Source organism: Helicoverpa zea, chromosome 22 (assembly GCF_022581195.2).
Source record: "Helicoverpa zea isolate HzStark_Cry1AcR chromosome 22, ilHelZeax1.1, whole genome shotgun sequence".
NCBI classification, from domain to species: Eukaryota; Metazoa; Arthropoda; class Insecta; order Lepidoptera; family Noctuidae; genus Helicoverpa; species Helicoverpa zea.
Genome location: NC_061473.1, coordinates 2,481,927 through 2,554,015, shown reverse-complemented (window position 1 = coordinate 2,554,015; position 72,089 = coordinate 2,481,927). Strand labels below are relative to the sequence as shown.

The 72,089-nt window shown below is 35.6% G+C and overlaps 6 protein-coding genes across 7 annotated transcripts; 4 read left to right on the top strand and 2 right to left on the bottom strand.

Annotated features, from left to right (window-relative positions):
* The first annotated feature begins 254 nt into the window (after positions 1–254).
* On the top strand, positions 255–3,973 carry LOC124641572. The gene is made up of 2 exons (XM_047179709.1): positions 255–851; positions 1,301–3,973. Exon 2 carries the CDS (start codon positions 1,310–1,312, stop codon positions 3,620–3,622), a length of 2,313 nt encoding a protein of 770 aa, XP_047035665.1. The 5' UTR covers positions 255–851; positions 1,301–1,309; the 3' UTR covers positions 3,623–3,973.
* Positions 3,974–29,965: 25,992 nt separating this feature from the next.
* On the top strand, positions 29,966–44,493 carry LOC124641421 (uncharacterized peptidase C1-like protein F26E4.3). Its single transcript, XM_047179491.1, has 7 exons — positions 29,966–29,979; positions 30,362–30,534; positions 32,258–32,438; positions 33,767–33,901; positions 34,304–34,500; positions 42,977–43,116; positions 43,625–44,493. The coding sequence occupies exons 1-7, from the start codon at positions 29,966–29,968 to the stop codon at positions 43,760–43,762; spliced, it is 978 nt and encodes a 325-aa protein (XP_047035447.1). The 3' UTR covers positions 43,763–44,493.
* On the bottom strand, positions 44,483–49,057 carry LOC124641590. The gene is made up of 5 exons (XM_047179731.1): positions 48,919–49,057; positions 48,716–48,820; positions 48,017–48,104; positions 47,487–47,573; positions 44,483–46,274 (listed from the first exon to the last, which is right to left on the bottom strand). Exons 1-5 carry the CDS (start codon positions 48,924–48,926, stop codon positions 46,203–46,205), a joined length of 360 nt encoding a protein of 119 aa, XP_047035687.1. The 5' UTR covers positions 48,927–49,057; the 3' UTR covers positions 44,483–46,202.
* A 446-nt stretch (positions 49,058–49,503) lies between these two features.
* Positions 49,504–71,771, top strand: LOC124641573 (protein CASC3-like). Of its 2 annotated transcripts, none has more exons than XM_047179711.1 (18): positions 49,504–49,784; positions 50,035–50,112; positions 58,604–58,704; positions 60,308–60,452; positions 60,913–61,007; positions 62,464–62,598; positions 63,125–63,343; positions 64,158–64,251; positions 64,750–64,858; positions 65,180–65,371; positions 65,801–65,865; positions 66,237–66,434; positions 67,015–67,099; positions 67,424–67,485; positions 68,545–68,712; positions 69,308–69,438; positions 69,886–69,974; positions 71,378–71,771. In XM_047179711.1, the coding sequence occupies exons 1-18, from the start codon at positions 49,695–49,697 to the stop codon at positions 71,590–71,592; spliced, it is 2,271 nt and encodes a 756-aa protein (XP_047035667.1). In that variant the 5' UTR covers positions 49,504–49,694; the 3' UTR covers positions 71,593–71,771. The 2 variants fall into 2 exon arrangements, with proteins under 2 accessions (XP_047035667.1, XP_047035666.1); XM_047179710.1 differs by having other exon boundaries at positions 64,747–64,858.
* Positions 52,534–54,935, top strand: LOC124641582. The gene is made up of 3 exons (XM_047179720.1): positions 52,534–52,971; positions 53,103–53,259; positions 54,228–54,935. Exons 1-3 carry the CDS (start codon positions 52,775–52,777, stop codon positions 54,849–54,851), a joined length of 978 nt encoding a protein of 325 aa, XP_047035676.1. The 5' UTR covers positions 52,534–52,774; the 3' UTR covers positions 54,852–54,935.
* Positions 52,973–55,546, bottom strand: LOC124641580 (putative nuclease HARBI1). The gene is made up of 2 exons (XM_047179718.1): positions 54,960–55,546; positions 52,973–54,104 (listed from the first exon to the last, which is right to left on the bottom strand). Exons 1-2 carry the CDS (start codon positions 55,413–55,415, stop codon positions 53,328–53,330), a joined length of 1,233 nt encoding a protein of 410 aa, XP_047035674.1. The 5' UTR covers positions 55,416–55,546; the 3' UTR covers positions 52,973–53,327.
* Positions 71,772–72,089: the final 318 nt, after the last annotated feature.

The following is a 72,089-nucleotide window of genomic DNA, read 5'->3' as shown; positions in this document are numbered from 1 at the left end:
GGTGTGACGAACACAGTAAATGTTGTATAGGCAAGCAATTAATAAGTAGGTAGGTATTTGATTATTTAAATATTCCAAGAATAAGAGGATAACTGAATACCTATGCGGAAAATAGTCATATTGGTGGGAAGTTATTCTAATATGTAAACCTATTTGTAAAGTACGGGAAAATATCTGAAGATAATTCCTCTATGTCGATTATGTAAAATGAGATGTAGAATTTTATTCATGGGGGAACGTGTTTATGGGTCATAAACAGAACATTAAAATTATGTGTGCGTTGACTCAAACTTAACTAAAACAATGTAAATCAACCATATTTATACTTACAGTTATTTAATATGAGTGTACACCATTAATTTACCAGGTAATTTTTACATTTTAATTATTAGTTTTAAAAATATTAAAATATAAACATCCTTTTTGTACCCCTCCGTGGACCGTTTCCAAACGCGGTTTCAAACTTCATGATCAAAATTAAAATGTAATAATTTACAAATACTAATACATCACCTCTTTTAACCGTTATTAATATAATCAAAATCCATTTTTCCACTGTTATACAATATTTAAATAAAATTTCTTCAAATTATGATACATGAACAATTTGTTATTAGGTCCGCGACTCTTTCCGTGGTCATAATATATACAATGTTTGAATTCTCAATATTTGGAACGCAGCCTAAATTGTTTATTTGAACTGGTAACATTTCAATCGCTGTCAGTTTAAGATACCTTGGTTTCGGTCTGCATGCGCTCCGTCAATTAAAAAACAAAAATTGCTTAAATCAAAGATTATTTCAGTATAATATAAAAGATCATTGCGACTTTTCTGTGACTTCGATACCACGGTAAGTGTTTTATCAAATATTATGGAAATCTATTAACATCAATTGTTATGGGACGCCATTTTTACAAGCATTGCTTTTTAAATTCTAACCTAAAATTTTGACGTGTTTTTACGCTTGATTTGATTGATTTTCTCATCCGTGGACAAACTTTTCCGTAGACAGTCACTTCTGTGGACGTAGACTTTTCTGTGGACATTGACACGGAAAAGACTGTGTCCACAGAAGTGACATCTATTAAGACTAAAACTTGCTTTTTGCAAACAAATTATGTGTTGAACAGCTAGAGCATTTGTTTTTGTTACTTTGCATAGGATATTATGCCATGTATAATATATTTATTGTCATGTTTATTATGGGACTTTTTTACCAATATTGTGTTGCATTTACGTGTTATGTCTTTTTTAATGCTTGGCTTGGTGTGGGTACATGGTTCATTGTCATTGTTTCAGTAAATTAAAATGCCTAGAAAAAATACACTAAAGAATCTTACTGATGAAGAAAAAAAGATGAGACGGCGTGAACAAAAAAAATTAAGTATGCGTCGAGCTCGGGCTAAGTTAACTGAAGCTGCTGTTGAAGAGATACGCAAACAAGATAGAGAAAGATACCATAAGAAAAAGGATAGAGGAGATATTAAAACAATTGATCAGTTTACACCGAGGCAACAGCGGCAAATAAGAAAAATGTGGCGCGAAAAATCGAAGAAACGGCGACAATTATTAAAGATGCGAAAAGCTACTGAATCACTTATACAAGAAAATACTCCACCGGCAAGTCCGTCTTCCTCACTCTCGCGAGTTGAATCTGGACGTGCAGTAGCTGCCCGAAATAAAAGAGCAAGAAAAGCTGAAAATGAGGCTTTAAAGAAAAAGGTGTTTCAGATGGGGAAGGTAATTAAAAAGTATAGAATGAGAATACGAAGACTAGAAGAAAGAAAACAGAAAGCATCGAAGTCGAGTTCTAGAAATAAAGTCTTGAAAACGGATATAAGAAAAGCTGTGCATGATTTTTTAATAAATGACGAATATAGTAGATTAACTGCAGGTAAAAATGAAACAATAACTAGGAAAAAAAGCAAAAGGCAAATTCGTTTACTAAATGACACACTTTTAAACTTACACATAATATTTAAACTCAAAACAGGATTTAATATTTCATATCAGACTTTTAGGAGATATAGACCTTTTTGGGTTCTGTTTCCAAAAGCAGCTTCAAGAAACACGTGTCTCTGTACGTTACACGAAAATAATGATCACATAATTCGATCACTTCAAAAATCGAAAGTTGTTTCTTACGGATCTGCATCCGATGCCGCTAAGGCATTGTGTTGTAATAATACACTGACTCCTAAATGTTTAGAGAGAGAGTGTCAGAGCTGTCTTTATAAGAAAATTGATTTTAATAACTTTGCCGAAAACGATTATATAACTTATGATAGATGGGTTACAAAAGACGTGGATGTAGTTATCAAAGGTGTACAGAAAAAGTGCAAGAAATGTGTTAAAGAAACTGTTAAAACTACGATAGGTGCGCTAGTGAAGTTATTACATTTAAATTTACCAGTATTCATGCAACATGTAGCTAATATGATTCATCAAATGAGATCAATACAAACATTTAAACAACAATTAACGTCTACCAAAGGCTTGTTGCATGTAGACTTTTCCGAAAACTATAATTGTAAGTATAGTGCTGAGGTTCAGTCGGCTCATTTTGGTGGCTCGAAGCCTCAATTGTCTCTTCATACTTGCGTTTATTATAGCGCGGCAGAATTTCCGAATAATGGTTTCCAAACTACATCCATGTGTTCTATTTCAAAAAATTTACGCCATGATCCTGTTATGATCTGTGCCCACCTTAAACCAATTCTACAGCGAATTAAAGAACTCAGTCCAAATTTAACAGAACTACATATTTTGAGTGACGGCCCAACGACCCAATACCGAAACAAAACTATGTTTCTTTTAATTGTTAAATTCATTAGTCGAGAATTAAATGACGTGACCGATATTGTTTGGCACTATAGCGAAAAGGGGCATGGCAAAGGTGCTCCAGACGGAGTAGGTGGCTGCATAAAAAGGCTGTGCGACAGTTCGGTTGCGATGGGCAAAGATGTGTCTGACTATGACTCACTTATGTTATGTCTAAAAGAGAACTGTAAAGGAATTGAGATCTACGGAATTGGGGATCCAAATATTGAAGACATTCAAGAAATAGTAGATAAAAATGCGATGAAAGCTTATAAAGGGACATTTAAGATACATCAACTTTCTTGGAATCAAAATGATCCAAATATTTTACATGCCCGAAGGCTTAGTTGTCTGTCTTGTGCATCTAATGCTGTTTGCCCGCATTTTGAAATTGGCCAGATAAAGGTTCCGTCCAATAATACACAAACGCATAGTCCCTTGAGTATGGCTGACGCAAGGAACGTTTCTCCGAGAAGTGAAGACACGGCTAATGCTTCTACAATAACTTATAGGTCAGATCAGATTACACCTGATGGAGGTACTTCTCATAATGTCCCATCACGTCCCTGTAAAAGATTTGGTTTCCTGCCAGACTCTGATGATTCAGACGTGTCTTTACCTCTGCAGGATGAGAGATCCAAGTTCCTTTCAGACTCTGATGACTCTGATGTTATTTTTACACCTCGCTATCGTCATCCATTGCCCACAGACAGCAGCAGCGAAGGCGACTTCATTGTACGACCTAAGCAGTCTCAAAAACCTTTTGTCGATCCCTACACTGATAGTGGCGATGACGAATAAAACAATATGATATGTCTCATTATGTTTATTTCTATATTATTTTACGTTCAGTTTGGTTGACATTATGTTTGATTTAAGTCAACCGAAAATAAATCCCTTCTGTGGACATAAATTCATTATTTTTTCAAAACGAGAGGATTGTTTATTTTATGACATTTTTTATGTGAAGATGATTAATACAGCCAGATTGTTGTAATTTTAATAAAACTCTTTTATTTAGTTTAGAATTATTTAGACAAATTACAACTTTTGTCTTTTCTGTTGATTGTGAAGTCTTTTCTGTGGACAGTTATAAATTAAAATATTGAAAAACTAATTAAAATCAAAGCTTTGATCTCTGAGAATATTTTTATTATAATTATTTTATGTTTCTCAAAATAAATGCTGATTCGAACCAAACAAAATACGACTTTGATTTTATTTTTATTTTTGAAACCCAAGTTTGTTTATGACCCTTATAAAATATTTTTGATTGCATTTGCATTTTGTATATTTTCCATTTTGTTGTTCGTCTCTCGAAAACGATGATATACAGTCGGACTTAAATCTTATTTCAAAAGAGGTTTTAATCCTTTTACTTTTCTTTTTCAAACTTAAGGTTGTAACTGTCAGAGATATCAAAACTTCACAGTGACGTATAATTTTAATGTGCGCGATTTGTTTAATTTAAATCCCGTTGACATACTTTGCAATTATCGAGTTCACTTTTACTTAACCCCAAAACGCTTTCGGCTGTATTCAAAGTTAAAAAACCGGACTTAAATGATCAGGCGCCATCGCGGATTAACGGGTTAACGCATGCGTACTGAGTTGGCGCCAAAAGATTGGTGTCGGCCATTTTATGTGTTGACAGATAATTAATTTATTATTGGTTGTACTTGGATTAAGTTTAATTGAACCTCATTTGAAGTAATTGAGAGATTTTTGTTTTAACTTAAATAGGTAACATATGGAGGACACAGTTTCCTGTAACCTAGAGAAATTAAAGACGATAGAAAGACTGACATAGGCGCAGTTAGAACGCATTTTCAAAATTATGAAAATAAAAAAGTATCAATTATTAGAAAGTCTAAAACAAAAACTGACCAAAGTTCAGTTCAGTTTCAGCCATCAATCATAGTTTTATTAAGCGACCAACTAGTTCTAACAATAACTAACTGACACGAGCAAAGCGTTGCATAACTCCTGAATTGCCATGGAAACAAACAAGCAAAGATTTATGTGCACCACAAATTGGCTGTAACTAGTTCGTCATGAAGGAATGCCAAGGTCAATTGCAACAATTAGAACTTCTTCATACCGATCATTAACTCATCTTCCGAGCCTTTCCCAACTATGTTGGGGTCGGCTTCCAGTCTAACCTGATGCAGCTGAGTACCAGTGTTCTACATGGAGCGGCTGCCCTATCTGACTTCCTTAACTCCAACCAGGGCAATTCAAAACTCCTTGGTTAGACTGGCTGACATACGTTCCGGCTTCTGACTACCCTTAACGATAGCCATAGAGGTTTAAATGACAGCCGGGACGGGACCCACCGATTTGTTGGGCCTTCTGAAACACAGAGGGACTCGTCATGACGAGATGGTCTCCCATCCACAAGCGTTGCTTAATCTCATATTCGATCAATCCGCACGGCTTTGATTTATCCAGGAGCTCTTCATTCTTCATCCTTACAAATTGGTTCTAACTTCATGAAATGTTCATCATGAAAGAATTCCAAGGTCAATAGCAATTAGAGCTTCTTTATACCGACCGTTATCTATAACATAAAAATACCGCAAGATATCAGGTTCATAATATGAAATGTCAACAGTTTTATTTCGACCGCACAAAAATGTTCAAGGTCAAATTTCGGCTACCTGATATTCAGATACCGTGTTTTTGCTGTCAACAGTGGGCGGAGTAGGTGATGATTCCGCAAATTAGTTAGTCGAGTCTTTTCTTATGCCTATTTAGTTTTGATAACATAAATGTTAATTAATTTTATAGATATGATATGAAAGAAAACAAAAGAACAAGAGCTACCATATTTACCTGTAGTTGAAATTATTGAGGTCAAGGTCATATTTTCGTGTCGTTTGTTACAATTGAAAATGATATGCCGTTATCTGTATTTTTGTAATGAACATCATCCGAAGTCCTAGTCACGTAGATAACATTTTTATGTTCATAAATGTATGTAGTTAGTTTGAACTAGACATATTTCAGCTTTGTTTACACTCAAACGCCCTTGTAGTTACAGATGTTTTTAAACAAAGGTGATAGCACTAGGTTATTTGAATGTTACCATCCAAAGAAATAAAAGAAAAATTACCATATTACTTAACCAATACTTATTAAAATTCGAATGGACGTTGCAACTTTACAATATTTTCAAAATGTTAATGCTACTGCTCGGACCGTGGGGCCCGAGTTCGCGGTTACTTTATAAGGACATCGCGAAAAGGCTTGTCGACGCTTCGCGTGACCAGAGGGCTGGCTTATTCTTCGGACAAAGAATTAGCATTGCCATTCAACGTGGCAATGCAGCCAGTCTTCTGGGCACGTTTCCGGAGGACAGTGATGCGGAGGAATACTTCGACGCCTGATCGATGCTCTTTTATATTTTATGTTTTATGTTTATATATATTTTGTATATAGTATTTTATTTTTAGTTTTGTATAAAGATAAGTAGTTTAAGTTTGTATATATGTATAATGCTACTTACATTCTTTTGTTTTCCAACAAAAGCCAAGTAAATACGAGTTGTAAATATTTTCATTGATGTCCACGGAGGAAGGAAAGATAGCGAAGATGGCAAAAGAAAGGTTGGTCAGGCGCCTTCTTGTAGGTCTAGCACCGTACAGCGGGTGTGATCCGCTACTAGAACTAAAGAGACGTATGGGTTCCTTGTCATATCAAATTCTATCTGTCAGAGATTACCTAGTCTTGATTGATTGGTGATTTTATTTTGAAAATAATGGACGAGTTCCATAGTATTCGTCTAAGGGCGGAGCTAGTAATGTTCCTCGTGTCCCGATCACCCGCATTTTGGCGCACTACTTTCTTAGGGTGATCGGGACACGAGGAAAATTACTAGCTCCGCCCTTAGACGAATACTATGGAACTCGTCCATTATTTTCAAAATAAAATCACCAATCAATCAAGACTAGGTAATCTCTGACAGATAGAATTTGATATGACAAGGAACCCATACGTCTCTTTAGTTCTAGTAGCGGATCACACCCGCTGTACGGTGCTAGACCTACAAGAAGGCGCCTGACCAACCTTTCTTTTGCCATCTTGAAGTGAGCTGGGGTTATTAATTTTAGGAAGTGGGATGATAAATGATTTACACCAAGACGTGGGGAAAACTTCAGACTCCAAGGAAAAATTTATAATATGAGTAAGGATAGGCAGGATAACATCAATAAGGAAGGATATCATGATTCTGCTGACACCGTCACACCCAACCGCTTTGGATTTGATGTTAGCAAATATTTTACGAACCTCATCGCCAGATACTGTGTTGCTTACAACAGTGATTTATCACTGCCTTCTTGAATGACAACTCTTAAATTGAACGGATGTGACAACGCGCCATATTTTTAACCGACTTCCCAAAAAGGAGGAGGTTCTCAATTCGTCGGGATCTTTTTTTTTATGTATGTTCACCGATTATTCGAAGACGCCTGGACCGATTTGCAATTTTTTTTTTGTTTGATAGGATATACCTTCCAGGTGGTCCCATAATCACCAGGTCAGGATCTGATGATGGAAACCCTGAGAAATGGAGGGCAACTTTCAAAAATTGTAGGCGTGCATAGATTAAAAACTTGACAATGAGGTGTACGTCTGATAACACTATACAACAGTGAAGGTTTGGAGCTGACCTGATGATGGAGACGAGAGAGGGTCGAGGGAACTCGACAACAGAATATGTAAACTACCTCGTGTTTGGGCTTATATTATTTGTATTAACAAGACCTCTGCAACTGTGAAGGTTTGGAGCTGACCTGATGATGGAGACCGGAGAAGGTCGAGGGAACTCGATAACTGAATATGTAAACTACCTCGTGTTTGGGCTTATATTATTCGTATTCATGAGAACTTTCCACAAATGCTGATAGTGACAACTATGCTTGTCACTGAAAAGCCAAAAATAAAAAACTTTTTAAAAAAAAATAAAATCGACTCCCAAAAACACTGAAAAGCAAAAAAAAAACTATTCTTAGGTGCATCAGCCTAGAAGTCGGTGGCGTATAAACTCAGGAACATCCATTAGACACTGACTTCTAGGCTGATGCACCTAAGAATAGTTTTTTTTTGCTTTTCAGTGTTTTTGGGAGTCGATTTTATTTTTTGTAAAAAGTTTTTTGTATTCGGAATTCAAACGCAACCGTTAGTTTGATTTTCGGTGCGTTCAAATTAGAAATTACTGTATTGTACCATAAAATATCCTTTTTAGTGATTATGTAGAGTAGGTATTTAAAAAAATGTTATCAGGAGAATTATAATTTCCCAATGTAATAACTTACTCTTTTAACAATCGTGATGAAAAGCAATAACTAGCCTGAAGTGGTTCTAGACAGATAAGTATGGGGAGCAGGGAGGACAAATGTCCCGATAGATAGGTAGACAGATAAGTAAGTAATCCATAAACAAAACACTTGTAATATGTATGGTTAACAATGATATTTTAAATAACAAACTGTAATTAAAAAACGAGGAAGTGTAACTGCACAATAATACATGCACAACTGCGCAAACACATAATTTTGATACTTTAATTTAAATAGTCGTATATAAATGTAAAGTTTTGACATTGAAGAATTAGTTCATGTCTGGCAGAACTAACTAATATAAGTACCTACATAAATATATTTACATTTTACTTACTTCTGCCAATGGTTTTACCCGCAGCCCGTGCGATCCACTTCGTAAAACCGGGTAAAAAGGCAAACAAAATCCAAGTCAAAATCGAAGTCAAATACTTTTATTGAAATTAGGCTCATTAAATAAGCACTTTTTTATGTCAAATTACCTTGTACAGAATTCTCAAAAACACCCCCTTTTCACTGCTGCTCAGTGTCATGGCTGCCTCTTAATCTTCAGCTTTATGATATTTATCATCGGCCTTTTTAACGTCCCACTGCTGGGCTGCGGGCTCTTCTCACACGGAGAAGGATTGAGCGTTAATCACCACTCACCACGCTTGCTCAATGCGGGTTGGTGATTTCAGACTTTATAGTCCAGGTATCCTCAAGATGTTTTCCTACACTTTTAATCAGTCATTGGTGCCCAAGATTCACTTAGATATAAATTAATTTCATACGTATTAAGTATGTATTTTCAAAAGACATTCCACAATAACATTAAATACAGAACATTGCATCTTCAATCAAAATCCCTATCAATTTTAATCGCCCCTATCGATCAGACCAACGCGAATCAATTACAAAGCAATACCAACTTTAACTTTCGGCAATAAAGTTCAATTTAGCTTGTCATCTTGGAGTAAAAGGGCCCTTAATATTGATGCATTATTATTAAGTCTACCAGCACACTGCAAACTTTTAGTCGGCCGATAGTTTGTTTGGGCTCATAAATCAGTATGAAGATGAATGGTCGTACGGACATTACAAAGATCAGGTATTTAGCCTATATCAGACCGATTGGAAACTTTGACAGATATACAGCTTTTCTTAAGTATATCTTAGACACTGTGGTGACCTACCTCTTTCGTCACTTATTGGTACTGGCCGGCTGGTTTGGCAGCTACGTTCGTAAAAATGAAGACTTGTCAAACCAGTCGGCAGTCGGTTTTTTCTCTTTGGTAGGAAGAAAATGTATATTTTTATTGTCTCAATTTATCTTGTAAATATTATGTAAATATATCGATGTAAATACCAAACCCATTTATATTTCTTCCTACATTTGGTGACCCCGTCTGAGCACGACAACAATGTCGATCAGCAAAGCCGACGTTGACGGTGCTGAGACTAGCAAAGTCGGCATCGACGCTGCGGAGGCATTCTCTTCTGGAAACCACTTGAAATTCCTTTTTCGTACATGCAGATGCCTTTGCGCAGCTGTGCATCTGATTAGCAGTACTGTCATGAACTGTGTTGCACCTGTCCACTGGGATGTACCCTCTTTCTTACGGTATTAGATTTGAATTTGGAATGTTAAGAATTTTAATTGGAAGTAATTAGGCTTCATTTAGGTTATTTTTGTTACTGTGTGTGTTAAGCTTTAAAAATGTAAGTGTCTTTGGGGATTTGAAAAATCTTGCAGACAGGTACAGTGCTCCTATCGTCTATGTCTCTCCTCTTATCATAATAATTTTTCGTTTCAAACAGAGGCGAAACAAATCATTATTTAAAAAAAAAAAAAACTGATTCTTATAGTTCTAACAATGGGGCTATAGTTTTATGATTATTTTTGTCCCCCTCACAAGGCTTTAAGTAATTTTATTTAAATTCCGATATCTATACCGATACCAAAATATTTAGCATCAGAATAACGACAAACAAACCAAACCAAGTTCATCCATACATAACGTTATTCCTGTCCAATGTTTTACAAATAAACCGACGACTTTGTAAATACAATAAAAGCTAACTCTTTGAAGTCGTAACAAATCGGATTAGGTACCTAGATTGCGTGAAACCGCACGTTATTTTCATAAATAAACCACAATAATGCACTTATGACAGTTTACAATGCGTGTAACTGCACTCCCGTTAATGACTGGTTTATATTTAGGCATGACCCAGGTGCTAATCGCTGGCAATTCGCCATTTACCGTAGGGATGGGACAATTGTCGATATTTTTGGATAAATAGTATCGATAGTAGAGCCGTTCCTGTAAGACACTGGTATGCAATCGGTAAGACTAGACTCAAACTATGTTGGGGAAAAAGGCTAGGCAGATGATGAGTCTATCCAATGTCAGCATAATCACAACTTGTAACTGCAATCTTGAAATTGTAATTTGAAAAGGCTAAATCAAATCCGGTTAGTCCGACGGAAATGGGTTGAAGAGGTCGAATATAGAACACTGGTACTCAGCTGCATCTGGTTAAACTGGAAGCCGACTCAAACATATTCGTAGTTGGGAAAAGGACTAGAAAGCAAACGATAAAATGGTTGATACCTAGATGTATTTATTCAGGAATGTGTCAACATACCAACAATGATAGATGTTCTTTATCAAGAACTAAATTATATGACTAGGCAAGTTTATTCTTATCACCAGAAGAAAGTCTGATACTAACTTTATGACTTAGCTGTGAATGTATTTGAACAGATAATATCATGTCTTTGATAAGCCATGTTAGTCGGTGATTCCCACAAAATCAAATAAAAGTCAACTAAGTCACCTTTCCAAATAAAATTATTCAAAGCAAACTTCCTGAGTCTAATATAGTTGGATAATAAATATCATGCTTGTTTTTTCCAGAGCTATTTACCAGATTTCATCATCCGCCTAGACTTTTATCAACTCTATTGTGTGGTCGGCATCTAGTCTTACCAGAATAGCTGACTGCCAATCTGATATTCTTAATCCATTTTGGGCGATGGTCCTTGTACATCAAACCTCCTTCTTGTGTAAGAATGGTTATCAGGCTTTCTGGCTTACCTGTATTTTGTTGTATGTCAAATACATCTTCTCTAGAGTAACGGAACTACAATTTTGCTACACAAACTTAAACTAGCAGTTCGACGCAGTTCCGCCCGTGTTTCGTTCAAGCGAAAGCACGCAAGCAGACGTCCCATGACGTCAATGCTCATCTGCCCTGCAATACCAATATTGAAATCGAAGCAGATTGATACAAAAAACGATGTCAATGTTATATCAATTCAACAGATTTGGCCCAAATGGAAACAATAAAAATGGGTCGCCCGTATGTTATTTAATCAAAGTATTGTTCTACTTTTTATTGGATACCAGACAATGTATTTTTGTGGATCATATTTCTGAATTCTGGGTCGTAGATTTAATGTATGAGTGCATTTCAGTATCTCTGTTCTAACTTTTCTGCTTCCTATTTAATGATAAACTTGCACTCGATATTTGGAGGTTAAACTTCATACCATAAATTGTTCCATAGTGCTGAGAAGGAGAAACTGACTGAGTCTTAACATAGGTAACATTCAGGTTAAGACCCAATCCAACATTTAAACGCGTCAGATTTTCAAATGTACTTCATCCTACATTAGCATGTTCACCTAGCTTACTCCTTAGGTGCTTATCCCAGTTAAAGATTTCATAGTTCTATACTTACATATCCACTTAGGATACACCTTAAGTGCTTACCCTAGTTTGAGCTCTTATACCAGGAAGACCTATCAATAAGAAAGATATCTCATAGTTTAAACCTCTTACATCTGTCTAAAATCCAGATAAATCTAGAAATGAGTTTCAACACACATTGTATTTCTAACTCAGTTACTTACTATTTGTTTTGGCCGGGGAATCCTGACTCAGTGCGTGAACGCATTCATGCATAAACAAGGGTTATATTAACATAAATACGTAATACAATTACCTACTTACTTTACATAGTAAAGGTGTGAAGTTATAGCATTGTTTTGGGGTATATGTCATCATATCTAGTCTACCAGTCTAACGGATGCAGCTGAGTAGCAGTGTTTTACATGAAGCTACCGCCGATCTGACCTCCTCAACTCAGTTACCTGTCCCTTTGTAAGAGTCGTTGCTAGCACTTCTGGCTTCTGACAACCTGTAACGACTGCCAAAGATGTTCAAATGACAGTCGAGACCCACCATTCAACGTGCCTTCCGAATCACGGAGGAACTCGGATGAAGCGTCGCTTAACCCTTTTTTAAATGACCTCGCCACAGTTACTTAGCCAAAGTTCCTCTTGTCTTTGATGATAATCTCTTTAGGAATGTATTAATTTTGCAATTCTTAGGTAACAGTCGTTAGTCATTTTGTACTGTTTCAGTGCCAAACCTTAACAAACGCAAAGATTGCATCATTGCAAAAAAAGGTTGCATATTTTTAAAATTCGTCATTTGTCACTTTGTCGCATTTGTGTTGACAAATTGCCAGGAGTTTCATAAGGAGCACTTAGAAGGGGAACTCCCAAAAATACCGAAATTTTTCAAACCGATTTAAAAATCGGAAAATTATGATACCGCACTCAAATCCGGTAAGCTTACAGTCGTGGTGGCCTAGTGGGTAAAGAACCAACCTCTCGAGTATGAGGGTGTGGGTTCGATTCCAGGTCAGGCAAGTACCAATACAACTTTTCTAAGTTTGTATGTACTTTCTAAGTAATCTTAGACACCAATGGCTGATAAAAAAGGTGAAGGAAAACATCTTGAGGAAACCTGGACATAAAGTCTGAAATCACCAACCCGCATTGTGCAAGCGTGGTGATTAATGCTCAATCCTTCTCCGTGTGAGAGGAGGCCGCAGCCCAGCAGTGGGACGATACAAAGGCTGTAACAGTAACAGTAACACTAACAGACATAGCTTTGCATTATTATATTCTAAAGTTGAAATTTTGAAATAAGAGTTTTATAGTTAAGGTTCAGGATAGGTTTCTTTTTATAATCAGCAACAGTTATTTCATTCAGTAAATATTTTTTGTGATTGAGGTATGTATTGCCAGGGTCCGATAACTCAGATCAAGAGCACTGGGTACCTAATATGTAATCTTGACGCTTCTAATGTCAAAAACAAATGTTCATCTACAAGATTTTTCGCATCATAGTCGCGTCAGATAATAACTGAGTGAGTGAGTGGGTATTGACATTCAACTCTGCCAATACGTGCCAACAGTAAAATTGCATTGGCATCACTCAGACGGATTGCACCTGTTATTTTACACCTATAAAGATTTGAACAAAACGACGACACAATCATCCATAACTCGAGCGGATTCGTTAAAAAAAATCGATAAATCGATATCAGCTCACGAATCGAACTAGAGAACAACACGACCGAACGGGGCAATTAGTCAATTCTACTCATATTACAAAAAAATGCAAAAGTTTGTCCGGCTGCGGGATTGTTCGAAAGAGTTACCGCGGCCCTGATACATAAAAGGCTTAAGAAGGAACATGATTGGGTTTAGTCAGTAAGAGTGACACACCCTCACGCTGCAAAAAAGAATGTATGCTTGTATCTAAGTAGGTACTTATTTATTTGGGTCTGTATGTTTGCTACTCTTTATTTACTTACGCAAAAACGAGTGGATTTTGACGAAACTTGACAAAAAGATGTTTTATAGTTCATGATTAAACAGGTAAGTAACTTCTATTCAATTATTGAACATTAAACGAAGAATTAATTAATCGAAACATATTCTCAAAACATGAAAACGTTAATTTGATTCGTAATAAACTATTATTTAGACGTATTTTGCAGCATTAAATGTTGTTTTATTAACTTTGGATTTGATTGAATTAGCTAATTTGGGATTTTATGATTTGTGAATTACGAAATAGGTAGCTTGGCAGCTAATTATCTAAGATTGTAGCTTGTTGTGACTTAACTCATAAACTAGCTTTTAACAGCGTTCTCACCCGTAGTCAATCGGAAATAATTCGGCGGATCTGGATAAAAAGTAGCCTATAACTTTCTTCGATACCTACATGGGCCCAGATATTTCTGAGATTAGGGTGGTCAAGCAAACAAACTAGCAGACAATCTTTAGCTTTATGACATTAGTAAATACTTAGAGATTTCCAGTTAAGCATGATTAAGTTCAGTCTAGGTGACATAACGTCACATATTTAATTTATATGCTTATCAACGCCTGTTTATTGAAAGAAATCACCACGAGAGAAGTCGCGGGCAAAACCCGGTGTTGTAACATTGTATTGATGATACAAAATGTCGTGTACTGAATAGCAATGTAGGTAACCAGGATGAAAAAGTTATTTAGTTTAGGTGAGTGAAATCATCAGATCATATCAGACTTTAGCTTGTCCTTCAGAGACATACCGTCAGTTCCACAAAGCTCCAATAAGTAAAAGCTTCTTTAAATCTATTGCTGACTCTTTCTTTGTCAACAAGATAAAGAGTGTTAACAATAGATTTAATGAAGCTTTAATTTTAATGGAGCTTTGTGCAACTGACGGAAAGGCCTTTATCCGGGTGCTGTAAGTAAGTAGCTCCCGGACATAGCTCGAGAAGTAGATGATATCGTCGGAACAGCTATCATTTCTATAATTTTTGACCTGCTGAATTCTGATGGTGAAAATTAGAGGTTTTAAATAAAATACCTCTTTTGATTCATAAATATCATTTTGTTGAATTTCGAAAAATAACTTGAACTTGACAAACACGTGCGTAATCAGTGGGAAGTAGTTTATTTCAGAAACAGAATAATTACTTACCTATTTATTTTTGTTGTTTTCAAAAACAACAAACAAAATACCTATATTCTTGAATAATTAGAACTGACATTTCCATAATTACCTATGCATTTTAATTTGAATTTTGATTTGCAGAAATCTTGATTTCAACCAAATTGCCTTAATTTATTAATGCAATTTCGTTATTAATTGAGGCGGAAATTACTAAAAATCAAATTTACAAAAAAAAAACATAAACACGAATTTTATGACTCATAAATGTTGTCTAGATACTAAAAAGTTGATTAAATTAATGATTTGTTAATTTTTAGGCCATTAAAGTCATATTAATTATTTAAATAGGTAAATTCTAGATTAAACGCTAAAAAGTTCTCAGGTTTATCAATATGTACGAGCTAACATACAATTCTTATCAATGAAAGAAGGCAAAGTTAATTTCACATTGAAAATAGATAATTCCATTGAAATAATCAAAGAGGTGCATGATGCCTGTTGACATAACATATTTTAGTGATGGGGTGTCAACACGCGAAAGTGACGATATCGATTAAGATTACGACGTATTTACGGTTGGCCAATAGTTGTAAAATAATTTTACATGTCGTTTTCTAATAGTAAGTCAATTTAGTAAAAAAAAATGTGGTTTTACTGGAATCGACCGATTATTCTACTAGTTGAGTGTGTGATAGTTGTAAAAGTAATAAAAATTATTCCTTCAGCGCGTTTGATTCTTATCTATGTATTGGAAGATTCAAACACGTGTCTACAAGTATCACTTCTAATAAATCCAACGACCATGAAAAATAAATAAGCCCATAAGTACAATTGTCAACAAAACTCTTAACGAGGCACACGGAAGCTAAATAACAACCAATAGATAAATCCTACGATTAAAGAATAAACATAATATTTCCTAATAAAAATGACATCACACACGCCATAGGATTATTAAGATTGATGACCAGGCGTCATGGTGTCACGTCATTTAGAGACAACTTGATGGTAAAATAAACTAGTCATTAAAACAAAACACGATTGGCATTGACAGTACTGGATTTGACATTTGACGTTTTAAAATAGGCATTCTAGATTCAAATGTTGGGTTGGGAATCGTATTTTCTATGTGGCAATGGGACTGAAACAACGTGGTTTGTCGAGAAAAAAAATAATTTTACGTAGGTCATAGTCCTTTCAATGTTTTGTCTAAACACGAAATCCATTGACATAGTTTCAGACCATATAAATCGACTCTCTCACAACATTATTAGACTCCAAAACATACACCTATTTACTATATTTCATGTAAACGACTCATCATTTTTCAAAACCGACGTAAAACGGAACGACCTTACCCAAAAACCTCAAAATTCACCTACTTACCGACAGTCTACTCGCTAAAACTAATATTTATACTATAAAAAAATGATAACACTAAAAAACGTACGCATTTCTCAAAATAAGAGCCCATTATTTCGCCAAAACACTTTTCGCCGAATCAATCGTAGTGCCGTGACCTGAATAGTTCTGCAAACGTTTTTCGCTCGAATCAATCATGTGAGACCTATTTATACAAGCTGTTGATTTGCATCCGTGCCATAGTCAAGGACGTAAATATGCTAATGATTCTCGACCCAAATCAACGAAAAAATGGGTAGGTAATTTTTTCATGTTTTTTTCTTATTTACGTATATCCGTCAGTGTAACCCAGCCGTACTTTAATTCGGCGCGTGTGTTACTAGCCTTACTACCGCGCTGCGCACTCACACAAACGAAAACGATACATGCACAAAGCATACGCAACGATCGTTCAATAAAAATCGTAGATCATCCAGCCTACCCAAATTCAACCAATCACAGTGCGAGTACTCCCACACACTCGCCTCGCCGCTCCCCGCGTGCCCTTGAAGCCGGAACAAACAAGCGCCGACGGCAAGCAGTGTGTTTGATGTCGCCGCCGCTGCTGCGTACGTGCGCTTTGAATTCCGCGACGTGTAGGTACAAAGTGCGAGATGACGGAAAACTACACGAACACGAGTTGGTGGCGATGGTCCGCCTGTATGCCATCAGTGACAACAGTGTACTAACAGCCATTCATCCTCCGAGCCTTTTCCCAATCATGCTGGGGTCGGCTTCCAGTCTAACCGGATTCAGCTGAGTACCAGTGCTTTACAAGAAGCGACTGCCTATCTGACCTCCTCAACCCAGTTACCCGGGCAACCCGATACCCCTTGGTTAGACTGGTGTCAGACTTACTGGCTTCTGACTACCCGTTGCGACTGCCAAGGATGTGCAATGACAGCCGTACATACCTATGTTCCGGGAAATGTTTACCGACCGGGAACCCTCATCACGGAGGGTCATGCTGGTCATGTGACAGACTTATGTGCTAGGACCGTTAACTTAGTGCTTTCGACACATTAAAAACGAATGTGATAGTGTTATGTTACCTGAAGGACAACCAGCTACTTCGTCGTGCTCGATTGTGCCAAGAGTGTGAAGGTGACAGCTTTGAACAGTACCTCCGGGTAACTAAACTAGGTAATTTATTTATTTGTACATTTTGTAAATACGTAGTCAGCTTAATCAATTTTATTAGTGTAAATAAGTTGATTTCTTAACCACGCCAATAATACCTACGAGCCGAAAGAATCACCTCGTGCCTACACTTAACTAACACATCTTTCACCAATTCAATCGAAAAGTAAAAACAAAATTACTACGAAATCTTTACGCTGAATGTTAAAGCAAACCGAAAATGTTATCAATCAGCTGTTAACAGGTCAGTGAACTTTCTTTAGCGCACTAGTATTACGTCATTAATAAGATTTCCGTGTTCCAAGGTCCTAAGACCGTTAAGAAGGAAGCAAAATTTCTAATTATTAACCAATTTAATTCAAAAATAAAAACTAAATCACTGCGAAAACTTTATGCTGAAAGATAAAGCAAAACGAACATTTTATCAATCAGCTGTTAACATGTTAGTGAACTTTCTTTCGCGCACTAGTATTGCTTATTACTGTAGTTAATAAGATATCTGTGTTAAATTTATGCTCAAAAATTAGTACCTAAGTAAAGTAAAACGCAGTTAATGACAATAATGAAGGTGATTTTCGAAACTTTAGGTAAAATGATTGCTATCGCGCATCACTCGGTCTCGCTCGCTCGCGCGCTCGCGCTGTCATGTCGTAGATAAGACACTCACACATCGACACTCACGCACACACGTAGACATTAGTTTTCTCTGTCTACGCACACATAGCTGCCATCACGCACACACTGTGCCGCGGGGGAATTCTGTTACGATTTGTGTTTAACCGTGGGCTAAATTCTGAAATACCATGAAATTACAACATCAAAAAAAGCAGCGCATATTAGCTTTTTCCTACCTACCGTAATTCAAATCGATTATTTACGTATTTAATTTTAACCTCCTTGACTATGGCACGGATGCAAATCAACAGCTTGTATAGTGCCGACCTATTTATATCAATCTAGTGTATAAACTGCAGTTGCAATCTTCAATCAATCTTGTAGAAAGTGAGTGTGGTGATTGATCGCTCAATTAGCAAGGTTATGAGGAACATTTTGTGTGCTCTTTTTTAAATGGTTGATAACGCACTTGTATCTTTTCTGAGGTTGAACGTGTACGGCCTAAACCACGATAATCGATACAATAATAATAATTATTAAATTAAAAGATACCCAAACATGGGTATTGTTTTATATCACTGCAGTTACTTTAGATTAATATTTTTAAATACAAATAGTAAAAAAAGTATTGATTAACTAAGATTAAAAAATAATGGGACGTAATCTTTTCCAGACATAAATATTTACCCAGCTTTCTGATAAACTTAATATCATACAAAATATGTGGTCTCGTAGTCTCGTAAGCATTCGAACTATGTTACTCACAACTACTCACGAGCTGAGAACATCGACATAATTCAAATCAAATGAGACAGTTGGCTCGCCACTATCGCAACATCGAAAAGGGCAGCTACTTGTAAATTGATTTATAAATCTAAACCTGTTTTGTAATAGTTAACTCTATTGTGTCGGCGCGGTTTATCAAAGAGTTTCGTGATATATAGAAAAGTTAATACGATATACTTATCTAAGAACTGATGCCACTTTTCGTGGCAATTTTATAGCTCAAGAAGGGACTTACCTGTCCGAACCAAATGTTTTGGCTTTGTTCAGACTATTTAGTAGATGTTTTATGTGAAGTATGCAAAATCAACACAAAGCCAAGCATAACCGGGTCGCTAGTAAATCTATAAGACTGCAGGAACCCGTGTAAAGTAATTACTTTGATATTAAGATCAGCTATATAATTAGTTTCTCATTCATAATCACAAAATGTAACATATCGCTTACCAGTTAGGTTTTTTCTATTTCCAATTAACACTGACATTTTATAAAAGATTTATTATGATTACTTCAACCAGTTTTACCGATTCTATTAAGTTACAAAAACGTGTCAAAAAATCAGGCACATATCGATAAACTTTGTCCTTGGAAGCACATCACTATGCGAAAGCGATAGTGACATTTGCAAGTTCGTCATTCAATTGTCAAAGTTGCGTAACTCTACGTGCTGGTGACGAACTCTATGACGTCATTTGTCACGACGAAGTGACGTCAGATTTATTATTACATGTTTTGTATTTTAATTGGAATTGGTCATTTAATAAACGGTTGTTATTGTGTGAATTTTCTGGGGGACGAGTCACACCTTATTTTTGCCAATCGTCATCATCATCAGCCTTTTTCGTCCCTCTGGTGGGCTCAGGCCTCCTCTCACACAGAGAAGGAGTATGTTCTGTAACTATTTATTATTTGGTTACTCACTTGATTTTAATTAAAACACATTTTTACTATTTATTTATCTAATGTGTATAACTAACTGTTACTTTATCACAAAGCTTTACATAAGTCAGATAATCCTCATAGTTTAATTTGATGTCCAAAGTCTACACTACATCTTATATTTAAGAATCGATCATCGATTTAATGATGGCCGCTGTTTTAGTAAAACAGTTGAATAATTGAGATATCATTAGGCTTGCCTAGGCTAAATTTTATCTCATTGTTTGAAGAACCTCCTTCAATACGCATAAATCCGCGAGAAAAGCTAACTCTCCATAAACCGCGAGTCTAGACAGTTTTATTATACTTATCATGCAAATGATATGCTAAACATACACAGTGTTGTGTGCTGTCAATTATCACTGTTTGAATTTGTGCATCTTACATAGACTAGCCTTCGAATTCTACCTGTATGCTAATTATTACTGTATTACCGAAATTCTTGATGGATTTTGTTTATTTAAGTGATTTAGCTAGTATAGTCGTGTTCCAGTGGTTCCACCCGCGTTCCGTGGGAACTTTTCCGCGTACCGGAACAATATTATTATGCCTATTTTACTCGGGAATAGGGCACTTAAGAGGATACCTCGTTGCGATGTTCACGGGCGAACTGGGTAAATGGTTGAGAGGGATAGAACTATGCGATAGTAACTTAAATAGATAGAGAGAGGAAACATGCAACCTGCTCGAAAAAAAATAACGTAAGCGCCATACTAAATAAAAATTTATTAAAAATTCAATTTTATGTTTCTTTAAAAACTGATTTCTGATTAATGTTTAATAAGATATTATCTACATTCTTCATTATTTTAATGTGACAGAAAGTACATGACTACGACATAAAATTCATAAAATGTTATTTTTGAGGTAAGTTCTGATTTTTTTTTCTATCGAGAAAAGTTACTTGTTTTATGTTTTTGTCTTCGGATTAATCTAGGTAATATAGTCAACAAACACATATAAAAAAAGTTAGTTTATTAAAATATTTATTAAAATTAAATTAAAATTAACTTAAAAAAATTGTTGAATTCCGAGGTATCCTCTTAAGGTAGCTTTCCAACAGTGAAATACTTGTTCCAATCGATTCAGTAGTTCAACAAATAATCAATAAACAATCATAAATGTTTCCTCTTTTTTATATTAATGTAGAAAAAATATAGATAGGCTACGTTATGTCAGGAAAGAAACAAGGTAATAGCCAATTTGTAATATAGGACTGGTGGCGAGTTGGTAATGTTTAAGAAAAAAAAATAAGTATTGACGAATATTTATATAATAAAAACAATATCTAAAATCATTCCACTTTACTTTGAAAACATTTCATGACACATTCTGAAAAAAAGACGAGGAAAAACCGAAGAGAAAATTTCACAGGTGATAAAAAAAAAAACAATTTTATTATTAGCCTCGAAAGTGGAGTAAGCCAATAAAATAAATACGCACCTGGCCATTGAAACACTGAAATAATGTTTTATTTTTACACTCTCGTGGTCATACGAAGTGTCAACGGACCGCTTATAAAGTACCTACCTACAGAAATAAACTTGCGTGCAAAATAAAAGACGCTCTAGAAATATTTTTAAAAGTACATATTCTTAATTTTTCATAGTATTCTCAATGCTTAGTCATTATATCGATATTTTATGTTTTTTTTCTGGTTTATTCAAGTTTTGCGAAGTATGTTTTTAATAAATATCTTGTTTTTTTTTCTTAAATTCTTTTTATTGGCGTCGATCTGTATTATCAAAGTTACTTATTAATATGACAAATATTTAATTATTTTGGAATTTAAACGTGCAGAAATCCGGTGTTATTCAGTCAGTTATTTTGAGCGATATCGGTGTTCAAAAAAACAACGATTAAACGTTCTACTAACGATTTGACTGTAAACGTTCAGTGAACTCTTAGTATCATAATAACTGTTATGAACGGAAGCTTCTTCTATTTTTTGTTCATATCAAAAGTTATTAATGTGAAAAAAAAACACATAATTGATCTTAATACCATTTTGGTATCGTGATCATCCATTTTTTCGACCATATTAATTGGCCTATCAGACATTTTTCAATTTATATAAAAACTACAAATATTCCTTTTTACCAAGCTTATATTTTTTGTGGTAAAAAGTGATAAATACAAGTTTTTTATATTCAATAAATTACCACTTTTGTTGCGTTTCTACTGTAAGTTTTTGTTCATTACGTCAATTTCTCAGTTTTTATTGAGAAGCGTGCCAGGTGCATTTTTTACTACTTTTTCCGTGAAGCTGAAGATATTTTAAAGCTTTTTTTTTATTACAGTGACATTACTTGAGTTGAGTCATTATATTATCCGTATTTTTTCGTGGTCTACTTTTTTTTGCAATATTGTGTATTACACTCAGTATTTCTGGGAAACAATAAATTGATTCAGTTAACTGTATTTTCTTAAAAGTTTCGGCTTGTGAGATAGAATGAAAACCAATATAATACCCGTATTTGCTTTTCCTTCATCATGTGATGATGGCAAACCAATCATGTAGTATTTTTATTTTCGACGTTTTTATCATTCAACGTCATAGTAAACTTACATAATTCATTTACGTAAATAAATATAATAAATCAACCAGACTTTACTTGACCTTTTCCAAAAGTCCTGATATCAGATTGCACAGCTAACTTCCCGCGGCCGCATTTCCGACCCCCTGTCGTTTGGCAAACAGACAAACAGTTGTTTATGTAAATACTAAACTCATTAGCAAGTTTTGAGGTTACAAATTAATATAAACTAAAGATAGATAATTGCGTACCAAAATTCGTTTTTTTTTCGAAATTATCACTTTGTCAAATCTTTTTTTTCATAAAAATATTCCAAAAATATCCACCAACAGCTTCGAAATAACACTATGCGCTACACTTACAATATGCGCCATAAAAATTAAACAACAAAATCCGTTAAGACGTTTTATTAAGACGTAACACCGAGATTATACCTATATTACGAATATTATATCATACCTATGATAACAAGGTAAACAAACAAGTTTAAATTAATTCATTCAACATTTTGTGACATCATATTTTTTATTACGCGACCATTTTTATATCGAAGGACCATCGTGAAATAGGATAAAAATATCTCTGAGTCATTATCAAAATTCAAGTAATTTATATGCATAAAAAAGGTCGCCACCTGCCTCTGCTTCACACGGTTGGATCATTTTTCTTTTTTTAAAATTATTTTTTTCATTCATGTCTTATTTATAAAAATAGATAGATGGAGAACTTAACCAATGGAAATTAATAATACTTTGAAATAAACGTCAAAAGACACAACTTCAGTACTTAAAGGTGCTGTTTGGAACCGAGATGTCGACGGCAAATGCAGCGACTGAACTTGCTAGTTTGAACTACCAAGCGCCGCGACAGCAGCACGTGCAGCCCTCAGCTGACCGATGTCATGCAGTCGCAGCACGTGCTGGCAGTTAGGTACAGATCGTTTCCAAGTAGCAACTTTACTATGATTTTAACCACTCAAACTTACTGACGCACTCAGTAGCCCACACAGATTTGTACAAAAATAATTGAAATCAAACATGCGTAAGTTTTGTTTAAACACTTCAAAACCCAAATATAGATAGCAAAGCTCTTTTATGTGTGTTCTTTGAGTCACAAATATAAAAACACAAGTACAAACTAGCTTCTGCCTGCGGGTTCACCCATTTCCCCAGTAAACAGCTTTTCGCAGACGGATAAAAGTATCCTAGACGTTGTTCTGATACATAAGCTATACTGCCAAGTATTATCAAAATCTGTCCAATAGTTTTTGCGTTAAAGACGAACAAACATCCATCCATCCACATTATACTATTTACTTAAGTAAAACAACTATTTTGTAGCCGTAACTACTCGAATTGCTATGTTTATTTATTCCGCTCGCTTACTGGTGACAATCAATGTCAATGACAGCTGTGATTGACATCGCTTGTGCGTGACGTCACCGCTCAGCTGTCAAGCTATCAATCAATGGTATTGACAGCGATATTGCTCCAGTTTTACTTGTAGTTTATGGTCAGTTTATAAATCTTAAGGGGTAGTGAAATATGAAAGTAAAAGAAAAATTTGGAGATCTTTTTATCTAACTTAATAACAATGCAATTCTTTAATGGTTATGGGTTGTTCTTATGTAATGGTCCTGTAAGGTGGTCCTTTTTAGGTGGTTTTCGAAAAGATGTATCTTATGACTAATCGCTTAGTCAGTTTTATAATTTTATTATGAGACTTAGAATAAAAAATAAGTCCAAAGTTATAAAAGGTAATTAATAACTTTGTTTAATTTTACGGTATAAGTAAAGTTATCCATAGATATTTTAATGTTAGGAATAAAAAAAAATATACCTATGTGTAATTCACCATAATTAAGTATATTTTTAGACCTGAGCGTTTTGAATCATCGCACAACGTAATAATATACACAACACACAATGTAATAATAGGTACAATTTAAAGAATAAAATGTATGTAATTATGTCATACGTAATGAAAACGGTTAATTTAGTGCTGAATGAGACGGCTCTATTAGTTACCGGAAATTATGCAGCCGCCTGTAATGGCTAATTTAAATAAATAACAAATGAGTTACATAGGCTATGCTCGAATAGATCTTTAAAAATTCAAAACTTATCAGCCTAACAGGTTTAATACGTACATGTAAAAATGAAAAAAAAAAAACGATTTATCTTGGTTGACGTGCTGCTGATATTTTCCAGTAAATAAAAGTTAGTGAAAAATTGTAGAAAAATACATGATCTTCATTGGTGTCAGTTTTTTTGCAAGATAGTTTACGTAATTAGCCAACCTTATCATTATTTTTTTTTTATATTTCATATTTTTTACAAAATATAAGATAAATTAATATGTTTTCGTATGTCAGCTAACTCATATTGATATCTTAGAAACTAAATACCTACAGTCAGATTAACACCTGCATTTAATTTATGCAAATTGTCTTTGGTCTGGTCCAGTCAAACTGGTAGGTGATAAAGTCATAAATTATTAAATATTTATATTTTTATCTTACTAGGTAGATACAGATTTTATTCATAAGTTCGATCTTTGACGATTTCCCACCAGAATGGAATAAGTGTTAAAATTTTTGAATAGTATATTCTGTTTAATAATAATAGTTAAAATAATAGTTTAATAATAGCCTATTTTGTCCCAAATCATAATTGCTATTTACTACTAGGAACTCTTACTGACATAGATGGTCACCCATCCAAGGACCAACCGCGTAAAGCGTTGCTTTTGATTCAAACTGTATTGCTGTTACTTAGCGACAATTTCCAACCAGCTGACCAGAACTGGATATTATAAATCACTTGATAAAACCTCCCTAATATAATGTGTTCTTTATTATAATGAAATCGCTATTTTATTCGTTATTTTAAATCAATGGCGTGAAAAAAGAATAATTAAAGAGTTTAGAGTGGGGACAAAACTATATCGATAATGACATCCACGATAATCTAATGACCGTAGAAAAGGTAAGTATAATTTAAAATAACTCGTTTATGATCTTAAAGTAAATAAAAAATATTTTTACTTACTTTAAGATAATAAAAAAAAATTAAACCGACTTTCAAAAACACTAAAAAGCAAAAAAAAAAAAAAAATTAGGTGCATCGGCCTTCATTTGATTTGAATAATAATATGGCGATTTCCAAAAATCACTTCATTGTATCTAGAAGAATACAACAAAATTAATACAATAATATATTAAAGAACAAAAATATATGTGGACATGTCAGCATTAAAAAAAGGCAATAAAAACTAAAATATACGTTTATTTATACTAACTTACCTACTTCTAAATTCATTCAAAGTTTCTTATACTTAACAAACAGTAGCTTAAACACTGTCAACGCGCATGCGCTAAAAATCTAGACTTTGAGCTTAGCACATCGGTCAATGACCTAAGTTTTTGCACGGAAACTTTTTTAGAAATATCGTCATAGTTTGCAAAGTTTTTATTTGAAAAGAAACAAAAAAACGAAAACCGTTTAAACCGTAATGGATATTTTCGTGAATTAGCACTAAAGTTTAAAGTCGTTTAAGATAGATTATTTCCTGCGTCTATTTTTGTGTATTACTTAATTATACAAGCTGTTGATTTGCATCCGTGCCATAGTCAAGGACGTAATTATGCTAATGATTCTCGACCCAAATCAACAAAAAAATCGGTACGTAATTTTTAATTTTTAGTTTTTTTTCAGATTTCCGTCAATGTCATCTAGCCATATTTAAACTTGGCGCGTGTGTTACTGGCCTTAAAACCGTGCTGCGCCCTCACACAAACGCAAACACAAAGCATACGCAACGATTATTCATAAATTTCATTCATAAAATTGGGTTACTTCTGAAATACTATGACATAACAATGACAAAAAAAGCAGTGCATATTAGCTATTTCCCGTCTTCTGTAATTCCAATCGATTATTTACGTATTTTATGTCCTCCTCCTGAAGTATGGCACAAATGCAAATCAACACCTTGTATTTCAGATGTTCTAACTAATATAGATATGACCTAATACTTGAATAAGCAAGAAATAAATTACCTAGTTGCATCCGAATCTTCTTACTCAACTTTGTCTTCGAGACGACTGGATAGGATTGAGGATTCAGATATGCTGTCGCTCCATGTAAAACACTGCACTCAGCTGTACCCAGTTAAGTCCGGAAGACGATCCCAACATTATCATCATCATCATCATCCTCCTGCCCTTATCCCAATTTTATTTGAGGTCGGCGCACCATGTTTTCTTCTTCCATACTCTTCTATCTGCTGTAACATGATTTGGGAATAGGCTAAGTTAACAATATACCTATATTATTGTTATTGAAACCAAAGCTTAAACCTTACCCACGCTTCATTAACTTCACATAACTCATTCTAAGAATTTCGAAACCCGAACAGTTTCTGCCTAACGAAGCTCAAGGTTCAGAAATAAGAACATTAGAACAGATGATGTCAGAAACTTTAGACGTTAGTTAAATACTGAATTACATCAATTAGTGAGTTTAGAATGCCATCATTGCATGATATAATGCACTTGAAATGTTCTTGCGGTTGTTTAAGGCTAATTAATGTTAAGACCTGTTAATGGTTTGTTTAATTAATTTGTTAAAATATGACTCTTGTTCTCCGATTCTAACGCTACTTTTACAATAGCGGATTTTCTGCTCGGTGTTTCTACGCACGATTCATCCTTGGGGTTTAAAAACCTGTCGCGCGGTTTCAGATGTCATTGTTTGAAATAGTATAATCATCGGCACGGATATTGAGCCCTGACCTTCACCTGCGCAGAAGTGATTTATTGGTTTATTGCCAGTGTACAGTGCGCAAAGCGATCCCCACTCTTCAGCCAAGAGCTCATTACCTATCCGTGCCGGTATAACTATACCTAGTTGTCAATTGTTTTGCTGTCTCCGGTAATACTTGTAGGTACTATACACGCTGAGAATTCACTAGCATAAAACGCTATCTATCCATCGATATAAATATTAAAGGTACCTATAGTTATCGGCACGAATCTTGAGCTCTGACCTACATCTGCGCAGAAGTGATTTATTAGCAAAGAACCAATCCCGAGTGACGGCTATGACGCGATGCGCTGCGGGCCAATCACCGCTTCAGCCCGCCCCCGCGCCTCACTTCATACCACAAAAGGGACCCAATAAATTACTTCTGCGCAGGTGAAGGTCAGAGCTCAAGATTCGTGCCGATAACTATACATTCTAAATACTTTTATGGTAATTCTATGATTCTTATATCCTCGCTTAAATCAAAAATATACCAGCCTTAAGCAGCATTTATCCTTTCTTGTTTATATCGGCACTCGACGAACATTTAATAATTCTCTTAGATCCGCTTAAGAAAACTATCTAACTAATCTCCCTTTTGCAAATGATTATCATAAATAGTAAGATGTAAGACAAAGTCGGCTTTGTACAAAGTTTTACGACTGACTATCCGTACAATTATATGCTTGATGCAATCCACAGCTTACAATGTATGTAATGTATGTGTTTATGATTAAATGAAATAACTACTAGAGTTAAGTATACGAGTAATCATACAAGTATCTATGAGGAAGCAATAGAAGTATGTAGTACTCAGAATACTTTGTAAGACTGTTTTAATTATTACATGAAGGAAGGCAAAGTAAATACAAACATACTTTACGAGGTTTGCTTAAAAACTTTCAAGACTTTTATAAAAGATATGGCTCAATAAGTAACACGTTTGATTGAGAATAATCAGAAAATGAAAACAAAATAGTAATTTAAAAAAACTGTCACTAAATTAATATTGGTTCGAAAACGACGAAGTTTTCACAATGTTGTTACAATCTCGATATTTTTGGCATTTCGACTTTCCCATCACTAAAATAGAGCATTGATTCCATAGCACTCAGCAAGACACAGACAGTTGGAAATGAGTAAAATAATCAGTAACACAGTTAAATAAATACATTACAAGAGTATTTACTACCAATTAATATCACATGAGAATTCTCAAGACTAAATAACTTCCTCATTACAAGAATGTTATATTTTTCCACACAATTTTAAGTAGGCTTAACAACGATTATAGGCATGTGATTTAATATATCGATATCTAAAAGCCACTAAGTGTCAAGTGAACTAAGAGGCGTCTATTTGATAAATGATTTCCCTTATTTAAATGTGTTAAGTTGTTGCGTCAATTATCGATATTCTAATGGACTTTATTATGTAAATAGCGTAAAAAGGCTATGTTTAAATCTTCACTAATGTTTTGTTTAAGTGTGTCCTTATGTGGGAAATAATCTAATCTATCGAGAGTAAATCGATTTGAAGAGCATAATAAACAAGTAACTACTTATGTAAGTCCTAACTTTGTAACTGGTCCGGATCATCATGTAAAGAAATCGTTTGGAATGGAACAAAAAAATTTGTTAAATAAGTAGTGAAGGATGCCCAATATTTAATGCTCAATCATTAGTCATAAATACGTACTTAAGTAAATACATTAGTAAAACGAGTTTTCTTAATCCATTCATTCACCACAAAACAAGGTCTGACAATTCGATAAAATCACACAGCATTTGTCTTTCACGCTGAATTGAAAATACCATCAATAAACGAACAAAAACAATAATACAGCGAGTATCATTGTACATCATTCATCATTGCTTCAATTATCACCATATGGAGAACCGATGTATCGATAAACAGACGCCTACCATCGATAAACAAAGTCATTATCGAGTATCGACCTCGATATGTCGCGTTCCTAGTTGGTGCAACGGTTGGGTGCAGAAGGTTAAATGTTATGATGGAGGGCTAAACAGTAAATCCAGGAATTCTATTTCTGATAGATCAATATATTTCTCAAATTAAAATCGTCACATTGGAGTGGGGTATCGAGTTGCCCGGGTAACTGGCTTAAAGAGGTCAGATAGACAGTCGCTTCATTTGAAAGACTCATTTATCTGGTTACCGAGGCCTACCCCAGCAAAGTTGGGAAAAGACTAGGCGGATGATGAAAATGATGACGCCCCCAGATTATCTGTTAGAAGTCTGTTGCTTAGCTAAGAATATTCTTTGCATCTGACCTATTGCTGAGAGCTTTTGCAAAATCAGGTTTTGTCGCTTATTTTTTTTTGTATAGGCACTTTTAATAATCTCTATAAAGGCTCAACCATCAAGACCTACTTTTTCACCGTAAACTGGTGATTTTCATTTGTTTTTTTATGATAAAGTTAGCTAAGACTTCTGTAAAACTTTTCTGGGATCCAATAGACCCTGAATATCGGTTAGACTTACCTACTTTTTTCACCGTAAACTGATGATTTTCATATTTTTTTTAATAATAAACTTAATTAAGCCTTCTACAAAACTTTTCTGGGATCCAAAAGACCCTGAATATCAGTTTCATGATGTCACGTACTGAATGACATTAGGTTAAATATACCGCTTTGTTGCGCGACAATAAATTGCGCTTGCACATACAGTTGATTCATTCATAATTTAGTTTTACGTTAGTCATTGAAGATTATAATGACCTTTTAATAGCAGTTGTTATTCATTCGTATGTTAATTAATGGCAATGGGAATTGCCTTGTTTGTGGTACCGCCTTACGGTGATATTATGATATCATAGGGTTTAAGGACAGGATTCTCCTCATCATACTCTGTTGTATTGAATGTATGAACGAAGTTGATCTGTTTTCGCGTTTTAAGATTACCTACCTATATTTTATGGTAAATGTCGTTCATTCCACCTATAAGCTTCGTAGTCACAAACTAAAAAGTCCACTGTTGGACAAAGGCTGAGGTGATTAATTAACAAAAAATATAACTTTACTTTTCGTCAATCTTTAACAAGATCATAGGTAATAACTTCCTTCATATAAAAACTTGATTCGTTCTCAATATTATGAATTCATTCGCCAATTAAGAGAAATCGTAATTCCCTTCAATAACCCAAGATTTTCTTCAACAGCACCTGCGTCCGAGGATCTGAAGGGCCCTACGACTGGGAATGCGACCAGGACCCGTGTCTGATGAGCGATGAAGTGATCAGAAATGTCAGACAAGCCGGCCTCGGTTGGAGAGCTACCAACTACACCCAGTTCTACGGGAAGAAGCTGAAAGATGGACTTATTTATAAACTTGGTGAGTTTTCTTGATGAATATCTTCAAAACCACGAGGGTAACAATTGGTAGCAACTTATGGTAGCTGGTAACAATTAGGTAGCAACTCTCTGTATGTATTTCGAGAGGATCGGTGACGAGTGACAGAGATCCTGACGTTCACAATAGAATTAGGTACTAGAAGTTTTACATAGCTTAACTAAGCTACTAAGCTACCTATTTACTAAGCTACTAAGCTACCTATTTGTCAAACTATTTTCCAACGAACTAGATAAATTACGGAATTTTAAGTACCCACAACTTGGCGTTTCAATGTTCCAATATAGGACTCGAGGATATTAATAGGAGTGAGCGGAGTAGGTCAATAACACATATTTCAAGTTCTTCAAGAGCCTGAAAGAGCACTTAGAAAATATCTTCAATATCATTTACACTCATTTAAACATGCAAGACCATCTGATATCAAAGACAATGCACATTCATTAGGCTATCTGACACCCTTAAATCATCAAATCAGAATCAAGAAAATAGATGAACCTTAATACCTGAACCTATACCTTAAAGAATAAGGTTCAAAATCGCACAGCTCTTACAAAGCTTGGGCCATCGTGATTGAGTGACTGCAATAAATTATATATTTTGTGGTCTAGTTTAACATGCAAAGTGGAATATTATAACTGACGTTTATTATGGGGTATCTGTTAACAACATAATAGTAATTTATTAGTTGCTACGTTGTAAATATTTTCACGGTAAATTGTGGGCTTGCTTTATTAATATTAGAAGCTTTTCCCTACGGTTTCATTTTGATGAAACTACATCGATAAATAATAAAGACTGCTCCGAAAAATGAGCTAGATATATATTGTTATCGGCACGGATAATGAGCTCTCGGCGGAAGAGTGGGGATCGCTTTGCGCACCGTACACTTTTGGCAATAAACCAATAATTCACTTCTGCGCAGGTGAAGGTCAGAGCTCAATATCCTTGCCGATGATTATACCTGAAATTGGAAGAATTTTTCAAACCGGATCAGTAGGTTGTACCTAAGATTTGAGTATTTGAAGCTATAGGCTTACCTACCTATGTAGATATAAGGCTCTATAACTTTCCCAAAAATCTCTCTTATTTTCAACGTACCTGCTTATAAATCTGCGGTGTTTTTAACTGTTGTAGGTAGGTATTTGTCATAGATCTCTAAAGCAAATCTTATTATCCTTTCTATTCATACAATAGTGACAATTTAACTTCTTAAAAGCCACAATGGTAGCCTCGGGCGATACCTAATAGCTTGATACACTTACAGATACGATTTCATTGTTAATCTGGGCTCAGACTTTCACCTTTTGTTTGGACTTGAATAGCTGTCTAGATCAGTCCACTTTCGCAAAAATAATGCTGTGTTTGAATAGCTCTTAACGTTTTGGTTAAATGGTTAAGATTACGAGTCTTAATTCTTCAAAATAAATAAGAACGTAGGCAAATGGCACGCTCTGAAGTGGACAAATAAGTAATGCTTTGTAGGTATGCAATTTTAAAACTTTGTAATTAAAACCATATAGGTATTGAATTTATAATAAGTCATTGTTACAATTCCACTTCAGCAACGAAAATTGACAAACAAGCGATGAAAAATACAAAAAGGTCTACCTCACTCTAGGCTGAACATTTTTCGACAAACATTAAATTGAATTACAAAAACCTCTATGTGGCCGAAAATGTTTACCATTCTTCATTTTTCCAGGAACCCTACCGCTAAGCCGTGAAACAGCCCGGCTAGGCCGTATCAACATCGACAAGGATGTTCCCTACCCTCCACAGTTTGACTCCCGACAGCACTGGAAGAACTATATCTCGCCTGTGGTGGACCAGGGCTGGTGTGGCTCCGACTGGGCTGTGTCGGTTGCTACTATTATTTCTGATAGGTGAGTTACTTTCTCCTAATTCTTGGTATATATGTACCTACTTGTAATTATGTGCACACTATCTGTCGACTTCGTCAGATAATCTAAATAAGGAGAAGTTATTCTTGAAGTAGGTTCAGATTATGTTCTATCATAGGCGTAATCGGCAGGTGGCAAAGGGTGACAGTTGCCACCCAAAAAATATCTATGTCAGTTCTTTGCCATCCTAATGTAAACAAAACATGAAATATTTTGAAAAACGCTTGTTGGCTTAAAAAACAATATTTTGACTGATTTTTGCAAAGAGTGTCTGGAGGTATTCTACGAACCACACCCCCGGCAAGTTTTGAAAACCTCAATTAAAACAATGAAATGTCAACGAAAACCATGTGGTCTACGAATACATTAGAAATATTCGCAAGGTTTACAACTGTTAAGATTATCTTTAACCATTCGTCACTGTTAACGAAAGGATTTTTAAGAACTCCTCAAACATTATAAGCAAAATCAAAATAAAGTAACTTCATAATAAATTCCGCCAGCCAATTCAAGCTAAAACAAAGCTGACCTCAAGAATGCCACAATACCAGTAACAAGAAATGATACCTGATTCTTATTTCTTCGTATGCAAACTTGAGACGGGGCTAAAAATAAAGATGAAAAGGGCTCTTGGGCCTAAGAGCCCTTGTGTCAGGCAAGAAGCAAAAACTTGAAATATATGGAAGTGTAAGGCCGTTGGTTTGTTTGTTTCTTTTATTGCGGGCTATATTTAGGTACTGGTGAACCTGGGAGGTATGGGTGTTGTTTTCTTTTTATGGTGGGTTCATGGAATAGTTCGGTTCTGTTCTAATTTATATGAATGGATCGGGAAACGTTATGAAATAAGACCTAGGTACGGCACCAAATTGTGACTTATTGAGGCCACCAAATTATTGCAAGTTTTATTGTAATTCTTACATGAACAAAGATTTACATAGATTTGTTAAATTAAATGAGAAGATAACTTCATCTTAAATTATTTAAAAAATGGCTAAATTCAAATTCGTGGCTGTGAGCATTTGAGCAAGTCTAGTCATCATTCTAAACTTTCTACTGTTCACGAAGTCGTGACGATTTTGAAACGACCACTTTGCCTAAGTGGCATATTTATTGATATGCATTTTATTTGTATGTGTTGTTTTTTTTACGATATGGACTGCCTAATATACTCTAATGTTTTAAAAAAAATGCAGTATCCCATGTAATACCTATCAGAAAATATTGCTTTCCATATTTAAGTATGTTTTAGTTAAGATACTTACTATACTTAAGTATTAGGACTTTATTTACACTAACGTCCTTGCCAACAGATTCGCCATCCAGTCGAACGGAGCCGAGAAAGTGACTCTCAGTCCTCAATCTCTGCTGTCCTGCAACTTGAAGCAGCAGCAGGGTTGCCACGGAGGTCACATCGATACCGCTTGGATCTTCGCTAAGAACCATGGGTAAGTTGACAATGTTGGAGTTCGTTAAGATGTTCTTTTGAAGGGAAAGAGTTGATGAACTTAGCTAGTAATGTATGAAGTTGGGAGAAATGTTTTGAATTGTAATTTAGGTTGATTTTATTTTTATGTTTCTCGTAATTTTGTCAATCACGTTAATGAAGATCACCTGAGATTTACATCGAGACAGTTCTAAAGACGCTTTAGAAGTGCAGGCTAAGTAGAACAACGCAAAGGCTCTTTTTGACCCTTTACTTTAAAATAAAATCCTGTTATTTTCTAGGTCAATGATTCCTATACTTCTCGTTATAACAAGTTTACAAACCCGTATTGCTTACAATATGTATTACTTCAGTATTTATTTTCTCACCTTTCTAAATCTAACCCCAATATCTTCTTCCCCAGTCTGGTCGACGAAGAATGCTTCCCCTACCAGGCTAAAGTGACCAACTGTCCTCTGAAGAAGCGAGGCAACCTCCTCACCGACCGCTGCAGGCCCGTCGTTCCTCAGAGGACCTCGAGATACAAGGTCGGACCTCCCGGCAGGCTTGGCAAGGAGATCGATATCATGTTCGATATTATGCAGTCTGGACCTGTGCAAGGTGCGTACTTAAAATATTCATATATTTTTTTTGCTTTCTAGGAGTTTTTTTACGGGTGTTTTGAGGACCCTGTTAGGGCACGGGGAACATTAAGGATTCAATGCTATGTAAGTGGATAGCATAGCAAAATAATTTTTGCAAATAGCAATTTTACATTATTCAAACGTTATGAAAAAATAGGGAAACAATCAATGGGTCAGTTTTTTAAAGCCCCTCTGAAAATGTAAAGTGTGTCTGTCCGAAAGGATGTTTTAGATAAAGGGAACATTTTTACTAGCACTTTCGATTTTTGGTTTAGGTAAGTACTTAGGCTATTTTTACGGACTTTTTATTTTCCCTCTCATGAAAGTTTTCTCTTCAAATCAGCAAACAAGAAAATATTTTTTGTTTATAAACGAAGCCGGTACAGATAAAACGAACAACTATCTGAAACATTACAGATTATCAAAATATTTTTATCTGTTTTCCAACCTTGGTCGTGATACCCCACACAAATATTATAAATGGGTATCCTTGTGTAATTATGATAAGAAAATCACGGCTTTTTATTGGTTTGAAGAGATTATGTTGTTATAGTTCGGCCATTCAGAGAATGCGTTCCTGACACGTCGCGATTGAACTGACGACGTAACTTTGCAATGGCGTTGCAGTTACGATAAAAATATTTTTGCTGGTTGTTTACGGTTTTAACAATTGAGGAGCATTAAAACAACATTATTATATCAATAATCAATGAATGTAGTTACGTCGTCAGTTCAATCGCGACGTGTCAGGAACGCATTCTCTGAATGGCCGAACTATAGGTATACTTATCTACGTATGTATAGTGGGCTCTTTGTGGACTGTTTGCGCAGGAGTTTTTATTTGAATGAGATATGCAAATGTATGAATGAGGTCGCCATATTTGTGTCATGATAACAAAAATGGAAACACTGTAATTTCAGATTTTTCTGAAGGACTAATTCAGTATTTTTATAATTATCTTTTTAATTAGACTCAATTTAGCCCGGTCAAAATAGACATTTGAAATAACAAAAATTCCCACAGAGCTGATTTTTGGTGGAGAGCTAGATTAGATCATTATAAATAAAATACTAAAAGTCCCCATCGATCCCATGTGTGCGTCAAAAGTTATTCGAGGTCAAATGTCAAAATTTTTGGTTTTTTGTGTTTTTTTCGAAAACGGTAAGTTTTATCAAAAAAATACATCAGACCAAAATTGTAGATTATAAAATTTTCTACAAAAATTGCATTAACAGTTTTCTCCTAAATGTTACCATTCCTGAGATATCGCGCTTCAAAGAGTCACACTACACATGATATGTACATATGAGCCACGTATATACGAGGGCTGCCTTTTAAGTTGTGTCGTTTGAAATAAATGTAGACATTTAATAGGTTAATAACATTTATTGTTTATCAAAGAATTCTCCGCGATATTTAATGCACTTTTGCATGCCTTTAAACCAGTTCTTGAAACATTTATTCCATTCTGAAGTGGGGGTAGTCACAATGGCCGATTTGTGTGAGTCAACAGCTTTTTCAGGTGTGCTGCAACGTTGACCACGAAGACTTTGCTTAATTTTGGGCAATGTAAAATAATCGTTATGCCCACGGGTCTATGTCACGGTATGTCATGTTGGTCTGCGAGAATTAACTGCCGCTTAGCCTCGATATTATCTTGGGTCATGGCGGGTTTTGAACTACCTTCACGTGCCTTGTCACTGAGGCTAGAGTACCCACGTTGAAATCCTAAATATCGACGTACTGCAGTCCTAAGGCAAGTTTCTGCATCACAGACACAGAAACTTAACTTTTCAAAGCGCTGAAGTCGCGACAATCCCCTTTTAAAGTTGTAGAAAATTATCGTACGCAAATTTTCCTTCGACATTTCCATTTTTACAACCGACTTTACACCTTTAAGTGGGCGATACAATAAAATTACATTAAAAAAAATAAAAAACATATTTTATACAACATATCGATTTAAAAGATTATTTTGTTTTCGAATTCTAAATTCAAAAAGATGATAATGGCATATGTTTTTTTTAATAATCGCGGGAAGTTGGCAAACGACACGACATAAAGGCACTTAAGCTAAGTATAAATTGTTAGCTGCCAGTTATTACATATAGGGCTACAGAAACGAGCGACCATAGACGCCTCTGCTTGGATGATTGTTTTCCAAACGTCATTGTGACATGTGATTGTTTAAGCGGGAATAATTTTCATATTTGAAAAATACTTTGTTATGTCCTTCTGTTTCCTAAAAAGACAGTAATAATAGTAATAGTGTTATTTGATAACTTGAAAAATGTCTCAGTTTTGTTTTATTTGCAATAAACTTTTAACTGAAAATAAAACTGTTGTGGTTCATCGTGGAATGCCAAATTTAATCGAGGCTAGTGTCGCGAGAGGTGATGAGTTTACTGAGTTTTTAAGAAATGAAAAATCCGTCATAATACACGTGGATTGCAGAAAATCATATACCCGGAAAACTTCAATCGCTGTAGTAAAAAGACAACGTGAAGAGGAAAAGGCTAGTATTTCAAAAATAAGTCCACCTCGTACTAGAACGCGAGTAAGTGAATCTTTTTGTTTTAAAAATTACTGTTTATTTTGTGGTAATGAAGCCAATGAAGAAACTGAGAAGAAGAAAGCACAGCATCTTCGAAAAAAAATTTATAACGTAACTACATTCAATTTCAAAGAATCCCTGTTGAAATTAGTCAAAGATCGTTCTGATGATGTTTCAAAGGCTGTTTTTGCACGTATTAATTTCGAGTACGATTTAATCGCTGCTGAAGCAAAATACCATGACAGTTGTTATAAATTTTTCTTAAAACCTACTACTGGTGGTAAAATTGGCCGTCCACAAGATGAAAGTATAAACTCTGCGATGGAGAAAATTTTTCAATTCATAGAAACGAGTGATGATTGCCAGTTTTCGTTGGATGAATTAAAGAATGTTTGTCAAGATATAGCTTTAGATGACAGAGTTATAAAAATGCGACTGAAATTGAAGTATGGTAGTAGAATTATTATTACAGAGAAGCCAGGAACATTAACATTTATTTGTTTTATTGACAATTACCAAGATACTTTAAGTCAAGTCTGGTCTAATAAAAAACACTTGAATGAAAAAGACAAGCGGTTTAAAACTTTGGAAGCTGCGGCAGCAATCATTCTTGAAGATATTCAATCTTGCGTTTTCGATAATACTATGTACCCCCCACCAGGTAGAATGTTCGAGAATATAAATAACGATATTCCCGAATCATTGTCATATTTTTTGGAAAAAGTCATTTTAAAAAACAAGCGCCATAATTTAGATCATCTAAAGTTAGTTTGTACGAATATTAGCCACTGCATCATGACTGCTGTTCGACCTAGAACCTTTAAATCTAAACTACAGCTTGGTCTTTCAGTTTTTTTTCATCGGCGATTTGGTTCGAAACGTCTCATACAAATTTTCTCGTCTTTTGGTTTATGTGCATCTTACAGCGAAACAATGAACTATGAATCAGCAGCAGTTTTCAGTCGTCCACTTCATATTTTACCACCAGAAACAGGCACATTCATTCAATACGTTGCAGATAATGCTGATATTAATGTAAATACCTTGGACGGCAATGATACGCTTCATATAATGGGAATTATCCAAATTGTGACTCCCAAAGATTCAGTATTACAGGAGAACCCGCTGCCGCGAGTAACCGAAGTTCTTTCAGCAAAAGACTTTGCAGCAAAGGCTCATGTACCTATACAAGCCTATCAAAACACTGGCGCGGTTGGGTACAGCAAAATAAATGTTCAAAATTTTGATTACGAAAGTGAATCTAAAGTAACCTTTTTAAAAAAAGTTGATGTGACATGGTTCTATGGCAAATACAAAAAAATCGATCTACCTGGTTGGAATGGTTACATTGAATGCGCGACAAATAAGATTATAGATTTTTCTAAGTCAAAAATTTCATTTTTGCCATTTATTCATCAACCAGCAAATAATTACGACACAATATACACGACTTTACTTTGTGCTGTAGAGAATGCTAAACGCTATAACCACGAAGTATGTATAATTACTTTTGATCAACCTCTGTATGCGAAAGCTCGCGAGATTGTATCTGCTGCACCTGAAGAATCTGAAGTATCCAAAATTATAGTAAGACTAGGAGGATTTCATTTGCTTATGTCATTTTTTGGAGCAATCGGTTATATCATGCAAGGAAGCGGTCTAAAGGAAGTACTCGCTGAAGTTTATGCAACTAAGTCTTTAGAGAAAATGCTTAGTGGCCATGCTTATGCGAGAGCAGTTCGAGCGCATACAATACTTCAACTTACTTTAGCATTAAAAATATTAAAAGATCTCGCTATTGAAGATGTCATGGATGCAAATCTTATTATTACCATTGAAAGTATCCTAAATAATACTCTTTCATACTATGACATTGAAGAAGATGAGGAAATATGTAGAAAATTACTTGATCAGTTTAATGACAAATTAATTGAATATCAGAAACGAGGGCCAACTGCACAATTATGGGTACAATACTTTCGGATGGTGTCCATTGCAAAGGACTTTATAAGAGCAGAACGTATGGGAGATTGGCAAGCACATTTGAACTGCGTTAAAGAAATGCTGCCTTATTTCCATGCATCTGGGCATTTACCTTATGCCAAATCTGCGCACTTGTACTTACAAGACATGCTTCAATTGAAAGAGGTAATGGATCCCGGTGTTTATCAAAAGTTTACAGAGGGATATTTTACTGTTCGACGTTCTGATAAACTTTATTGTGGAACTCCAACAGATATGGTTATTGAACAGTCGCTGATGAAATCCATGAAAACCGATGGGGGCATTTCTCGAGGACGTAGTACGAAAGAAAGTGTGATAAGTAAATGGGTTTACGGAATGCATGCAATGAATACTGTATGTGAGGGTTTGGAAGTTCTTGCTAATGTTCATATGGATACAACAGATCAGCATGTAGATGCAAGTGATTCGCGACGTAAAAAAGATGCTAAAGATATTAAAATACTGTTTGACTGGTTTTTATCACATGAACCTTTTCCTAAATTAAATAAAATCGTATCTATTGCGTCTGGAGTTGTTGGTGACGATAAGATTAATTGCCACAAAGCTCGTGAAGTTGGGATTGCTTCAATGTCTAAAATGACAGGGAAAACATTTAATAATATAAAATTAAAACGCTCTCAAAAAGTACTCCCTCTTTTAGCCGTGAGTAGCACCGTGAAAATTCACGAAGAAGAAGTACCTATAGACCCTGTATTATTATTTCAACGCATGAGTATCACTAAAGATTTTGAGGATGAGATTGAAAATTTTTTTGAGTATGAATTAGCTCCTTATCCCTTATCACTATTCGATGCAGCTGGAATGCGTAAAACAACAAAGTCAGCAATTTACGATTGTTTTCAACCAGTCAATACTGAGGTTAATTTTACAAACGCTACTTACATTATTGATGGAGGATACCTACTACACCACGTTGTGTGGGATCGAGATGAAACCTTTAGCGTGATCTTTGATAAATATGTTCAGTATCTACGCAGACATTATGGGCATACAGTGACGGTAGTATTTGACGGCTACAGTGACTCTACAAAGAATATTAAAGCTTCAGAACAACGTCGTCGAACTGCAAAAATATCATCGAGTTCTGAGATTATCTTCGATGAATTTATGACAGTTCCTGGTAATCAACATCAATTTTTCGCTAACAGTAATAATAAATCTCGTTTCATTTCCATGTTAAGTGACAAATTAAGAGCTGCGAATTTTGCTGTGAAACAAGCTCAAAATGACGCAGATGTGCTCATAATCGAAACAGCAATAGAAAAATTAAATGCAACAAACACAATAATTGTAGTCGGTGAAGATGTTGATTTATTAGTATTACTTACTGCAAGGACTCCAATAGATAAAATTATTTATTTTCTGAAACCTGGAAGGGCTCAAAAGCAATCAGAAATCTATTCTTCAAAAAGTTTAACTGCTTATCCCAAATGCCAAAACTATATTTTATTTTTACATGCGATAACCGGCTGCGACACATCGTCGGCAATGTACAGAAGGGGCAAAACGTCAGTATTCAAATTATTCGAAAAAGAAGATTTGACTGACTGCGCCAAAGTATTTACAGAAAATGATTCCAAGCCTGAAACAATAATTGCGAAAGGAATTCGCTTTCTTCTTGCGGTTTATGGAGCTCCCAAAAAAATTACTTGCATTAATAAATACCGGTACTTAACTTTTGTAAAACATACGCGAAAAAACAAACAAGTACAACTATCATGTCTTCCTCCAACATCGGAATCTGCTATTCAACACTTAAATCGAGTATACTATCAGGTGCAAACATGGCTAGGCAATCAACTAAATCCAGAAGACTGGGGTTGGAAATTGATACATAATACCCTGGAACCTATTAAAACTTTACTCCCACCTGCTCCAGAAAAACTCCTGAACACTATTTTTTGCAATTGCAAAAAAGATTGTAGTGTCAAATGTGGCTGTAAAAAAGTCGGGTTGCTATGTTCTCCAGCTTGTACCAATTGCCGAGGTCAGTCTTGCTCAAATGTCCAGTTAATAGAGGAAGATTCCTGCGATTTTAATGAAGAGACCAATGAATAAACCACATTATGACAAGGAGCGACTGCCTATCTGACCTCCTCAACCCAGTTACCCGGGCAACCAAATACCTACTGGCTTCTGACTACCCATAACGATTGTTATGGATGTTCAATGACAGCCAGAACCTATAGTTTAACGTGCCATCAGAAACACAGTCATTGGTGTCCAAGATATGCTTAGAAAGTACATACAAACTTAGAAAAGTCGCATTGGTACTTGTCTGACGTGGAATCGAACCCACTCATACTTGAGAGGTTGGTTCTTTACCCACTAGGCCACCACGAGTTTTTTTATGAATCTGATAAATATAAAACAATCACAATAATAGTTAACCCAATAGTTAATATCAATAATGACATCATATTAGAACGTGACGGCAATTATTCCCTTAAACTATCCTAAAATTGTCATGACAGTTAGTGGAGTAGGCCTACAGGGGAAACCACGGTAAAAAAAAACGCGCCGAGTACACTACCTCACAGGTGGCGTGGAAATGTGTGCATGTCATGTATGGCATATACTTTGAAGCGCGATATCTCAGGAATGGTAACATTTAGGAGAAAACTGTTAATGCAATTTTTGTAGAAAATTTTATAATCTACAATTTTGGTCTGATGTATTTTTTTGATAAAACTTACCGTTTTCGAAAAAAACACAAAAAACCAAAAATTTTGACATTTGACCTCGAATAACTTTTGACGCACACATGGGATCGATGGGGACTTTTAGTATTTTATTTATAATGATCAAATCTAGCTCTCCACCAAAAATCAGCTCTGTGGGAATTTTTGTTATTTGACCACTACTTTTATGTCTATTTTGACCGGGCTAATTGACTAACAAGTAAAAGTCTGAAATCACTTTCGCCTTGATGAAGCTTGCCTCCTCTCTGAGGTTAGCCCAGCCATTTTACTTCATGTGTATTTTTTTGTTCAGATATAATCCTGTGGAAAAGTTTTGCTTATCCCATCTTAACTACCAACTTCACGATCACAAAACGGATGAACCAAACTCTTGGCATGCGAGAGGCGTTACCTAAATGGCTAAAAACTTCAGAGACGCCAAGTTATTTAGCAGTAACCGTACAAGTTTAAATTGCGTTCTTTCATGTCAACTAGGTTTCAGATGAATAAGATATCTTAGATAGCTAAACAGAAAGTAGATATTTTTATTTAGAAGATTTATCTGATATCTCCTTATCTTGGCACGTAAGGAATGTTAGAAAGTGTTTTGTTTTGAAAACAAAATAATATCTTATTGCGCGTGAAATTAGTCACCTTGCATAAAGTTATCAGATTATTATGATAGCCAGGTTTATTATCTAAGAGGAATGTTTTTTACCTTTCTATTTAAATAATACCTACTTACACATAAGATTCGACTATTCTATATCTTACAGTACCTAGATAGAAATTCAATAAAACAACTTTTGCTGTGCACAATATTGCCACAGTGGAAAAATTATTGTCTCTCAGCGTGTCATGGGTTGGGTTTAACTCCCGTGGGGCTGCGGGTAGTTCGAAAGAGATACCGCGGCCCTGGTACATAAAAGGCCCACGACGGAACACGACGGTTTTTAATCAGGAGGAGTCTGACATTCCCTCACCGCTGCTAATCCACAGCGGGAGGGGTCATTTGATGATTATTGACGTCGTTAAAAAAAAAAACCGTACAGGGCAAAACGCAAATTCGGGAATGATTTGTTTAATTTACCGATCCCTATAATTCATACTCTTTATCTTTCTGGCACTATGTAGACACTAAAACAATTTTTCTTTCATTCATTTTGAAATGTTCCTACTTTCTCCTTTCCAGCCATCATGACAGTGTACCAAGATTTCTTCCACTACCGCGACGGTATCTACCGTCGCTCGAGGTTCGGTAACAACGAGCTGAAGGGTCTACACAGCGTGAGGGTCGTCGGCTGGGGAGAGGAGAATGGAGACAAATATTGGGTAAGCAGCTGGATTTAATTTTAACCTTATGGTGATAGATAGAAGGTCCTAAACTCCAAACTGCGATGAGAGATCTATGTAAAAACCTTAACGTGTCGCAACTTATACATATACGCAACATCACATGTTCTTGTATTCGATCAAGAAGAGGCAAAGCCCACACTAGACACAAAGTTTGCATCTGTCTAGCCTTTTCCCAAGCTATAATGGTGTCGGCTTCAATTCTAAGCGGTTGCTGCTGAGTAGGTACCAGTGTTTTAAATGCAGCGATTGCCTATCTGACCTCCTCAACTTAGTTACCAGAAAAACCCGTTACCCTGGTTGTCAGACTTTCTGACAACACAGAAAAGTAACATAGGAGAAAAAGAACACTAATATCATCTGCCTAGCCTTTTCTCAACACGTGTAAACTGTGCTATATACCTACACTGAACTTTCTTCTTAACCATTGTTCACCCTTGCCTCCATCACCTAAAACACCAATAATAATTTGTATTTTTTTTCGCAGATCGTCGCCAACAGCTGGGGCACCTCATGGGGCGAAGACGGCTACTTCCGCATCGCTCGCGGCGAGAACGAGTCAGGCATCGAGTCCTTCGTCGTCACTGTCCTGAGTGACGTGACCGAAGCTTACCTTCGTAAATAACATCCGACCCACCTGGTCACGCCCCTTTGCGTCACCACTAGGGTGATGAAAACTAGCAGGGGGATTATACTGCTGAACAGTACCAGGGATTTTGGTTGACGAAGATAATTTACGACTAAATAGAGGCCTTATAAAATTAGGATGGCAACACAGCAGAATAGTCACTTGCACATAGGAAAGGCCTAATGTATGAAATAGTCTTGCAAAATAAAAAAGGTCTTATATAGGATATAACAAATTGTTGCACAAATATTTAGGATTTTTTAATAAGCCAAACTTTTTAATAGAGATTTAGAAATGTCAACAAATATTTTTATACCAGTTTTTGAAAAGTCTCCAATCAAGTTAAAAGGAAAGTTAGGTGTAGGTAGGTATAGAGGAGATTATCTTCGCCAATCCAAATCGCAATTTCTACAATAAGAGCCCGCGATTAAATTATATAGAGTACGATCTCCGACCGACTAGGTATTAAGAGATTAATCTTATATTTTTGTATAATTAATCTTACGATTTCAATTAATTGGTAATTCATTCAATTGACGCATATCGATTGTAAAAAATATACGACACGAGAAGACGAGGATTGAAAGAAAAAGGTTTCATATGAAGGATTTTTAGCTCTGGCAACAGGGAAACCCCCGTCAAATACATCGCTGGGTTGCCACTTTAAAAAGTGATTTACCACTAATAATACCAACACAAAAAAATAAAAACAAAAAATTCCAAAAAAATACTTAATGCTTTTATTTTCATATTATTATATTCATATTTATTGTACAGTAGATCATTTCTTGTGAATCTTTACTGCCATGTTAGATGTGGACACTTAATTAAGTTACTTAAAGAAATCTAACTAGTCTTAGGCACATTTAAACTTTAGATTAAGTGATCATCTCAAAATATGCTTATAGACAATAACTGTTAGTTTAGGAATAACCGTTATTTCTATTAATGGTTTTTTATTTACCGATAATTTTTATCTATTAGTTTTAGAAGATTGAAAATAGGAGATTAATGGCCACAGACCCGTTATGGTCAGAAATAATTTTCTTTGCCAAATCTCTTATGTCTAACTTCTAAAACTACTAGTTGTATGGAATGCAATGTCAATAGAAATAAGCTGTATTTTACACTCTTCCAGTGAAATAGTTAACCATCATAAAAAACATTTAACAATCAAAATATGATTACGTATGTAACAATCAAAATATAATTACGTATCAATTTAAATATTAAGTAATTTAATGGTCAAAGCTTCCTCGAACAACTCTTTTCCTATATGGCATACAAATATTATTCAAATATGGACTTTAAGTATGGACCTCTAGATATACTTTACATTGGCAACATAGCAGACTGCTGGCTGCCAGCGACCTCCCATCGTGGTTAAAGTAAATTGTATCTAAATAGTACTAAATACCAATATTTAAAGCTCATAATTGAATAATATTACTTTTGCCGAGTGAGAGCATAGTCGTTCAAGTGAGCTATGACCATAACATACTATATAATATTTTGTATAATAATTCAATTTCAAATTCTTTTCTTCATGTAAAAAGTATGAATCTAATCCACATCATTAAGGGCCAAACGAAAGTAGCGCCATCTATATTCAAAATTGTTCTTTATAATATCAGTTGCCAAATGGCTATAGCCTTAAAAATACAATATCTTAGTAAATAATGTTGTATTAAGTAAAATATAATATTTATTATTAATTAGTACTTACGATTTATTGTAATTTTTAAGTTTTAAATAAATAAAGTTTCAATACAAAAGCGTTTTATTTTTATATCTATCCACGACCAAACCTAACCAGCTTATTATGCTGTTTTTATAAAGATAAAATATCTAGTTTGGGGCAATATTTCTTTAAACACTAATTGATGCCAGCATATCTTGAAAAAATGCCTCTATTTCCAAAAGAAGTTTATTTATTAGCTTGAAAATTCTTCTGTTTAATTCTGGCATACATTTTTTTTAATCAACATAATTAAATAGTTAAAGACTCACTTAAATCGAGAAGATATGTAGCACATACAAAACAACTAAATATAACAGTAACAGTAAATTATGCTTTAGCAGTCAAGAGTTTGATTGATTCTCTACTAAATAAATATTTAAATACGTTCAACAATACATAATCAACAATAACAGATAGGAACAAATAACTAAGTGAAGTGTATTTTTTAAAAGAAAATATATAAGTATTGTGACTAAAGGCAGTAGGTGAAAAGAGCCGAAACTATATTTTGAGTACAAAATACTGACGACTTTTAAAACAAGAATAAAGTTTAACAATACCACAAACCTAAAAAAATATATTTAACACACCAATTTTAATGGCGTCGTGCCTGCTATCTCCGAGATGCAATATGTATTACACATTTTGATTATTATTTCTGCCATTTTTGAGCTTCCTTATTATATTCAGATATTACTAACTAGTGGATGGTCCAGGTTTGTTGGCTGCCTTCAATTTAGCTGCTTTCTCCACATTAGCTGCTCTTGTCTGCAAGGAGAAAACATTATTATTAAATATTAAGTAAAAAGAGTAATGTGTCAAAAAATTTACCAAGAAATCAGTGACTTTCGATTTTGAAAACATTCATGTCTTAGATTAAAGACTACTACGACTAAACTACTGATAGGCAACAGTATGTAGTCAACTCCAAACAAGCAAATCTTCTTGACTCAATATCCGTACAATCAAAGGAGATTGGGCAAGAATGTATGAAGTTTGGTCCAAATGTCCACCACGAAAGAGACCTATATAATTAAATAGTCCACTTAATTTAGAGTAACTTTTACTAAGAAAGTAAAAAAAAACAATGCCAAAAAAAAGTTATAGCCAAAAATGTATTCTTAATTTTCGGTAGTTTTTGTATGTTATCATTATTATTTTTTATTTTATTCCACTTCCATTTCCACATTTTATCTAAAACTAAGATGAGTAAGACACATTTGAATATAAACAGCCCATATTTATTTGCCCGATGGATGTACGAATCACTAATCAATTGAGGCGCCAGAAGTGCTTGAATATACTCAGCTGTTCCTGGATCTAAGAAAGTTCGATGTTACTGGTGGTGTCTTCTCTCTAATAATGAACAATTATATTTTGTCAGAAGTAACAGAAAGTACGAAAATCGAACATCGCGGAAAGTAATTGAAAAAGAGAAATTGAAAAAAATCTATAAAATGTTTTATTTGATTTTGCTATAACTTTTTTCTGGCATTATATTTTTTTTTACTTTCATAACAAAAAATGTTCTATATTTAACGGGCTATCTAGCCATGTAGGTCTCGTGCGTGGTGGACATTTGGACCGGAATCGCCCATTGTCCTTTGCAAGGCTAATTTCAGTAGGTAAGAAAGAAGATAGAAAATATTTTTTTTTTTGCGCAACAATAGACGCATACACACACGTAAAATTAGGCACATTATACAGAATTAATTTTAACAATTTATGTACACACACACAGAATACAGAGAAGAAGAAAAGTAGAAAAGATAGTACAAAGGCACAGCTTATTTCATTAGAAATCTCTTCCAGCTGGCCCGTAAAATAATAAAATAATAGGGGAAAATATGCGTCTTAAAGCGCGCAGTACAGCCCTCGCTCAGCATAATGCTGCGACCCGGAACAAGACAGAGTCCCAGTGCTGGTTTTCAGCGACAGCCGGTAGGTCAAAATTATTTGGTGTACTTTGTTCATAATTACCTGTAAAGATTGAACCCTCTTGTGCAACGTCATCATGGAGTTTGATATGGTTACCAGTTTCTCTCGGTTTGTTGCTATGTCTGCCAGCTGAAAAAGGAATAGTCAAATTAATAATAAGACTCTTAATTGATATCTCAACAAGATTTCATTAAGAGGCTCGCTCAAGAGATGGATATAGAGCCAGCAACTTCTTGAAATAGTATATATTGTGATGAAGTTTCGGTCTTGAAATATTAACATGCAATAGTACATAAATTGAATGAATAGTTTTTTATACTTACAAAATTGTCCTACAAATTCATATAAGATTGATTTGCAGTTTATTTTAGTATCTAGAATTTAATAATTTATCTTCATTTGATCTGGATAAAGCAATTACAAAATGAATAACTTTTCCAACTAGAATAAAATTTAATTTCTTTCTTACACACTTTGTCATGTTAAAAATATACTTTTGATATTATGAGAGAAGTTATCTCAAGTTATTTATTGAAAATACAACAGTGGTATTGAAAATAAGCAATAATTACCAGTGCATCTAGCATGACATCATTCTGTAAGTCTTCCAGCCTTCTCCTCTCTGACGTGAGCATACCCTGGACTGCATCTTGCTTTTCTCTATAACCGTTAATAATAATGTAGTTTTTATTCATCGAGATGGTTAAATTAAGCTTGTTGTTATGTTGGATTCTGTGGGATTGTTCGAAAGAGTTACCTGGTACATAAAAGGCCTACGACGGAACACTACGGTTTTTAGTCAATAAGAGTCCGACACTCCCTCACCACTGCTAGCCCACAGCAGGAGGGGTCATTTGATGATTTTTGACATAGTTAAAAAAAGGTATGTTGAATTCTTGCAGCTCTTTTGAATTATCCTGTAGGCCCAGGATGATTCGAAAGAGTTACTGCAGCCCTTGGTAAATAAAGGGCTCCATGTGGATGGCTCCATGGTACAAGAAGGAACATGGTGGGTGTTAGATAGTAAGAGTCTGACACTCCCTCACATTGCACCCACAGTGGAAGTAGTCATTTGGTTTTTGGTTTAAGAACAACTTTACTTCATTTGATGATTTCTCAGTAGAAGAAAATGGTATGTAAAGTTACTAGGCATGATTAAACTTTAAATTATTTACATTTTAAGTAAAGCTGAGACAGACTCTTCAGCTTTCTTGTTATTTAGTGTTATGTGGGTTGAAAATGGAGTTATTAGTAATACATTGAAAACTTACGTTAACTCTTTTAAATGAGTATTGATTGTTGTTAAAGGCGGTTCATACATCTCCATGATACCTTTAGCGAGTAGCTGAACAGTCTTAGCTTCATCAGCACTGGAACTTTTGAGAAAACCATGAAAATAATAAACCAAGTTCAAATCATAACAATACACAAAAATATTGTAAGAGCAACCTTGACGCGCCTAATTTATATTCACCTTTCCATTTTGCTGTGTTGTGAGATCTTTTGTGATTTTATTTTTAGAGTATATTTAACTTATTAGAGCGATAAATAAAAAGGAAAGTGCTCTCTTCCTGAAACTATTGACCTTTTGACAATCGCAGCCATTGATTGATGATGGAAATGACACATTTGACTTTGACAATATTGGCAACAGATTGAAGGATATTCTCGTCAAGCTTGGAAAGGACCACCTACTCAAGTTAATAGATGATCTTATACTTAAAACAGAGTAGGAATGTATATAATTAAGTGAAAATGCAGTCATTTCTTTAAGCTTATAAGAGTTTTCCAAGGAATTATCAGGGAGTTTCTATTTAATTTTAAATCTGAAGTTTATAGTTTAAAGTTGCCACTTTCAAACTTGCAGATTTACGTTTCGATACTTTTAGAACTTAAGAAAAGCACAACAAATATAGACAACTTAAGTTTAAGTAATGTTATATTATGGTATTTAATAAACAATTTTTATTAATATAAAAGAATAAAACAAATTCTTATAATTTTAGTTCCTCATTTTTTTATAAGAAGTACGCTTATCAGCAAACACTTTACAGGCAAACGAAACGCAGCTTTTTTATGGCCGCTAGATTCCCCTTGTTTTGACGTTCTTTCATTTCATTTTTCGTAAAACGAGAGGGGATTTCTTATTAGCGACGGTATACGAGCACGATTGCGCTGCATTTTATCCGTTAAAAATACAACAAAGCCATCAAACTGGAAGTTCTGCAGGTTACGAGAGAGGACGCCGATATGACGTCCGTGGCTAGGAGACGGGAGCACGAAGATTCCGGAGAATATTCGGACGCATCGCAAGAGATCGAGCACAATAACTCCGGGAACGTAAGTACAGGGTCTAGCCACAATAGCATAAACTTTCGTTTTGGCGCTAAAAAGTATTACGGCTTACTTTCTCTCGGCGGAATGTCCATTTCTTTTAGTTATATTGAGGTCACGAATTGGGCACCACTCACTGAAACGCCGCCGATGTGTTTAGACTTTAATTTTAGAAACGTTGCCGCCACGTAGATTTTAAACAAAACGAGTTTTTGTGTGCATTATGCAGTTGTTAAAGGTGGAAGGGTGTTTGCAGGATGGTGGCCAGAACGAGTCGGATTACGACTCCCAGGGGAGTGACTCTGAACACTCGGATCAAGATTCCGAAAACAAGGTACAGTCATCACTTTCATAATTTTTTAATTTTTGTAGTAGGTACAAACTTTTTCAGTCTACCTACATACACTTATTGGTTTAACTTTCTCAATCCAACATTCTATTCAAGTAATAAAAGTTTAATTTGCTCGTAAATACGCGATTGATTTGTTGTAACCGCTGAATGTAACGTAACCAGGTCCAAACGAGTATACTATAGGAGACCAATAAGTACCCTATACGAATTTTGAATTGTGTCCCTATCTTTGTATAGGATGTTTCTCTTTTAGAAAGAATAAATAAAAACTATATATTTCTCCTAAAAGCTCACCTGTTACATGTAAACATTGAAATTAAATCAATTAACAAATATGGTTTATTTTGAAAGAATTCAATTTATATTTATTAGAACACATTACATTGTTGTGTTTATTATTTTATATACATATAATTACTATTCATGTTTATTAAATGTATGTATAGTAAGCCAGTCCGTATTAAAACCTATAACAGTAAAAGCTGGTTGCGCCAGTGGATTACGTTTTTCAATTTTATAAGTAATCACTCTAGATTATGGGTACATCTTCATAAAATGAATATTTTGCTCACTGGAATCAGATTTTCCAAGCAGTGTTAAGGCAGTTACCTATGCCAACGACTAAATCTTCCCAGCTCTCAATCCGATATACTAACTTAAAAGATAGTTACAGCAAACACAATTAATAAGCTACCTTCACCTCTGCCGATCCTTACAGGTGTGAACTAACACTTATAAAAAAACAACAAAGCAACTATTATATCACATTCTACATTCAAAACAATGCTCACAAACTGGGTCACAGAGTCACAGATATAACAAAGAACTTAAGCACTTTTAAGTCATCATGCAAGTTTTAATCTCGGAACAATGCTCACCCTTGAGATGATAGGGATGTAAATAAACAATTCTATTTTTAAAATGTCTTTGTGAACTGGTTTTGGTTGTCTATGTTCTTAATTTGGGTTGTTTTATCTTTTGTTTTGATTTATTTTAACATGTTTTGTGATTTAAATAGGTAATAACTTTTTTTATATTCTTTTTGCCCAATGGTAGATGCTTATGGACCTGATTGACAGCAAAAAGTTTAGTTTCTAATCATGATCAATAGCTATTCTAATTCCAGACGTTCTGCATAGTGTCATAAAATAATAGTTTATTTTATTAACCAGGGATTCCCCTTGATTACCTACTCATTAGAGATATTTAAAATAAGTAACGTCAAATATTTCATAGTTGTTAGACAGATGGTTTATGGTACATATACAGTGTACTTCTCTCCTATGAATGTATTTGTAGACTCTAATAATGCTTTATCCTGATAATTATAAAATTATATCTAAAGCATCAAATAGATCCAGATTACTATGTATTTGTTACATAGAAAGTTATTAAATTGAGATATTTATTCGAATATTTTGCGAGTTTTACGTGCGTAAATATTTAAATACATTTTGTTCGAATATTACTTGCAAGAAATTTTTTTTATACTGCCCAGGCAGTTGCAAAATGCATGAATACAGATACATCACAATTTTAAAAACACAGCAGACAGGTTGGACTACTTTCACCTTTATGCAGCAGGTTGCAATGACTATAATAGGATGATTACAGTGACTTAAAGTGAAATGAGTTGCTTTTCGAAATTCAATAAAATAAAAAGAAAAAAAAATCAAATTATTATTTTAATTCTTTATTACGGTAACAAACAATCTATAATATAAAAATGAATCGCAAAATGTGTTGGTAAGTGCATAACTCAACAACGCCTGGACCAATTTGGCTAATTCTTTTTTTGTTGTGTTTGTTATTGTCAGGAGAAGGTTCTTATGAAAAAAAAATAGGGTAAAGTAGAGAAGTCAGTTGACGGGAGCGAAGCCGCGGGCAAAAGCTAGTAATAAATAAATAATAAATGACTTCCAAATGGATGATTAAATGAATACCTAGTAGTTAAAAACAGGTACAAAAATAATACATACATAATGGAGTATTTATTATTTCTAGCTATTTTTATGTCTAGCTGTCTTCACCTGCGTCTTGGGGTAGTAGAAACAAACATAAAATATTTCCTCTTTATTATATTAGATCTTATGTAATGAGGTTTGATTCTTAACAAGTAGAAATTGGTACATTTCTTCTAGTGGCCATTCCAATATTCCTATATATTGTTATGCTTACTATATAATAGGAATACTACTAGATACTATTCTATACTATATCGATAGGAATTTTATATTACCTGTACGGGGCTTACGTCAAAATTATATCTCCAGTAAGAGCAAAACAACAGATGGATAAAATATTGGAAACCTCACATTACATACATTCAGATACCAAAACAAACTGTAGGTAATTCAAACTACTAACCGCTAATATTGTTATGTAATTCACCAGTTCCCTTAAGGCTAGTTCGCATTAGGCTAGTAGTTTAGTCGAGTGCCGAATAATTTAGTAGCTAAATGTGTCTGAACACCAAAAATTTAGTCAAGTAGGATGGTAAGTCATTTAGTCGAGCCAATCCATTTTGTTCTATTTCTATCGGGCGAGTAGCGTCCCCCACTACTCCTCCGTGCTCACTGGCTTATCGGCTAAACAAATCTGAACCTGTTGGTTTAGTCGAGTTCATTAGTGAGTGGGCGCGAAAATGACATTTCGCTGGAGCGAAGAAACCACTTTTAAATTTGTTTCCGAATATGTTGAACACGAATGTTTGTGGAATATCAAATCCCCGAATTATAAAAACAAACAAATGAAACAATCTGCATACTTAGATTTAGAAAAAACAATGAACATACCCGGATTCGGTGAGAAGGAAATTAAGTTGAAAATTAAAAACATCAGGTTAGTGCTTTTTTTTGTTTATTTTAAGTATTTCAGAAGCATATTTATTACTATATACAATAAGCTCTTATTATTATTAATACCTATGTTTTTAGAAGTCATCTAACCTAATGACATCCATTTCTTTTTAGATCTACCTACTCGCAGGAATTAAAAAAAATAAAGGACTCCAAAAGTTCAGGCTCTGGGACCGACACGATTTATATCCCTTCAGTGAAATGGTTCAATTTATTAGATTCATATCTAAGAAACATAACCTCAATACTCACAGAAAGTGAAAGTAATTTGGTAAGTACCTACCTATCTACACATTATTACAATACAATAATTATGTGATTATACTGTAGTGTTGCTATTTAATGTATCATTCTTGTCTGCCAAGGGACAGATCCACTTCCGACAAAATAATTTGCATATCTCTCCCGAACATCTGTAGATCTTTGGGATGACCGGTTACTTAAAGAAATAGGTAGCGGTTGAATTCCCTGAGATTGTGGCTCACTTCTCCAATTACCAGGAACGATAGTTCCTGTTTCAAAGTGTTCTGAGTCTACTGTGTATTCATACTGTTTGTTCTGTAATTTTGTTTGTCGAAGCCAATTGTGTAGAGCGCAACAAGTCTTTACTATCTTAACAACTTTCTCAGGACTATAGGGCATCGGTTTTTCAAACACTCTGAATCTGGCAGCTAATATACCGAAGGCATTTTCTACTATTCTTCTAGCCCGAGATAAACGATAATTAAAAATTTTTTGCTGTAGCGTTAATCGATTTCCTGGAAAAGGTTTTAATAAATATTCTTTCAAGGGAAATGCGTTGTCACCGACTAGGACATGACCCTCTGGTAGACCACCGTTTTCTAATTCTTGGTACAAACTACAGTTACGAAATACGCCTCCATCAGAAACCCTTCCATTACACCCAACATCTATATAAGAAAAGCAATATTTATGATCTACAACAGCCATTAAGACAATGCTGTTTGTCTCTTTGTAATTATAATATAAACTTCCTGATTCAGGGGGTGCCTTAATGACGAAATGTTTGCCGTCGATAGCTCCACAGCACCCTGGAAAATTCCACTGTTCTCGAAAACCATTTTCAATTATTTTCCATTCTGTTGTAGTAGGAATCTAAAAAGAAAAATTAATGGTCATAAATATATTTTAATTTTTATGTATTTTTTGTGTACAATGAATTATAAATAAATGAATAAATAATGCTCTTTGATACTAATAAAATTTTGGTTGTTTCAGACTTCCAATAGTTCACACACTGATGATACAGATTCTGAGCAAAATAGTACTTTAGTGGATACTTTTCGTTTACCTACACCTCCTCCACCTCCGACAAAAAAGAGAAGAATTGCCCAGCTCTCGAGCATGGTCGGCCAATTAAAAGAAATAGCTGATACTACTAATTCTACAGTCGAAGAAAATGAGTTTGAGGTCTTCGGTAAACACGTAGGCCTTCAACTGAAATCTTTGCCCTTACTATCGGCATTAGAAGCACAGGAGCACATTCAACTTCACTTAAATAGAATTCGACGTCGGCATATTTTAAACGCGTCTGATCAAAACAGAATCCCTCAAACGCCACAATCTTCGTATGCTACTGGATCACAATATAGAGGTAATAGCGATTCTTCGATATATTATAGTGACATCAGTAACTATAATCTGGGGGAGCAAGCAACTCAAAATAATTCTTCGTCTATTTTACTTAATCATACTGGACACGTTGCCGATTATCAGCTTTCCTCAAATATGCTTCCATCTAACCATTTAAACAACAATGAAACGCAGAGTGATGTTACAATTGTATCAAATGACTTAGTTTTCACAGCAATTCGGAACGCAAATGTTGATAATGAAGAGTGATGGGAGCAAACAAAATAGTTTCATTAAAAGTTATACTTAAGATGTTAAAAATTATTCTCTAATAAATAAATGTTTCATAATAAATCTGTTACGGTTATTTAGTCTTACCTTGATAAATTCCTTTAATGATTCATAGATTGCTTCACAAACTTCGATAATGAATTCAGAAATAGTTGATTTTCCGAGTCTGAATATATGTGTGAGTGTCCTTAGACTACATCCAGTAGCAAGAAAGTAAAGAACTGCTTGTAATTTTGTAATTGCAGGAATTGCACTCCTCAAAAGAGTATCTTTACGCTGAATTTGAGAGTGTATTTTCGTTAACAGAAAATTTACACAACTTTCGGACATTCTCAAAGTATTGAAGTATTCTTTGGGATCTTCCAATGCTAATTCCTTCAGAAGACAATTAGTAGCACCTAGTTTGTCTCTTCTATCAATCCATTTTCGCACCCATATTTTTTTTTTCTTTGTCTCTAAAATTTCCTCTTCCACCTCTTCTACAATAGCCATTGCGATTAGCTTAATTACTTTATTAACTTCATTACGTTGCAGCGCGTTCATCTTGCAAAACACCACACACTTGTGTACTGTACTGGACCATAATGCGAACGATTTCTGTGCAGTAGCGAGTAGTTTAGCTACTAAATTACTCGGCACTCGACTAAACTACTAGCCTAATGCGAACTAGCCTTTACAAAGAGGATGAATGCAAACGCTTAACAAAAAGCTGGTCAAAACGGTATATCCGTTCAGGTTAACCCCTTTTGTAATAACGGGAGGGTTTTCCAAGGTCACAAACTGGTTTTGACTTTGTATTAATGTTATGTTTTACATCTCAGCGAAGGTCAAGTTCAGTAATGTTTGATAGTGGTGTTATTTAGATATGTGTTCTGCATAATATTTTGAATGTTGTTTTTTTTTTGTATGGCTGTGTTTACTGTTTTAAGCAATATCTGAATGGATATGAATGGGTTTAGATAAATATAGTTGTTATATGCAGTACAGAATGTTGTATTTAGCAGAATCTGGAATAGTTTCACAGTCAGTGCAATTAATTTCACGTATGTATTAAAAAAACTTTTACAGGCCTATTTGAATTAAAAGAACGAGTGACCTATTTTGTTATGAAAAAAAGATTGTTTAGCTGTGGACGTAACTTCAATCTTAGACTTAGTACATATTTGCTTATTAAATTATCTAGCTAGACTTCCAGTTTTATTTACAGTGCAAATATATGTTTTGTAATTTAGCACTGTTGCGAAATTTTACATTAATTATTGTTCATATTACCTAATTAAATATTTTTTTCATTAAAATTGCATTTGTATGCTTTGTTACTTATTACGATGTTTGCTGAAAATATCATTTCGCAAGGCTGAATTCAATTCGAGAATTATAATTGGAATAATCCGTAATTATATATCATTTATTTTATTTAATTGGCACTAGCATAGAAATCTGACAGTTTTAGAAAAGATTTTTAAGAATTTGTATTCGCATTTTTTTCCTATAAGGAACTAGATTTTGGTAACTGTTTTTACCGCTCTCCGAGGTCATTTAAAAGCCTACTAATTTCTAAAAGAGGACTCCTGTCGCCATGCCAAATTTAATGCCAATCGGTTCAGCAGTTTTAGCTTGAAAGCGCAACAGACAGACAGACATGAAGACCGTTATTTTGCCATTTATAATATCTGTAAGCATAGTAAAAATACGTCTCGTGAATGCAATTTATATCAAGCAGATCATAAATCTACTCTTGATATTATAAACATATGTTTTTTGTCCTACTTTATAACCTAAGATATGATCTCCAAAACAAACAAAACTTAACTAGACCGGAACTAACGGTAGTTAATAACATTATAAACTAGTCTGCTGTTTTGAAACAAGGAAAAAAGTTTTTCTTAATTTTACTATCAGTAACTCCTCTCCCCAGCCTTTCCCAACTACGTTGGGGTCGGCTTCCAGTCTAACCGGATTCAGCTGAGTACCAGTGCTTTACAAGGCGCGACTGCCTATCTGACCTCCTCAACCCAGTTACCCGGGCGATCCGATACCCCTTGCGTAGACTGGCTTCTGACTACCCGTATCGACGACGAATTTTACTATCAGTAACTATTTTCAGATTATATATTAATAATTACCTATTAGGTTACCTAATTTTTATTTACTAGGTAGACTGTGATCAATACTCCATGATGTCATTTTAATTTTATGACTGTGTGGCCTAATTAAACATTCTTTATAATTTATAGTTTTTACCTACTGTACCTATATGGTTAATTTTTGAGAATGTACCATATCTACTGTAGCTTATTTTTTCTCAATCTCGTCACGTTAATTTTTCTTAACAGAAGAAAGTAAAACAAAAGAAGTTACTTTATGATTTAACCACTTTTGGCCTTACTAACATCTGTTGAGCACTTGTCTAAAAAAAGTGTGGTTACAAAACGGACCTTATTTCAACGTCATAATCTGACATTTTTTTATAGACAAGTGTTCAACGGACGTTTAAAAGTTTTTGTTGTACGACGGTATGTGTTTTACATTTCGATAATAGGTATGTTAAATTGAACTAGACACAGTTTCTGAGTTCAAAATGTTATCTTTTAATGATATAGTTTAAAGGTTGTTTCTCGTAACAACATTTGATGCTGTGACTCATTTTAATAGTGATTGATATATCTATTTAATTCCTAATAACATATAACAAATACAATGTTTATATACTTGTTTAACAATTTAACATTTTGAACCAAGTTTTGGACATCAGTAAAAACTTTGTTTCTATGTTAGAAAAGACAGAATATTAGTATGTAAGAGAAATATCTCCTCACAACGTACATGCTATTAAAACACGTTTCACCCACGTCCCGTGGGAACTACCTACTTCCAGCACCCGCATAAAATGCCCTAAAGCTTCCATCAATGAATAGGTTATCTAAGACTGACATAATTTTTCAAATCAGACCAGTAACTTCTGTGATAAGCGCATACAAACAAACAAACTCTCCAGCTTTATAATATTAGCAAAACAACAAAAACTAGATTCAATTCAGATTAATAAACCAAAAAAATAATATCTAAAGCTAACGGCAGCTGCTATTTAGATACAAAAAACTTCAATTTGCATATATGTCTGTGTATCAAAAGAAACTTATTGTAATGAGGAGCGTATTATAAATTACCATATACATTGAAAGTTTTCTTTAGCCTTGCTCTAGTGACCGTTGGCCTTACTACAAAAACTTTAACAACTGTTTTACACTTGTCTAAAAAAAATGTGGCTCCAAAATGAACCTTATGTCAACGTCATAATTTGACATTTTTTTAGACAAGTCTTAAACTGACGTTAAAAAGTTTTTGTGGTAAGACGGCGTATGTTTATAAGTAAACCGGATTTTTAGGGTCCAACCGCGAAATAGTAAATGATTTAGCATTTTTAATGTTAGTACTAGTTTTTAACTTTTTTAGGGTCCAACGGGAGAAATGACTAAGATTTCGCTGTCTGTCCGTCTGTCTGTCCGATATATCTCATGAGTCGTTATAGTTAGATAGTTAACATTTTCACTGGTGGTATATTATTGTTCCAGTTATAAGAACACATAGGTACTGAAAACTAGTAGGTATTCATCAATAAATATGATAGACGGCCTATTTTGGTACGGAGTCCTTCGATCTTGCTACTGACTGCACTTGGCTAGTTGTTTTCAACATATAACTAATTAAATGTGTTTCTTATATTTCAGGAGTCGGAACGTCGAGTAGACGATGATGAGGATCGGAGCAATCCCCAGTACATCCCCAAAAGGGGGACCTTTTATGAACACGATGACAGAACTGCGGCCAGGTAACTAAACTATACCATAAGCATTTAAAATAAAAAAAAAACTTGTTGAAAAAAAACTTCAATAATATACCGAAAACCTTCTACTAAGTCTGACAAATACTATGCTGAAAACCGCATCAAAATTGGTTCAGAAAAAATCGTGAGATAATCGGGCACAAACATGCATATATACATACAGGTTGTACTGAGAACATCCTTTTTTAAGTCGGTTAAAAGGGAGGCCTTTGCCAAAATACCCAAGAATAGATTCTGATGATGATTTTAAAATGCAGTCATAAAACATCAATTCTAAAAACAATATTGATTGTTTACATACATAGCATGCGTGTTCGGCTTAAACGGTGAAAATCGTTTCAAAATCCTGTCAGTTGTAATTACTTAAATACCTAATTCTTTACATGAAGACAGGAGCAATTAGTAACTTGCATTGGAAAACGTTTATAAGTTTCCCGATGGTGATAGAAAATAATAATTTGCACAAAATATAGTTAAACTCAGCTGAATCCGGTTAGACTGGAAGCCGACCCCAACATAGTTGGGAAAAGGCTCGGAGGATGATGACAAAATATAGTTAAATAAAATTGTGAAAAAATCAATCAATGACATATGCACATATGCTTGTAGGTACCCGCTTTTTTTCCACGCATCTTTCTTATGCATCCAGCCAGACACAAGTCTTCTGAATTTCCCCAGGATTAATCTTCCTCCATGTAAAATCTAACTTCGTCCACTGGTTTCACCCGATTCCCTTAAAAACTGCTCCTAGCTCTTAGATTAAAAGTAGCCAAATATCCTTTGATATTGGTTACCTGTCTTACAATGGAATATGTTTACAAATCGGTTTTTCCATTAACAAAGTCTTCAGCTTTATAATATTGTTATAGATTAGTTCCTCTGTCTTATCTAAACTGAATATGCTTTTTCATACATCAGTAAATGCGTTGTTCTAAACTTAGCATTCCAATATTCGTTTACTAAACTAAACAAATAAATATCTAGCAGTATTTCACGAAACAGGTGCATTGCAGCTTTCTATTGCCGCATCACTGGTCAGTTCGGTCATTACCGCTCGACTGATTGTAATTATATATACATAAATGTATGTACGTATGTATGAATGTATGTATGTGTGTGTGTGTGTGTGTGTGTGTGTGTGTGTACACGCATTGTATGCAGTTATGTAATTATTTGCGTGTCGGGGCGTTTGCCTAAATAACGTGTTACGGTTGATTAGATTGCTGGTATATTGTTGTTGAAATTAGTGGGTTTTGTTATTAATTCTTATTGTCATTATTTTGGGTTGGAATATTTCAATGTCTAGGTGTAATCAGACTAGGTTCCATCGAGAGAAATCATGACCAAAATGAAGAAGCTTCAACTTTAGAAAGGGCCCTGTCTGTCACCAATCTGTATCTCATGAATCGATATAGTTAGACTGTATTTTTTTAGTTTACAGATTAAGTAATATTGAAAACTAAAATAAATATGTATTTTAGGGAGATAATGTTACGGAACCTTTACATGCGTGAGTCTCACTCGCACTTGGACAAATTCTTTACAACTCTTTAAGTAGTTAAGATATTCATAAATATTTCTCTCACAGTGGAGAAGAATCAACCAACACAACTTCAGAGGCGGCCTCAGAGAAGAAGGAAGGCGCCGAGCCGCCGGCCGAGCGCCGCCGCCCGCCCCGCAAGTCTGAGATCGTTAACAAGTGGTCGCATGACAAGTATAATGAGAACGAACAGGTTAGAGTTGTTCTTTGTTGTTGTTCAAGGGGGACTTTGCAGCAATGACTATGTAGCAATTCTCGAATAAACTGGAGTTTTAAAGACTGATCTGCCTTTTCCCAATTTTATTAAAGTTGGCTTCTAGTTTGGAGTGGCGATGCTTTAGATGGAGCGTCTGCCTATCCGAACTCTTCAAACAGTTACTCGGCAACCAAATGCCCCTTGGTAAGACTGGTAGAATTGACTTTCTGAATTGGAATTTCTGACTTCTTACTACCCCCAACGATCGCCAAAGATGTTCAAATGTAAAATAGACTAAGTATATAGGCTGAGCAATCTGGCTGGCCATATAGATCCTCCGCCTCTACACATAGGTGGAGAAAACAGTAGACCGAAGTTTCGATTTTCTATAGACAACAGATTTTTCTTAATTTTCTAGATTTACTACATTAATTCTTATCCCTAATTTGTTTCTCAGATGCCGAAGTCCCGTGACGAGCTAGTTGCTATCTACGGGTATGACATAAGGAATGAGGACGCACCTCCCCACGCCAGGCGCAACCGACGATATGGGTGAATATTATTCTTGTATTACTACTAAATATAAATGGGAAATAATGATGAAAAATTACCCTAAAATCTATGAGGATAATTTTGAATATAACATATTACTAAATATTAATTAAATAGAACTGGGATTTAAAGATGAATGGCCGTAAAATATATGACGATGATTTTGAATATGTACCTATAACATTTTGACGCATTTCCTATCATGCATTACGAATATGGAGGTATCGACAATCATGGCGGTTAGTGAAATCTGATGTTTCTGCATGCTTTGCTTTATTGATTTTTATGTATTATTGTATTTATATATTTTTTTTTCTTTATTATTTTTATTTATATATTTTAAGCGACATTATTGTTTAAATTTAGACATCGAGGACAAAAGACTATTGCCGAGTTTAGACAAAGACTATTTTCAGCCGCCTAAAGCTCAGATTCATTGACAAAATAAACGTCAGTTTTCTTAAAACAACTGTTTATTATGAATATTCAAAATAAAATATGCAAAAAACTTTTGCTGTCGGTGAAAAAAGGTTGAAATGGCGGCGCGTAGAGAAACACTTTCGGCATAATTTTTTCATATTAGGCACATCGCTTATATGCCGCAGTCGATATTTTTTTCCCTAAAACATCTACTGCTTAACCAGACTTGATGCATAAAATACTTATGCCGAGTTTTGGACAGACTCGACGTCCATTTTTGTTATGAAACTTTCTTCTGACCAAATAATTATGAAAATCGTAATATCCTCGCAGTCACGGTCTGTGCATACGTAAGACAACTGCGGTTTTTTGTGCTCTTAAAACTGAAAGTGGTTTCTGAGTAAATATTTTTGTTGAATCTTTTTTTTTGTGTAGGATTTCGGCTTCGTTAAGTGTGTACTAGTTCTTTAGAGCATGTTCACACTAGGGGATTTTACCGCGCTTAAACGGTTTTTATTTCATACCAGCTTTTGCCCGCGGCTTCGCTCCCGTCAACTGACTTCTCTACTTTACCCTATTTTTTTTCATAAGAACCTTCTCCTGACAATAACAAACACAAAAAAAAGAATTAGCCAAATTGGTCCAGGCGTTGTTGAGTTATGCGCTTACCAACACATTTTGCGATTCATTTTTATATTATAGTATAATTGGCATTTTCAAAATTGAATTTGATATCTGCATATAGTGCTTAAAAAATTACGTACTTACGTAAAAGCTTTTCAGAAAATGTCTGATTTCCAGCTTTTTGCATGAAGTGTTATAAAATTTTATTGCGTTTTTTATTTTAGATCTAAACTTGAGTTTTGCTCAATATAAACCAGAAAGTCTGACGTCCAAAGGACTATCAAAAGATCGTCAAAATATCAATTCATTTCAAATCATTAGTATCCTTTGCAGTAATGGGTAAAAATTATTGTATGCCCAACAGAGCTGATTGATGTCCTTATCTATATTACAACCCCACTATTTCTCACAGTCGCGGTCCCAACAAGTACACTCGTACATGGGAAGACGAGGAGGCGTACAGAAGACAGTCGGCAGCTCAGCAGGTGCCGAGGAAACCACCCACGGCTGAGGACTTCCCTGAACTTGACGCTGGAAGGAGACATGGGTATGTAGTTATACATATTTACCTACATGAAAATAATGAATAAGTACATGTTTGAAGTTCTAGTTGAGGGTGGCCTTTAACCAAACTAGCGAATCATTGAACCCCCCTATCCTATGATGTAATTCTTTTAGGGATTACAACGAAAGAATGTTCTACATCTGTTCGCATTAAACATAATTTGATAGGGAAAGAAAGCAAAAATACTGTGAAGAGATTGTTGAGGTTAATAAGGCTAAGTTCTTGGTCTAAACACATTCTAAGAAGATTTTTGTTAATATTATTGGTTTTAAGAAAAAAATCATTTAATTTGGTTCTGCCGATGTGAGCGAGACAAAAGCGGTAAGGTTGTAAACAGGGAGCAAAACCACAATGCTATTTCATTCTTTTTGCATCGAATAAGTAATTGAAATAAAATCTAAAAACAATTAACAAGAATAAGCTTTCCATACCATTTCTATATTTTGTAAAAAATAATTTCTATCCCATACAATTTACATTATTCTAACAAATATTCTTTCTTCCACAGCAAACCCCGCTCCCCTCGACCCCGTTCAAAGTCCCAACCATCTTCCACTTCCCCCGTAGAGAACGGAGCTCTCCGTCGCAACGCTTCCATCAAAACGGCCAAGAAGCCGACCGTCAAGCAGGGAACGGGCCGCGTGGCCGTCAAGGTGCCCAAACCCAAGGAGAAGGTGTCCATGCCGCCGCTGGAGAACTTGACTATAACCGCCACTGTTAATAACAAGTGAGGTTTTTGTTGCTAATTTTGATTGTAAAAGGTATTTTTAACCGACTTCCCGAAAGGAGGTACTCAATTTATGTATCTGGAGTTTGTATACGTGATATTTTAGAGAGTTTGGTTTGCATGAGAGTAAAAAATATTTTAACCGACTTTCTAAAAAGGAGGTTCTCAGTTCGGATGGTTTATGTACCTTTGTGTGATAATTGAATGGGTTTGGTTTGTATGAGACGGTTAAGTTGACCGTTAAGAAAGGAACGGGCCGCGTGGCCGTCAAGGTGCCCAAACCCAAAGAGAAGGTGTCCATGCCGCCGCCGGAGAACTTGACTATAACCGCCACTGTTAATAACAAGTGAGGTTTTTGTTTCTAATTCATAAGTGTTTGGTCGTCAAGTTTGACACCTCAATTAGACTAAAGAAACGATACATGCATGCATTATGTGAAAGTCTGATATGATTGGAAATGAATGAATGCCTCTTGTGCGAGTCACTAAATAAAATTGCTTTATTTAAGTAATTTGGTTTATGTATCTGTTATATTATGTGATTTGAGTGTATGGTTTGGGTTGCCATAAAAATGTTTTTAACAATTTATCAGGCTGGCCCTCCATTAGATATGAATGCTTATTGCATCTGAAATTCATCATGATATTCCAAGTAAAACAACTTTTCTTTAACCCGTTTTCTGGTGCGCAGATATACGCGAGACACAATTGATTTTCTATTGTTCTATCTAATGGTTCAAAAACATTTGTAAATCTTTTTAAAAGTTTTCTTAACACAAGGTCGTACAGAGATAAAGTCACGGTACCATTTCCAGTCAAGGTCAGGCCCCGCGCAAGGTGAGCGCGGTGGCGCAGCAGCGGCCGGTGCCCACTGATCAGGCACGGAAGAAGACCAATGCTAATGCACAGGTGATCATATAAATTAATATACACTATGGCCCATGTATTAACTTAATTCCTACACTAGAGTCTGCAATTTTCCTTAAAGTCTTGCTCATTCGAATAGTCATAAATATTGAAAAATTTTGACAATGTGATTCTACCTCTTTTTTTCAAGGATTTAATAAATATCGCAGAATATGCGTCCCTTGCACATAGTCTAGAATCTAGATACACTCTTTTCCCTTCACTTACTGACAAACTAGTCACAAATTAGTCATGATTTTCATGCATCAATATTTGGGATGAGAATCGAATTCCGGGTTTATTTAATTTGTCTCCTTGTCCCTTAACGCGTTTGCGACGTTATTTTCCCGAGGTGTTCTCTTCAAGATGACAACATGTTCATGATGAAATTCTTATACTTACGGTTTTATTCCATTCAAAGGTTGTCCAGATGAAGTGGCTTTTTAGTGTTTTTTTTCCTACATTAACGCATATTCTATTTTATCATCATTTTTACAGCAGCCACAATCACAATCGAGCCAGCCCGCGAACAAGTCTCCGCCGCAGCAACAATCCGGTCAGCAACAACAGCAACAGAAGACGCAACAGAATCAGCAACAGCCGCCAACCGGTCAGTGTCACGAACTCACTCGATATAAATATCGATAAGAAAATTGAGAATTTTATCGATGTTCTGCGTGTTATCGATATTTTTATCGATGGCTAATTGAAAGCATGGTGGTATGGTTATTCTGTACTATGTGCATCTTTTGTAATATTTCTTAATATTGAAGCAACGACGTAGTGCATTTATTTACTAATCTATACGGCTTTAATTTGCATCTGGATATAAAATCTAACATAATCTCAATCTTCTTTGTCGTCAATAATCTCAATATTTCGTTCAGATAGACCGGCTCCGGTTTTTTAAAACATCCTTTTCTTCAAACAGGTGGAGGTGGCAGCAAACGTTACAGCAGCTTACGCCAGCGGCCACTTGCTGATTCCTATTCTCCGCAACAACCACAGCAACAGCAACAACAACAACAACCACAGCAACAACAACAACAGCAGCAACAGCCACAGCAACAGCAGCAACAACAACAGCCCTCCCAGCAACAGCAGCCGCATAGATATCATGCTGGTATGTTTCGTAAGCCATAGAAAAACTTCGATATCTTAAAAGAACTATTGCAAAAGACATCATCTAGTCTAGCCTTTCCTCAAATATGTTGGGGTCGGTTTCGAGTATAATCCAATGCAGGAGTAGTTAACAGTGTTTAACATGGATCGACTGCCCTATCTGACCTCCTCAATGCAGTTAGCTAGGCAACACGATACCCCTTAGAAAGTCCGTTCGACCGCGCATGTGCGCATAGCCATATGTTAATATATAGGTTTGACAAAAAAAGAGGTCTAAGTAACTGCTCTAAAAGTTTCGACTAAGTTCTTAATCTCTATCTATTACACATCCTTAATATTAAACACATTTTTTTTACATTATCAATAGTTTATATTTTTCTTATATGCTTATCAATAAATGTCCTTTAAATATAAACCTTTGTTACTATAGGTCCGAACGAGTTCGTGGGTGGCAACGCTCAGGCCCATGCTCATCCACAACACATCATGCACCAGGTAACTATATGTATATTATTTGCACCTTACTTTTTATCAGTAGCTGATACAGTCGCCATCATTGATTTGTAGTCTTGTTAGGAAGAAATACTACATACTTGTTTTATCTATCGATTCTTTTTTAGTGAATTACATCAATATTTTTTATAATTTCTGGTTATATTTTAGACATACATCACTACAATCTTTTTATTTTATAATAATGAATGAATGATCTTTGAGGATTTTGAGGATTACCAAAGCAAAATACCCACGTGCTCTTGTCACTTGTCACTTGCGCATGTTAACTTGCTCCAGCTACATGCACCGTGTAGACGCACCCTAAAATTATCAAAGATGTAATCAATAGTATATTGTGTTCCTATTTGCAGCAAGTAATGGTGAGCGGCGCCAACAGCCACGCGGCGTCGCCCCCGCACGCGCCGCCCGCGCACGCGCCGCCCGCGCACGCGCCGCCCGCGCACGCGCCGCCCGCGCACGCGCCGCCCGCGCACGCGCCGCCCGCGCACGCGCCGCCCGCGCACGCGCTGCCCGCGCCGCCCGCCGCGCACGCCGCGCACGCCTCACAGGTGACCCATCCTCTCCCGAGCCTGCGCCCAGTCATGTTGGGGTCGGCGCGCAGTCTAACCGGATTCAGCTGAGTACCAGTGCGCCACAAGAAGCGACTGCCCTATCTGACCCCCTCAACCCAGTTACCCAGGCAACCCGATACCCCTTGGTTAGACTGGTGTCAGACTTACTGGCTACTGACTACCCGTAACGACTGCCAAAGATGTTTTAATGACAGTCAACCCACCAATTTAACATATCTTTATGAATTTTCAAATAAGTTGTATCAAGATCATTTAACTTTAGTTAAGTGCCTACTCAAATGCAGCTTAGGACCAGGCTATGTGTTATCAACGTGTGAAATTCTTTCATTTCTACTGGCATGGTACAATACCACAGACTTCACAATGATCAAAAATATACGAATAAAATCTCTACAGTATTCCTTCAATACTATACTATACCGATATGTTCAGCTATTTTATGCCTCGAGCTTGCGAAAGGACGTATTCTTCATACATTTTAACCTTCCACGGTCACCAGCTAACTTCACAGCGGCAAAGTTATGTGACAAGATCTGTAAAGATGTAATTCCCTCAGGTGCGGCTAGGCATGATGGAGCAGCAGTCGATGCCGGTGCCGCATCATCACAACATGCATAACATGCAAGCGCCACACAATATGGGTAATGTTACACGTTTTATTATTTACCGCTATAAAAAGGGGTACATAATGTTAGGATAGTATAAAACGGTTGTCTGTTTGCCCACTGCCACTTGGCGTTTTGATTTTGTATTTTTCCGTTAGTTTTGTTTTCCATTCCGTTTCTCTTCCGATTTGGCATATCGTAGTATTTTTGATAAGAATGAACTAGTAAATAATAATATTATAATAATAAATCACCGACCCCTTATAAAATTAGGGCGGGAAGAAAAAGGAACGAAGAAATAATCTTTCAAAATATAATTATAACAGTTCTTTTCAATCGGTACTCTTTTGTTTCGTACAGGTCAAATTCAGCAAGCACAGGGTTACGCACCGCCCGCCATGATGCCAGCGCAGTATATGCAGGTAAGATAGTATTTTAAAATGTTTTCTTTGTACTGTTTTTAATTAAATATTTGATAATGTTAACAAAATTGAAGTAAATAAGTGTATTATAAATAAGAAAATATCTCTCTGTCCATCTGTCTACTATTTGTTTATCTGACCACTTTTTACGCTAAATCTACCAAACCGATTTAAGTGAATGATGCACTAAGCGCTAGTTCAGACACGGCGGGAACCGCGCGATTATAGAATCGCATGGAAATCGCGCGAGTCTTATTTATATGAGTTAGTTAGTAATCGTTCAGACATAACCGCGCGGTTAATCAAGCCGCGCGGTTACCGCAACCCAACCGCCAGAAAATAGAATCGCGCTGCTCCCGCGCGTTTCTATTACTATGGAGTTTTTACTCCGCGTTCAGTTGCGTTGCGGATACCGCGCGGTGAGCACGTCACTGCTCGTGAGTTCGCCATGGATCGTTTCGACACTGAACTATTTATTGATGAGGTGGAGAAGAGACCTGCAATATGGGACATTCAGTGTGATGATTACTCAAATAAAATTATCAAGAACCGAGCTTGGCAAGAGTTTGTGGAGATATTTGGAAATTGCGAAGACATGTACTAGTCGGTCACGTAATATTGGATGCACCCAATACCGCCTTTTTCTTTTCTTTTTTTTAAGGAGCAACCACAGTAATCACACTTCTTCGTCGACCTCCGTTTTGAAACTGACGCTAACACGCACGAAATCGCATACTAACCGCGCGTGTCTGAATAGCATCACAATTTTGCGGTGGTCTCCTCGGGTGATTCGCGAAAATGCGGGTGTTCGTGGGTTCTCATACTCCCGTTTTGGAACCCGTTCATTTTTTTCCAAAACAAAATCACCAATTAATCAAGACTAATCCGTCAAAGATTGGTCTCGATTTGACAACGAATCCGAACGACTCGTTAGTTCTAGTAATTGACCTGACCTACCTTCTTTATGGCATCACTGCTTTCGTGAGTAGAACACTCATAATTTTTTTATTATGAAAATGTATTCTCCAATGACCAAATTATCTTATTTTGTCCATCCAGCAAAGCAACAGTGGCGCAGTATTCGGTGGGGCGATGTACCCCGCCGCCCCGCACGGCGCCCCGCATGCGGCCCCGCACGGCGCCCCGCACCCCGCCCCGCACGCGGGTCCGCACGGGCAGGCTCATCCCACGTACCAGCATCAGATGTATACGCCGCATCATAATTATGTAAGTAACTGCCTCGTTGGTCTAGCTGTTGCAAGCGTGGCTTTTGAGCACGAGCGATTTTGTCTCGACCATCGTTCGTCGGTCCGAAATCGCTTTGTGAGCTTTAGAAACTTTCACAAAGCAGCCCGGAGCCTGGAAGTTGGTGACTGATACATCGACCGTGCATCGGTGAGCACATAAATGTGAAGTGAAGGAATAGTGAGTGCACCTGTGTCTGCGCAAATGCTTGTGCACTGTAATATGTCCTGCGTAGTTGGCTTATCTCCTTACATGAGAAAAGCCACCGTAGCCGATAATCGACTAGGAGGACATCATCATCGTCATTACCATAAACAACTGAGCGGCGCCGCTGCGGCACCCCACTGCCCGTCCGCCTCGCACCGTTATCCGATGCGCCTACAGTGCGGTGCCGGACGTACCGTATGGCATACTATACATTTTCATATTATATAGGAAACGTTCTTTTTTACTTTGACCTACAAGAAGACGCTTGAGCTACCTTCCTTATGGCATCTCCGCTACCTTTCCTTCCTCCGTGGTGCTATATTCAAATATAATAAATACAGCGGAGTTGTAACATGTTTATTCCACCCAGATGGGCGTCCCCCCCACGGGCGGCGTGACGTACTACAACTGCGCGGAGCAGGAGCCGCCCGCGCCGCAGCCGCGGCCGCAGCGCCGTCCCACCGCCGCCATACCCATCGTCAGCCCGCACCATGCCGACAGGTGAGCTACCACTACTTCTTCGTTAATTACCAGATCCGCGAGAGGAAAAAGAAGAATAAAAATGGCGGATTTTCGATGAAAACATGACTGCGATCTATGATGATTCGATGACAGGTGATGTTGATGCGTGTGACAGGTTTAAAATAAATAAATATAAATTATTTATTCGGTGTCAATGGTCCTATGAATGTGCATTCACCGTTATTATGGCACAATCTGATAAATGTCGAATGTTGTACATTAGCTCTTAGTATTCATGTTTGTGAAAACTACTGTGAATATACTGCAAGTGAATACAAATGGATCTTATTAACTGAAAGACAAGTCGATACCTGACTGCGTGTTATCCTGACACACTGAATACGTTCTACTCAAACACCACGCGACTTCGGACAATAATGCTATACAACAAAAGGTTTATTCAAACATTAATTTCTTTTTCACCAGGCCAGCAAATTCGTCTGAAAAGGACAACATAGACAGGATCGTGGAAAACATGTTCGTTCGGAAACCCTGGCCTGCGACACATGGGGCTGGTAAGTTTATAATTCGTTAAAGTTCTTTTTTCAAAATGCTTTGTTGTCGATTTTTTACATGTGTTTTTTTTTTATATTTGAGTATGAGCCGTTATCATTTTATTATTCCTTTTTGTTCTCCCTTTTATGAATATATTACACTGCCTGGGCTTTTGAGAATTGCCATCTGGGTTTTAAGACAGACAGGTATCCAGAAGTCTGGCAACATTATTCAATAATATTGATTTGAAAAAAGTGTAACCTAAGAATGAAAAAAATATAGTTTAGAAAGGCAAATTATGTGATTTAGGTGATTAGTCAAAAACATACTACACCGCAGATTTATCTATAAAAAAAACCTATAAATCTGGGATTTTTTGTTATAGTAGAACCCAGATTTTTTTACCCTATCTTTCCGATCCTTATAACCTACCTTTCTCCAACAAAGATTTGCTCTGGGCGAAACTCTCGCTGCAAGCGTGGCTGCATTCTCGCATGCAATAGAAGTCGCTGCAACAGCGAACCTAACGAAGAATTTACCTAAGGATAGAGGATCCTATTTTAAGTTGAACACAGTTTTATTTTCATGTTAGTACTTTTTTGTATGTTTTAGAGCTATGTACAGTCATTGTTGAAAGTAGCTGAACTAATCAAAATTTTCAAAAGTACCTACATCATCCTCCGATCCTTGGGGTCTAACCGGATGTAGCTGAGTACCAGTGCTTTACAAGAATTGTTCAAACACCATTGGTAATTTCTTAACAACACAAATGCCAAAATTTACTCAACATCTTAAAAAAATGAATGATGAATTCTCTGATAAGTTTTAAATGACATGGTGTTAACATTGTTTTGAAAATTTTGATTGGTTCAATTACTTTTGAAGCTGACTGTATGTATCACAGATGTTTTAATTCACGAACGCGGGTGGCTTACCCGCTATCATAAGATAAAGTAGGTATAGTTCGGCCATTCAGAGAATGCGTTCCTGACACGTCGCGATTGAACTGACGACGTAATAACATTCATTGATTATTGATATAATAATGTTGTTTTAATGCTCCTCAATTGTTAAAACGGTAAACAACCAGCAAAAATATTTTTATCGTAACTGCAACGCCATTGCAAAGTTACGTCGTCAGTTCAATCGCGACGTGTCAGGAACGCATTCTCTGAATGGCCGAACTATAGTAAGTTTATTTTATGTAGAATCGTATCTATTCTAAGTAAATATAGATTGTTTAGTTTTAGAAGCGAGCGATTTCGGCCTAGCGGAAAATTCGCTCAGGTTGCAAAATACGTTAGAGTGAAACCGTTCTAAGTTATCACTAGTACTAACATTAATCACTGTAGAATACACATCTAGCATATCCCTTGAACATCGAAATACATCATTACTTACCAAAAACTTTCATACTCCTCAGATTCAAAAGAAAAACAGCCAGACAACCGTAGTTCACAAGAACCACAAAGCAAAGAGTCTTCCCAGCCCAACAGCTTAACTTCCAGTTCCATCTCCACCGACTCCAAGCCTTCTGAGAGCAGAGAAGAGCCCCAGAAGCAAACAGAAGTTAAAGAAGAGATTAGGGAGCCCGTAGAATCCGCAGTTACTCAGGAAAGTATAGCTACGGATGCCTGACTGATAAGAATACGCTTGTACGAATGCTATCAAGCTAAGTACTTCAGCAGAAGATAAAAAAACTCTTTTTTAAAACGACGATCATGCTTTACTGACCAGGAGCTTCGGGTAGCGTCGGAACACTTCGGGTAACTTCGGAGCTAAGTTCGATGTGTGACAATAATTCATGGAGAATAAAGTGACTATAGTTCGGCCATTCAGAGAATGCGTTCCTGACACGTCGCGATTGAACTGACGACGTAACTTTGCAATGGCGTTGCAGTTACGATAAAAATATTTTTGCTGGTTGTTTACCGTTTTAACAATTGAGGAGCATTAAAACAACATTATTATATCAATAATCAATGAATGTTATTACGTCGTCAGTTCAATCGCGACGTGTCAGGAACGCATTCTCTGAATGGCCGAACTATAGCGGAGATGTCATAACGCAAAATCTAAGAATACACCGTTGTCAAAATACGGGTTTCGGAGGGACGAGGAACGTTAATGTCTTC

Coding starts and splice junctions, on each gene's coding strand:
- LOC124641573 (XM_047179710.1), top strand. CDS start 49,695: ATGACGTCCGTGGCTAGGAGACGGGAGCACGAAGATTCCGGAGAATAT. Junction 62,599..63,124: donor GACGCTGGAAGGAGACATGG/GTATGTAGTTAT, acceptor TTTCTTCCACAG/CAAACCCCGCTCCCCTCGAC. Junction 69,439..69,885: donor AGCCCGCACCATGCCGACAG/GTGAGCTACCAC, acceptor CTTTTTCACCAG/GCCAGCAAATTCGTCTGAAA.
- LOC124641590 (XM_047179731.1), bottom strand. Junction 48,105..48,715: donor ACTCATTTAAAAGAGTTAAC/GTAAGTTTTCAA, acceptor TAACGGTTATAG/AGAAAAGCAAGATGCAGTCC. Junction 47,574..48,016: donor ATGTCATGCTAGATGCACTG/GTAATTATTGCT, acceptor TTCCTTTTTCAG/CTGGCAGACATAGCAACAAA.
- LOC124641582 (XM_047179720.1), top strand. CDS start 52,775: ATGACATTTCGCTGGAGCGAAGAAACCACTTTTAAATTTGTTTCCGAA. Junction 52,972..53,102: donor TTGAAAATTAAAAACATCAG/GTTAGTGCTTTT, acceptor ATTTCTTTTTAG/ATCTACCTACTCGCAGGAAT. Junction 53,260..54,227: donor CAGAAAGTGAAAGTAATTTG/GTAAGTACCTAC, acceptor TGGTTGTTTCAG/ACTTCCAATAGTTCACACAC.
- LOC124641572 (XM_047179709.1), top strand. CDS start 1,310: ATGCCTAGAAAAAATACACTAAAGAATCTTACTGATGAAGAAAAAAAG.
- LOC124641421 (XM_047179491.1), top strand. Junction 33,902..34,303: donor ATCTTCGCTAAGAACCATGG/GTAAGTTGACAA, acceptor CTTCTTCCCCAG/TCTGGTCGACGAAGAATGCT. Junction 43,117..43,624: donor AGAATGGAGACAAATATTGG/GTAAGCAGCTGG, acceptor TTTTTTTCGCAG/ATCGTCGCCAACAGCTGGGG.
- LOC124641580 (XM_047179718.1), bottom strand. CDS start 55,415: ATGAACGCGCTGCAACGTAATGAAGTTAATAAAGTAATTAAGCTAATC. Junction 54,105..54,959: donor CATTAAAGGAATTTATCAAG/GTAAGACTAAAT, acceptor TTTTCTTTTTAG/ATTCCTACTACAACAGAATG.